Genomic DNA, 72,089 nt, shown 5'->3' on the forward strand with positions numbered 1-72,089 from the left:
TCCAGAGCAATGTGGCTGACTCTTAACTGCCCTCTGAAACGGCCCAGAAAGCTGTCAGGGGCAACAAGTATTGCCACGAAATGTAAACGCATTGAGAGAAAGTGGTCGGCACAAAGGGATACTACTCTTGCAAGTTCTAATGGTTAGCGACCATCCTAAAATTATCCTTGGCTGGTTAAGAAAGGCATTCTTTCATACAAAACGAACCACTGATTGGGAGAGAGGAGGATTAACAGGAATGCTGCCAGGATAAAATAAGTCCTGACTTTGATACTATATGGCAGAGAATATTCGAAAAACAACCAGAGAGAGAGAGATTAACCAAAAGCTAGACGACCAAAAGCTCCAAGAGAAAGAGTTGAGCACTTTGCCATCCAGTCTCTAATATGGATGATATCTGCTTTAGGCTGTTCATTACTGCCATGGGTTTTGCCTGTAGTTTATCTGAAAAAAAATGACAAACTTGCCTTTCAGCGAAGGCCTGCAAATCTTAGACTTTCAGTTTCTTATCCAATTTCCTCTTTAAAGCCATGATTGAATCTACTTCCACCACTCCCTCTGGCAGTGCATTCCAGATCCTAACCACTCCATGTAAAAACAAACTTTACCTCACATTGCCTTTTGTTCATTCACCAATCACCTGAAATCGTTGTCCTGTGGTTCTCGACCCCTCTGCCAATGGCTGCAGTTTCTCGACTGATTTATTATGTCTGGACCCTAATGATTTTGAACTCCTCTATTAAACCTTCTCTCAATTTTCTCTTATCGATGGTAAACAGCCCCAGTTTCTCCAATCTATCCACGTAATGGAAGTCCCTCATCCCTGGAATATTTCTCGTGAATCTTTTCTGCACCCTCTCCAATGCCTCTACATTCTTTCTAAAGTGTGATGTCCAGAATTGGGAACAATGCTCCAAGTTGAGGTGAAACCAAAGTTCTACAAATGTGCGTCATGTTTTCCTTGCTTTTGTACTCGATGTCACTTTTTATAAACCCCCGGAACCCTTATATCTTTGAACCGCTATCTCAACCTGCCCAGCCACCTTCAGTGATTGGTCCACATTTACACCCCCAGATCTTTCTGTTTCTGCACCCCCTATTACAATTGTATCCTTTAGTTTAGGTTGCCTCTCCTCCTTCTTGTTGCCTGTGGAGGTGGAAGATATGGGCGTGGTTCATAATGAATACATTGCATCCGTCTTCACAAAAGAGGGGACGACACAGACATTGCAGTCAAGGAGGAGGAATTTGAAAGCTGGATGCGGGAAATATATTGAGAGGCAATATTAAGGGGTTTAGCATCTTTGCACAGAGGAGCAAGGGAAGAAATAGCAGAGGCTCTGACCATCATTTTCCAATCCTCTCTGGTTACAGGAGTGGTGCCAAAGGGCTGGAGGACTGCTAAAGTTTGATCATTGATTGAAAAGGGAGAAAATGATACACTGAGTAATTACAGAACAGTCAGCCTAACCTTAGTTGAAGGCAAATTATTGGGGAACATACTGATAAACAGCAGTAAGCGCCACTTAGAAAGGTGCAGATTAATCAATCACAGTCAGCATGGATCTGTTAAGTGAAGATCGTGTCAGACGAGCTTGACTGATTTTTTGTGGGAGTAACTAACGGGGTCCATGAGGGGAGCAGCTCATCACCACCTTCTAAGGAAAATCAGGCAACACATTCTGGACTTGTCAACGCTGCCCATATCCCGGGAATGAACTTAATACAGTGTCAGCTCCTGTACATATAGAGTACACAGCGGGGACAAGGGAATGATTCACTCCTGTCTGGTACTGTGTGTCTCAGTGTCTTCATGCCTATGCCTCTGTCACGTTTAAAGCAAAAACAGTACACTTGCGTGGAGTCATTCTCTGGAATACATATCCCAGTGCTGTTGTAACATAAAATAGCCACCGAGAACAAATCTAAAAGTGGCTGACTGATGTTCTTGGATATCCAGAGATGTTCTGAGATAAGAAGGAGAGAGACAGACAGTCAGAAAGAGAGACAAAAAGGAGAAACGGGCCGAAAAGGTGACCCAGACACAGAGAGCGATAGCAGGATATTTGTTGTAGGACAGAGAAAGAGGAGGCTATTTTGACCCTCAATCCTGTTCCATCATTCAGTGAAATCATGGCTGATCTGTGATCTAAATCCATATACCCGTCTTTGCCCCATACCACTTAATAACTTTTGATATCAAAATCTATCAAACGCAGATTTAAACATTACCAAGTGGCTCAGCATCAATTGCTGTTTGCGGAAGTGAGTACCAAACTGACACCACACCTGGTGTATCGAGCTGCTTCATCGTTTCACTCCTGAATGGTTTTAGACTACATTTAGATTTTTAGACTCTGCCCACAATGTCTAGAATCGGCAGCCAAGTGGGAAAATCTCTCTTGCTACCCTTTCAGTTTCCCTTAAAATTCTGAAAACTTTGATCAAATTGCCGCTTAATCTTCTAAATTCCAGGGGTACAGAGTGAAGCTCCATCTGCACACTGTCTGCTTAAAGACTCCCAAGCAAAGCACAGTGTTGGGTTAGACACAGAGTAAATTTCCCTCTGCACTGTCTGATAAAACATTTGCAGGACAGGGGCAGCATGGGGTGAGATACAGAATAAAGACAGGGCCTATTGCATTATAAACAGCGAAATGGTCGTGTGCAGGACAAACTGAGGCCGGGTGAAACGCAGCAGAAGCAGAGTGAATCTCGCACTGCTCTGTCCAAAATCAATCACAGATTTAATAATTAGCAATTAAGCCATCATAACTTTCCGTTTGAAGAAGAGAGTTCCAAAATTGCAAAGAGATCCAAATGAATGATTGGACAGGCTGCTATTGTTTTCTCTGGAACAAAGAATCCTGAGGGGAGATTGAGTTGAGGTGTGTAACATTATGAGCGGCCCAGATAGAGTGGTTGGGAGGAACCGGTTTCCCTTAGCACAGAGGTCCAAAAGCGGGAACATAGATTTCAAAATGTCTAAAACCACTATCATGAGGGTGTAATGGCTGCCACAGTGGAATAGCTTGCTGGATGTTTAAATTGCAGGATATTCCTTCTGGATCATAAAAAGTGGCCGCTTAGGCCTTAATTTCATCTACATATCTCCCTCTCTCCTGATGTTTCTCTTTCCATACCTATCTCTTATATGTTTGTGCACACAGCAGTGAAGGATTACATCGAATTAATATATCTTGCATTCTCATTTTCAATCCACCCCAACAATCACTCTCTCTCCAACCTTGTCCCTCTCTACAGCGCCCTTTTCACCTGCATATATGATCCTCTCTCCATCTGCCTCTCTCTCTCCTCGTGTCAGAGATAGCAGGAGGGAGAGACAGAGAGAGGAGGACAGAGAGAGAATGTTGAAGGAACTGCACTCTAATCCTAAGCTGTGCTGAACCTGCTGTCAGAGTGTTTGATGGGCTACATTAATCGGCTGTGTACAGTTCTGTATCAGGCTGTGCAGAAGCAGAGCATGTTCAGAACACAACGAGTCAAAGGGAACGAGTCACTTGTATCTGCTACTGGGAAGAGAGACTGACCTTTACATCAACGCAGCATTTGACTGAGTGCAGCATCGAGGAGCCCAGGTAAAATTGAAGTCTGAGGGAATCAGGGGGCACCTCTCCGCTGGTTGGAGTCCTACCCAGCACAAAGGAAGACGTTTATGATTGCTGGCGGTCAGTCATCTCAGCAGCAGGACATCACTGGAGGATTTCCCATGGGTGGAGTCCTCGGCCCAACCATCTTCAGCTGCTTCCTCAATGGCCTGCCCGACATCGTAATTCCAGAAGCGGGAATGTTTACTGTTGATTACACAGTGTTCAGGGCCATTCGCACCTCCTCAGATAATGAAATCCCAGCAGAACCTGGTGAAAATTCTGAGCAGGTCAGGCTGCATTTACGGAGACAGAATTTTGGAAACAAATTATTGGGAAAATGCTGATAAACAGTCGTAATTGTCATTTATAATGGTGCAGATTAATCAAGAACAGTCAGTATGGATTTGTTAAGTGAAGATCATATCAGACTAGCTTGATTAATGTTTTGTGGGGGTAACTAGGGGGGTCGATGAGATAACGATTCATCACCACCTTGTCAAGGGAAATCAGTGATGGACAATAAATGCTGGTCTTGTCAGCAATGTCCAGTTCCTGTGAATGAATTTAATAGTGTCAACTCCAGTGCATGTACAGTACACAATGGTAACAAGGGAATTATTCACTCCTGTCCAGTACTCGGTATCTCAGTGCCTTCCGGTCGGTGTCTCTGTCACTTTTAAAGCACTAAACATAAATTAGTGAGGAGTCGTCAGTCTCTGAAATAAATGTCCCCCCCCCCCCAGTGCTGTGGTAACATAAAATGACCACCGTGAACAAACCTAAAATGGGAGACTGTTGTTTGTAAACTCATGTTAAGTGACTGAATGGCTAATGTTATGCCTGCATTTTGTTACTGAGGTTCTCAGCGAGGATTTAGACAGAAGTTCAGAGAGAGAGAAATGGACGGAGAGAGTGACAAATAGTGGCAGACGGACCAAGCGAAGCAGTGACAGTTAGTGATGATTCAGAACAAATATGTTCAGAATAAAACAGCTGAAGCCCCAGCACTCATCCTTGTGGCACTCCATTAGTCGCAGTCTACCAAATTGAAAATGCCCTGTTTATCCCTACATTTTGCTTCATGTCCATTACCCAATCCTCAACTCTATGAGTCCTATTCTTTCATTTTAATCTTATGTGTGGCACCTTTTCGAAATCCAAGTGTAAAATATCTACTGGTTCATCTTTAGTTACCCGAATAGTTGCATCCTCAAGAAACATTTCTCTTTCGTGAAATCGTGCTGGCTTTGTTTGATTTACAATGGCACATTTGTCATGAGTGTGCAGGTGCAGAGGAAACTGAAGGTTCAAGAGCAGTGATCTTTGAAGTCGGCAGGACAGATTGAGAGAATAATTAGCAAAACATCTGGGATTTTGGGCTTCAGCAGAGAGAGAGGGAGATAGAGGGATGGAGAAACGAGCATGCAGAGGGAGAAGGAGACGGGGAGCAGGAGGGAGGCAGAGATGAACAGAAAGAGGGAGGGATAGACGGACAGAACGAGGGAGGGAGAGACAGTGAGAAAAACGGAGGGAGAGACGGGGAGAAAGAGGGAGGGAGAGACGGGGGAAAGAGGGAGGGATGGACGGGCAGAAAGATGGAGGGAGAGATGGGGAGAAAGAGGGAGGGAGAGACGGGGGAAAGAGGGAGGGAGAGACGGGGAGAGACAGGAATATTTTCGGAGAAATTTTGCATTGGAACACTTGAAAAGATCAGAATTGAAATTGTAACTGGACTGTGCATGGAAAAATCTGGCCGTGCGTCACTGCTCAAATCACACTCCATCCTGACTTGCAACTATATCGCCGTTCCTTCATTATCACTGGGTCAAGGTCCTGGAACTCGCTTTGGAGCAGCACTGTGGGCGTATCTACACCACATGGATTGCAGTGGTTCAAGAAATTCTCGTCTTGTCAATGACACACAGGTACATAAATGAATAAAAAGCAATAACAATTTGGCACCGAGTTACATAAGGAGATATTAAGACGATACGACCAAAAACTTGGTCAAAGAGTTTGGATTTAGGGACTGTCTTCAAAGAGGAAGGAGTGTTAATGAGAAGGAGAGGTTTAGGAAAGGAATTTGAGATTTAGCGCCATTCAGCTTGTTGGCACGGCAACCAATGATGGAATGATTCAAATTGAGGATACCCAAGAGGCCAGAATTAGAGAATTACAGATATTGTATGAATCTGGGGCTGCAGGAGATTGCAGAGATAGGGAGGGGTCATTTGTGGAAGACAATTCCAGAATTCAACCACTCTTTGTGTGCAGAAGTGTGAATACATTTCAACCTTGAAAGGGTTTTTGACTAAAATTCGATTTTTAGACTGCACCCCTCTTTCGAGATTCCCCCAACCAGCGAGAAGTGTTTTTCTCTACCTACCCCATCAGATTCCACGATTATTTTATAATCTTTGATCAAATCACCCATTTCCCTTCGAAATTCCAGGGAAACAGCATAAAGCTCCGGCTAAACTTTCCCATAAAATGCTGACAAGCAGAGTTAGCTACAGAGCAGGTCGATCAAAGACTCCCAGGGCAGGTACAGTTTGGGGTTGGATACAGAGTAAGAGGGTGGTGGTTGATGGCAAATGTTCATCCTGGAGTTTAGTTACTAGTGGTGTACCGCAAGGATCTGTTTTGGGGCCACTGCTGTTTGTCATTTTTATGAATGACCTGGAAGATGGTGTAGAAGGGTGGGTTAGTAAATTTGCAGATGACACTATGGTCGGTGGAGTTGTGGATAGTGTCGAAGGATGTTGTAGGGTACAGAGAGACATAGATAGGCTGCAGAGCTGGGCTGAGAGATGGCAAATGGAGTTTAATGCGGAAAAGTGTGAGGTGATTCACTTTGGAAGGAGTAACAGGAATGCAGAGTACTGGGCTAATGGGAAGATTCTTGGTAGTGTAGATGAGCAGAGAGATCTTGGTGTCCAGGTGCATAATTCCCTGAAAGTTGCTACCCAGGTTAATAGGGCTGTTAAGAAGGCATATGGTGTGTTAACTTTTATTAGTAGGGGGGTCGAGTTTCGGAGCCACGAGGTCATGCTGCAGCTGTACAAAACTCTGGTGAGACCGCACCTGGAGTATTGCGTGCAGTTCTGGTCACCGCATTATAGGAAGGATGTGGAAGCTATGGAAAGGGTGCAGAGGAGATTTACTAGGATGTTGCCTGGTATGGAGGGAAGGTCTTACAAGGAAAGGCTGAGGGACTTGAGGTTGTTTTCGTTGGAGAGAAGGAGGAGGAGAGGTGACTTAATAGAGACATATAAGATAATCAGAGGGTTAGATAGGGTGGATAGTGAGCGTCTTTTTCCTCGGATGGTGATGGCAAACACGAGGGGACATAGGTTCAAGTTGAGGGGTGATATATATAGGACAGATGTGAGAGGTAGTTTCTTTACTCAGAGAGTAGTGTGGGCGTGGAACGCCCTGCCTGCAGCAGTAGTAGACTCGCCAACTTTAAGGGCATTTAAGTGGACATTGGATAGACACATGGATGAAAATGGAATAGTGTAGGTCAGATGGTTTCACAGGTCGGCGCAACATCGAGGGCCGAAGGGCCTGTACTGCGCTGTAATGTTCTAATTCTAAAAAAAAAAACTACCTCTATATATGCCTCTATTTCTCCTTCTTTGAATGTTGGTACATCATACACAGAGAAGCGAATGCAATGTTTAGGATTAAAAATAATTTCCCATAAGAAAATAATAATGCTGCTGTTGTAAAATATATTTCATGTTGCATTATATTCCACGTGCCTGAAAGGAAACAATGAGAAAAACAACCAATGCTGTAACTCAGATTTATATGTCCTTAATACAAGAACAATGCATTGTGCTTATCGCTAAGCAACGCACTTTAGAAGGGCTACCAAAGCCTTCGAGAGGGTGCAAAGGCGATTTACTGGAATGGACTTGGAATGACGGAACGCAGTTGTGTCTAGAAAGCAGAATATTTGGGCTTGCTTTTCCTAAAGCTGGGAAGGTTTAGAAGAGAGTTAATCGAAGTTTCTAAAGTCATGAATTGTATTGGCAAGCTGGATTTTGTGGTCAGCGGCAAGGTGGTGGTGGTGGCTGCTAAAAAAGTGTAGTGCCATACCCGAAACGAGATATTTAACTTCTTCCTGCAGCATGGCCTCCTGATAGGAGGAGCAGTGAGGCACTTCTTTGAAGAAAAACATTCTGGGTCTGCCATGCCCTTCTGGAAACCTCCTGAGTTGAAAGCACACCCATTCAGATTAGTATTCAGCTCAGAGGCAGGTAGGTGTTTTATAATGATTTATAAACCTTTTAAATACGCTTCAACTATTGTGAAATGGTTTACAATTGTTTTCTGATCTTGGCATATTTTAATGTACTGAAAAGAAATTTAACACTTCTAGAAAACTTACAATAAATGATAAAGTGCACTGGACAATATATATACAAGTTGAACTGAGTAACATGAACTATTATTTGAAAAGGCAGATAGAAAATAAAGGTGCCATAAGTTTAGTGATGAAGATTATGCGCAGACTCATCAATTAGGTTTATTGGCATCAGTAAGTGTATGGCACCCAACAATGTTCACAGAGCTTGTAGCTGCATTCAGAACAATTCCACAGACCACAGATCTTTGGGGGGGGGGGGGTGGTGGTGGGGGGACGGGGTGGGGAAATGACTGATTTAATGCAATCTGCAAAGGTTTGTGGTGGTCTTGGATTTTTTTGATTTCAATTAAGATTTAAAATATAAAATGTTATGTAATGAAGGTCTTGTTTGTGGGTAGTGTTACGACCGAGGCAGGAGGAGTGCACTGCTCTCGTCCCCCTTCTTCACATTTCAGAACATATTATTTTACATTTTTCCTCATCATACAGCGGACTTCACAGAGTCTTTTTTGGAATTGCTGGAAAGCGAGCTGGGTTGTGTCTTTCGTCCTTACTTGACACCTCAGCAGCTGACATGACTATCCCATTCCACCACACTGACACACAGCCAGAAAGTGTGTGGGTTTTGTGCCCATTGCAGCTGCTGGACTTGTCCAATCACTCCGCCCCTGTACCCAGGATTCCATTTCTGTCTTCAACTTGAGTCATGTGACAACCAGTAACATTGTTGCCAATCCGGTTCCCTCAATGCCTCAATGTCAATGTCCCTGATGACTCTCTTTAAAAAAAAGATCTGGCCTAATATTAATTCAGTTTAACTTTAAATTCACTTAAAATATTTTGACAAAAAAAGAGTCACTTTCATAAAAACAGGTTGATGCGAAGTCAAACGGTCGGAGCAGAAAGGGCTGTTTTATGTGGTTGTAATGATCTCTTACCTGCACGCCATAGAGTGGAGGTGTGAAATTGTTTTCAGTGAATGAAAACTGTCTCCAAATGTATCATGCAGGCTAATAAGGAATGACAAACTAATATTTATTTGACACGTATTTTTATAGTAATTTGGCTCATAATGCCTTGGAACATTTATTGACCAGCGGTGTTGCAGCCTTTCTGAAGGATATTAACGAGTATGAAGAGAGGGCCATGCAGCGGGTGGGAATCAGCAATATTGTCATTGGGTTGTCACCTGGTGGAGAGAGCGATGTTTTCCGAGTGGATAAATTGCATCAACATTGGAGCAAAATAATTCCACAGGGCTATGAGATTAGAGCAGGAAGATGTTACTGACTAGATTGTTCAATAGAGAGCCAGCATGGATTCGATGGGTTGAATGGTTTCCTTTTGTGCTCTGATGACACAAAAGGAGCACCTGTATTGCAGGGTACCCCGTTAATTCCAATGGATGTGAAGGACTGATACCCGTAGAGAGAGTAAAATTGATATTTTCCGGGTAGCAGTAGGTAGCGGGAGAAGGCGCTGGTACCTGGCTGGAAGAGGGGCCAATTCTAGCGGATAGGGATTGGTGACTTCCTGTGCAGGAAGATGTTGATCATTCAGAGTAATGGATCAATTTCTAAGAGGGTGAAGTGCTGATAGCTTCCAGGCAAAGACAGACTTCCTGGGGAGAGAAAGGTGAATTTCCCCGAGGCGCTCGAGGGGTGGAACTAATACTTAAATGGGTTGCAGCACATATCCACGCTGAGTAAAGGACACGTTTTGGATGCGAGCAACACCCCACGGAAAAGGGCAGTGGCCAATTTCCATCTGGAAAGGGGCGAATTTATGCAGAGGGGAACAATTAATTGTGGCAGGGACCGTGGATTATTCCGTATGGGGAGGGGTGGTGGGCGTGCTCGTGGAAGCAGAAAGTCTGCTGTGAACCCAGGTTGGACGTTGTTGTCGGAGCTTGAAGGGTTCAAGGAATGATACCTTAGAGAGGGGGGACAGACATTCGCTACCCACGGGGCTGGGAGCTGTCAACCACATAGAAATGCTGTTAACCAAATAAGGATATGCTAACACCAGCAGGGTGGAGGTAAGATTCTGAGTCCCTAGGTTGGGACTGGAGTTAACATGTACTTTGTCGGAAGAGTTGCTACGCTAATGAGGGCCTGATACCCGCGGGAGCATAGGAGCTAATTCCCACAAGGGCCACAGCCTAATTGGCGTGGAGGAGGAGCTAATACATACGGGGAGAAGAGCTCACAAACGCAGTGATAAAGATGAGCAGATGCTCGTGGTTAATACAGACTAAATACACGTGCGAGCGGCGTTGATACAAGGGAGGGGTGGGGACGTGCTCAGGTGGGGGGAGGAACTGATAGGCAAGTGGTGCTGGGGGAGTGCTGTGTTGGGGTGATAAGTGATGATACCTCTGGATTGGGAGAGGAGTTGAAACAAGCGTGTGGAGCGTTGCAGACAGACAAGTCGATCTGATATCCTCGTTTGGTGTGTGCAACTCGAGGGTGTGGAGATTAGCTGATTGGGACCTGCAGATCTAAACATGTAGCCACAATCCACGCATGGGGAGTGGCACTGATACACGCGGTGCTGGGGGGAGAAAAATAAATCTGTGGGTTATGGAAGAGGATTTGATGCCCACGAGTGGGGAGAGGATTTTATGCCCAAGGTGGGAAGAAGAAGTGATGCCCTTGGGTGGGGCAAGGCGCTGACACATGAGAGGGGCTGATGCCCACGTGGAATGAAACGTGATGATATCGAGGTTTTGTTTCATTATCGGCGGGACAAGAGGTTATTTGGGAAAACCTGGTGGACATTACTAACACAAGGATATATTGGCCTTGGAAGAACAGCGACATCTTTCTATAGATCGATTCCTCAGATAAAAATGTTTTTTGTGATATAAAATTAAGTAGTATGGGCCTGTACTCTCTGGAGCAGGGTTGTCAAACCTTTTTTGTATAGGAAGCCACCTTACAATTATTGTCTTACATTGTGGGCAATAATACAATTTCGGAAAGGTAAAAGCATAAAAATGCACCTGACTGTTAATCAAAACAAAGGCAAATGTGCTTTTTTGCGAAGAAGATTTAAATCATAGATTAACTTATTCACTTACTTTTCCTTCATGCTGTTGGACACTGATTTAGTGCGATACCTGTTTTTTTTTTCTTTTCCTTGCACAACTAGCCAATGTCTGTATGCACATTTGTTGTAGCAGTTTGGACTATTCTGGAGAGATGCCCATCTGTTACGAGTGGTCTTGATCACTCTCTCTCCATCTCTTTCTCTCTCTCTCTCCGTGTCCCTGTGTCTCCACTTCCAGTGTCCCTCCTCTCCGTGCCCCCCCCTCTGTGTTCACCCCTCTCCGTGTTGTTGCCTGTCGTGTAGTCCTTGCTCTCTGTGACCCTCCTCTCTCTCTCTCATTCTCTTACTCTGCATCCCTTCTCTGTCTCTGTCTGTCGCCTCTCCATCCTTCTATGTCCACCTTTCTCTCCCTCTCTCATACCCCACTCTCTCTCTGTCCTTCTTTCTGTCCCTCCTTCCCTCTCTCTGCCCCCCGGTCTCTCTCTCTACCCTCTCTCTGCCCCTCTCTCCTTGCCTCCCTCTCTCCCATCCCCTTTCCCATCCCCTCTCTCTGCCCCCTCTCTCTCTCTCTCGCATTCCCCTCTCTCTCTGCCCCCAAGATCTGTGTCCTCCCCTATTCTCCTTCCCTCTCTCTCTGTCCCGCTGGTTCTCGCTCTGACAGATAGGGCGGCACAGTGGCGCAGTGGTTAGCACCGCAGCCTCACAGCTCCAGCGATCCGGGTTCAAATCTGGGTGCTGCCTGTGTGGAGTTTGCAAGTTCACCCTGTGTCTGCGTGGGTTTCCTCCGGGTGCTCCTGTTTCCTCCCACATGCCAAAGACTTGCAGGGTGATAGGTTAATTGGCCATTCTAAATTGCCCCTAGTATAGGTAGGTGGTAGGGAAATATAGGAACAGGTGGGGATGTGGTAGGAATATGGAATTAGGGTTGGATTAGTATAAGTGGGTGGTTGATGGTCGGCACAGTCTCGGTGGGCCGAAGGGCCTGTTTCAGTGCTGTATCTCTAAAAAAATAAATAAAACGCTCAGCAGATGGTTGGTCAGTTTTTAAATTAACTCGCGCTGCCAGTTTTCACGGCTGCCAGGTTTGAGAGCGGGAAAAGCCGTTTCTGAAGTTTGGACAATTTCGTGTATTCTAGCGGGCTTTTAAAAAATACCAACCCCGCCGGAATACCCCGAATCTGAAAAATGTTAGGGAAGTGTTGTTCCTGATCGAAACATCTGTCATCTATGAAAATGACTTGCAACCTTTTTATTAAAGCCAGTTTTCAAGAAGAAGCCATTGGGAATTGTTTTTATCCGTGAACTTACCAGTCACGGCGCCCTGGCGAGGATGAGGATTGGCCTTGTGCATTCTACATCTGCGGGCTTCATTCTGGATCACAAGCCTGCGCTAGAGTTTGGAAGAATGAGGGGTGATCACATTGAAAGGTGCAATATTGTTCAATGGCTTGACTCTTTAGATGCTGCAAGTGTGTTTCCACTGGCGAGAGATTCTAAGGCTAGGTGTCATTGTCTCACAATAAAGGATTTAAGCCAAAGGTGAGCAGAACGCTTTTCAGTGAGAGAATTGTGCATCTTTCGAATTTTCTGCCCCAGAAGTTTATGCATGTTCAATTGCTGTGTAAATTTAATACTGAGATTTTCATTATGAAGACTATCAAGAGACATGGCAGTGAAGCGGGAAAGTGTTTTTGACGTTGAAGCTCAGCCATGATCTTATTAAATGGTGGAGAAAGTTGGAGGGTCTGTATGCCCTGCTGTTATTTCTTGCTGTTTTATAAGAAGAGACAGCAAACACTCAACAATATGAATGGTGTGCTGGAACAGTGAGACGTGGCAAACCAGGACAAGTAGAGGACGCTGTTAAAGCACATAGGCTATTGTTCTTTGTGCTTTTTGTTTAAGAGAGGCATGGAACACAAAAGTAAGGACATTATGAAAGCCTTTAGAATGCATTGCATAGGTCTCAGCTGGAGTACTGGGACCAATATTGGACAGAATAATTTACACACAGTGAAGGGAAAACACATCGTCCAAACAATCAACAGAGCTGAGATCAATATCCTTCTGGAATGACTGTTAGTGCTGTTAGGGAGGTTTTAATCCAATTTGGAAAGTGGTGGGCCAATTGAATGCAATAGAAAGAAGAAACAAAAGCAAAGTTCACCAAAGGATTATGAGAGACAGGTACCTTTGGAATAAGAAATAGTAATGTATCAGATTGGTTCAGAATAAGGTCTGAAATCAATTTACTGTGCATGCATGTTAACACACAGAAGGTGCTGAATAATGCTGGTGAACCTCAGGCGCAGGTAACGAAATGGAAGTGTGATGTCATGAAAATGGAAACCTAACTCACAAATGGACAAGACTAGTTAGTAAATATTCTTGGATACAAGGTGTTCGTGAAAGATGGGAATGAACGAGATGAGGAGTGGTTGCAATATAGATTAAGGAGAATACTACAGAGCTGGAGAGAAAGGATGTTTCCGAGGGGCCAAGAACAAAATCCATTGGGTTAGAGTTTGGAAATAATAGAGGTACAGTATAGCCAGTATTCCATAGGCCATCAAGTTAAGGGAAAAATATCGAGCTCCACATTTTCAAGGCAGTTGCAGAGATGTGTAAAACAATGTGGTAGTGAAGTTTGATCATTTTAATATGGATGTGGAAATAAATACAGTAAATATGGACAGAGAGGGGAATAGTTTTTGATGTGTGTTCAGCAACATTTTATTGATCAGCACCTTCCTGGTCCAACAGGAAGAAGGCATTGCTGTCATTGCAATCTTTATTAACCTTACTCCCATCACTCCATATATGAGATATCCGGAGACAAGATTTGTGTGGACACATTATCCAGTCTCCCTCTCTCCTTTTTTGTCAAGCATTTGGAGCCCAGAGCTGTGCACACACTCATCGGGCCTGAATCTCTCCATCCCTCCCTCTACATATCTAGTCGATGGACACCCCCTGCTCTGTGCATGCCTTATCTAGCCTTCAACCCACTATATGTCTATTATATTCAGCTTAGCGTTTACACACTATACATCCAGCCTCCTTGCTTCTATATGGCCTGTACCTGAAGCTCAGAGCTGTACGCATTCCATATTTACCCTCCCTCCATCTCTATGTATATCTGGTATCCTGAGCCAGGAGCTTTCCCACTCCATTTCCAGCCTCCCTCCTCTAGTTATCTGGTGTCTGGAACATGGACCTGTGTGGACTCCTTACCCAGTTTCCATTCCTCTCTCCATCGAGATATCTATTATTTGGAGTCCTAAGCTGTACTGACTCCTTATCCAGCTTTCTTCCACCTGCAGAACTAGCATCTGGAGGCCAGTGCTCTGAACATTCCTTTTCCAGCCACCCTCACACTCTCCATATACCTGGTATATATGCAGACTCCTTATCTGGTCTTTTCCCCATCATCGAAATATCTACCATCTGGAGAACAGGTTATTGCACGCTGCAAATCCAGCCTAGCACACTCACCTATGTATATAGTATCTGGAGTCCAGAGCTGTGCACGTTCCTTATCCAGTCGCCCGCATTCTCTCCCTCTATATATCGAGTATCTGGAGCCCACAGCTGCGGACACACTTGTCAAGCCTCCCCGCTCACTCAGTCTATATAACTGGTCCCTGGAGCCGACAGCTGAGCACATTCCTAATCCAGACTCACTCTCTACCCGATGTATCTTGGAATTCAGCCCAGAGCTATACACACTTCTTATCCAGACTCTCTCACCCGCTCCATCCCTCAATCGCTTTATATATTTCGAATCTGGAGCCCAGAGCTGTGCACATTCTAATCAAGCCTCCAACCTCCCATAACTGTACAATATCCTTATCATGCCCCCCGCTCTCCCTCTATATATATAGTATCTGGAGCCTGGAGCGGAGCACACACCTTGTGCCGTTTCTCTCCACACATCCCTTTATCTATTGCCTGGAGTCCAGGGCTCTGTACGTTCGTTCCCAACCTGCCTCAATGCCTCACTCTATATATCGAGTAAGTGGAGTCCAAAGCCCGTCCCGCTCACTGCAAGCCTACCTCACACTTTATATTTAGTCTTGCCCACCCAAAGCTTTGCACACTGATTATTCAGTATTCCGCCCTCTCCATATAATTCACATCTGTAACGCAGAGATGTGCGCAGTCCATATCTAGCATCCCTCCTGTCTGTACTGTGTATATCGATTATTTGGATGCCAGTGCTATGCACATTCCTTGTTAAGCTTCACTCCCTCTGTCACTTCAGGTAGTTAGTGCCTGGATCCAAGAACTGTGCACAGTCCACAGCCTGCCTCCCTCCCCTAATTTATCTGTATAGCTAGTACGTGGAATCCAGGGCTGTGCACACATTTTGCCAGCCTCCCTACTTGTGTTCTTCTCTCTATCTAGCATCTGGAGCCGAAAACTGTATACACTCATCCAGTTCCCTCATTCCCTCTATAGTTCTAGCATCTGTAGATCAGAACTGTGAAAGGACCTTATACAGACTCCTTATGTCCATATATATAACAAATATCTGTGGACATCACTTGTCCAGCCTCCATTCCCTCCCTCATTTTCATTAACTGGTATATGCACACTCGTTATTCAGCCTACCTTTCTACCTCTCTCTATGTGTTCTAGGATCTGCAGCCCACACATTAACCAGCTTCCATCCCTTCCTCTATATATTTCGTATCTGGAGCCCAAAGCTGTGCACACACCATATTCAGCCACCCTCTCCGAATCCATCTATATATCTAGTACTTGCAATCCAGGGTTCTGCATTAAGTTGCCGGCCTGCTGACGTGTCACCCCTTCTATGTCTAGTGTCAGGAGGCCACAACAGTGCACAATCATTATCGTAAAAGCAAAATATCGCAGATGCTGAAAATCTGAAATAAAAACAGAAAGTGGATGGTCACAGACCTGACACTTTAACTCTGCTCCTGTCTCCACAGATGCTGCCTGACCTGCTGATTATTTCAAGTACTTTCTGTTTTTTTGTGCACACTCATTTTCCAGTCCATTCCATTCTCTGACTTTCTAGTGTCTCAGAGCTGTGCCCGGACCTTATGCAGCCTCCATCCCTACCTTTATACTTCTAATATATGGAATTTAGAGCTGTGGACATTACTTGCCCAGACTCCATTCCTTCTATCATTTTATTTTACTGATACGTGCGGCCCAGAGCTATGCACATTCCTTATTCCGTCTACCTCCCTCTATGTATCTGTCACCCCCACTTGTGAACCTTAACCATCCTCCCTCACCTCATCTATATATATATATTGTACCTGGAGCCGACAACTATGCACGCATATTATGCAGACTTCCTCCATCCCTCGTGATCTAGTGCTCGGAGCCCAGAGCTCTACACACGACTGATTCAACCTCCCTCGCTCCTTCCCTCTATCTGCATATCAAATCAAAACATTTACAGCACAGAAGGAGGGCAATCAGCCCATTGTGTTCATGCCACCAGAAAGGGAGCCATCCGGCCTTATATCACTTTCCACCTTTTGGTCCATAGCTTTGCAGGTTACTGCACCTCAAGTGCAAATCCGAGTAACTTTTAAATATTGTGAAAGTTTCTGCCTCTTTATGCCAGATCCCCACCACCATCCGTGTGAGAAAACTTCTCCTGCAATCCCCTATCAACCTCACACCACTTACCCTACATCAATAGACGTTCGTTATGGACCCCTCGGCAACGGGGAAGAAAGCTTTCCTATCCACTCTATCCAGACCCTTTATGATTTCATATGCTTCAATCTGGTCTCCTCTGTTCCAAGGGTAAGAACTCTATCTAGCCTCATCACTATAATTCTCCAGTCCAGGGAACATCCTCGTGAACTTCCTCTGTCCCCTCTCGAGTGAAATCACATCTTTTCCATAGTGTCGTGACTAGACCTGCATGGAAAATCCCAGCTATGGCCCAACTAGTGCTGTGAACGTCCCCCTTTTAAATCACTTTATATTTCAGCAGTCCTTGCCCAGTACGGGGTATATTTCGCTCTATAGATGAAATCAAATATAAATATTTTACTTAACAGCAAAAGTTCATAATGACAATTTAGTAAAGAGTATCTCTTTGACTTTAGACACACACTGACAGTGAAGCTTATTGATACGCAGGTCTGCGTTTGGAATGTATTCAGCCAAGGTCATATGTGTATTTCGAATCAAAAATATTAATCTCAAGACATGTTTCTTTCTATTGACATCAGTGGATAAACTATATTTTATAGAGATGTGAACCACGTGCTTTACAGATAACTGATCATCAGTTTGTTGCTTTCAGTGATAAATAGCTTTTGTCTCTGTAAATTCCTTGTTTGTCTTTTGTATAATGCAATCATCCATTGATATATTCAAAAAGAGCTGCCAAGCAAGACAAATAAAGAAGATATACTGAGATAGCGAGAGCCTTGGCACTCAATCTATTATAAAGCGGTTGAGTGTCATTATCTTGCCTATTTATTTTATGTTGGCTGAAGCACAGTTACAAATGTTACAATTCGTTTTCGTGCTACTGCACCGAGAAAACAAAACACCTCAGATTTAATATTTGCTCTGCTTGATTATACATTCACAAGCTGTTTAATCTCTTGAAGAAAAATATTGAGATGTAGAATTGGCTAGAAAAACGTGAGGTAATTTCAAAGCAGTAAAGACTTTTCAGAAAGTTTTGTTTTCTGAAGATCCGCTAAAGTGTTTGTCTTAAATTTGATCAGGGATATCTTCATTTTCTTGCCTTGAAGTCGGTTGCCACACGACCCAGATGTGGCTAGTGTCCTTTTGTTGGCCTGTGAAAATTCATGGTAGATGTAGTACAAGTGGTTGCCTATTTTTAGTTTCATTTCAGTGTGAAGACAGATTTTCATTTTATTTTCCTTTTCTACTTGCCAAAAGCATTTAAACCCCAGGCAACATGTTTTCACAATCGTCAAAATGGCTGGAGTGAGGAACATAGAAACATAGGAGCAGGACGAGTAGGAGGAGCAGGAGGGAAGCAGAATATCTGGAGTGAAGCGTTGTGTTCGATCCTTATCCAGCCTTTGTCCCTCCCACCCTCTGCGTATCTGGAGCCGTGACCAGTGCAATGCCTTGATTCAACCTCCCTACCTTCCTCTCTCAAAATATCTCGTATACCTGGTCTTTCAAGTCTCCCTCCTTCCCACTACATATCTAGTACCTGGAGTCCAGAGATGTGCTTATTCCATACACAGCCTCCCTATCTACCTCCCTCAAAATATCTTGCATCGGGAGCTCAGAACTGTACACTTTCCGTACAGGAACGTAGGAACAAAGAAGCAGGAGGAGGCAATTCAGCCCATCGAGCCAGCTCCTCCATTCAGTACGATCATGTATGATCATCGACTACAATGCCTTTTCCCCAGAATATCCTCAAATCCCCTAATGTCACCTGGATTTAGAAATCTGCCGATGTCTGCTTTTAACATATTCAATGACTGAGCTTCTACAGCCCTCTTGGGTAGAGACTTCCAAAAGTTCACAACCCTCTGATTGACGAACGTTCAACTCAACCCTCTCCTAAGTGGTTGCTTCCTTATTTTGAAATTGTGCCTCCTGGTTCTCGACTTCCCAAGCAGGAGAAGCATCTTACCTGTATCTACCCTGTCTACCTGTTCCTGTATTTTGTATGTATCTATGAGATCTTCGAAACTCCAGAGAATATGGACCCATTTCCCCCGTCCCTCTTCATAGGATAGTCCCGCCATCCCCGGAAGAAGTCTGGTGAACATTCGTTGCACTCCCTCTATGGCAATAAAATCCTTGCTAAAGTAAGGGGAACAAAACTATACACAGTATTCCAGGTGCGGTGTAACCAATGTTCTGCACAATTGAAGCAAGACTTCACGACTCCTGCACTCAATTCCTCTTGCAATAAAGGCTAACATTCCATAGCCTTCTTAATTGCTTGCTGCACCTGCATGTTCGCTTTCGGTGACTTGTTGACAAGGACACCCAGATCCCTTTGTACATCTACACTTTCTAATCTCTTATCATTTAAGGAATACTCTGCACATTCGATCCCCCTACCAAAGTGGGTAACCTCACATCTTTCCACATTATCTTCAATCGGCCATCTTCTTGCCCCCTCAATACGTCTTTCCACATCACCTTGAAACTACTTTGCATCTTCCTCACAACACATATTCCCACCGAGTTTTCTGTCATCCGCGAACTTGGAAATAATACATTTGGCCCGCACATCCAAATCATTGATATATATTGTGAAGAACTGGGACCCAAGCACTCTTCCCTGCGGTACCCCCTAGTCACAGCCTGACAATGCAAGAATGACCCGTTTGTTCCTACTATCCGTTTTCTGCCTGTTACCCAATCCTTAATCCATACCAGTATATTACCTCCTATCCTATATGCTTTAATTGTGGTAACCAACCTCCTATGGGCGACTTCACCAAAGGCCTTCTGAAAATCTAATTATACTACTTCCACCAACTCCCTTTTTTCAATTCTACAGTAACAACCTCAGAAAACTCCAACAGGGTCGTCCAACATGATTTACTGTTCATAAATCCATATTGACTATGCCTTATAAGATGGTTATTATCCAGCTGTCCATTTATAACATCCTTTAGAATAGATTCTAGCATTTTCCCAACGACTGATGTAAGGCTAACAGGTCCGTAATTCCCTGTATTCCCTCTCCCTTTCTTCGTAAACAGTAGGGTGATATTTGCGACCTTTAACTCTGCAGGAACCGCTCCAGAACGTATAGAATTTTAGAAGTTGATCAGCAATGCATCCGCTATCTCCATAGCTACCTCTTACATCGCTGTAGTATGTAGATGATCAGGCCCTGGGGACTTATTAACCTTCAGCCCTATTAATTTCTCCAATACAACCCTCATACTAATAGTAATTTCCTTCAATTTCTAATTCTGGGAGATTTCTTGTATCGTCCTCAGGGAAGACAAAGACAAACTAAGCATTTAGCTCTCTGCCATTTCTGTATTCCAAATTATAAATTCTCTCGACTCTGCCTGTAATGGACCAACATTTCTCTTAGCCAAACGTTTCCTTTTCCATACCTGAGGACAGTTTTAACGCCCGTTTTTATGTTTTTATTTTTGTTCGCTCACATACATATTCTATTCTCCTGTCTTTATCAGTTTCTTAGTCCTCCTTTTCTGGATTCTAAAATCCTCCCAATCCTCAGGTTTGTTGCCGTTCCTGGCAATTTTAAAGGCATTTTTAAAAATCCTATACAATTCTTAACCTCCTTTGTTATCCACGGTTCACTGCCTTTATTTTTGGGGTTCTTGTGCTTTGAAGGAATGTATAGTTGCTGTAAACTATGTAACATTGATTTCAAGACTTTCCATTGCATATGTACTGCCATACTTTTTAATACATTTTCCCAATCCAGTTCAGCCAATTCGCCCCTCATACCTTTATAATTTACTTTGTTTAAACTGAACACCTTGGCTTCAGATTGAACTATCCCACTTTGCAACATCATGTGAAATTCTATTGTATTATGGTCACTCATCCCTAAAACTTATTTTACAACATGATTATTAATTAGCCCATTCTCATTGCATAATATTAGATCTAAAATAGCATGTTCTCTCGTCAGCACCTCAACATAATGCTCTAGAAATCCATCCTGAACACACGCCAGAAACGCGTCCTCCAGCCTCTCTCCCTTCCTCTTTCTATATAGTTTAGATTGAGGCTGAAGCTTCTCACCATTTTCTTTCCTTCTATTATCTGCTGTTCTTGTTGTTTTCTTTTGTTTATCCTTGTTGTTGATGGGGCTGCCTGTGTTACTTTTCCCTCCTGCACTCTCTCAGCTCTCCGTGAGTTGAGAGTGGTGAGGAGCTTGCAGCCGATATGCCCCGCCTCCTGTCTATTGTGTCATCACCATGGCGTCCAGGCTGTGCCCTCATCAAATCATGGTGTCGTTAATGAGAGTAGGCCCCATCCAATTAATCTCTTCCTGCCATCACCATGGAGATCTGGAAGCGGCTCCAAAAATGTATCAAAATTGTGTGAAGCCCTGTTCCCTCAGCTCGCCCACAAACGTGCGTTGTTAGCTACTTGGCCGGGCTTGCATTCCACTTTGTCAACTACAAGACAGGCCCCAATATCACTGTGTTGCCATAGTGACAGACCCTACTGCTCTGCATGGCAGAGATCTAGATTACAGAAGCAAAATACTGGGATGCTGCAAATCTGAAATTACATCAGTGAATACTGGTTATATTACACAGGGACAGTTATTATGAAGTTTGACTCGACACCAGGAAGGATCTATATGATTGACACCTTCGGGGAGAGTTTGTTGAAATTAGGCTGGTTTCAGTTCTGATGCTGGTTAGTCTACAATTTTTCTGATCATTTAATTAATTTAACAATTCGAGTAAAGGGATATTTCACAACATTCTTGAACTGCTCTCGGAACTTCGCCTGTGTCACGGCATAAATACAAGTGTGTGTGCAACAACTCAGAAGCTGCAGCATGAAACCCATTTCTTCCACAAAATCAGGTAACCATACAGACTGATACCCCAAACCCCACATTCTGGCCCATATATAATAGAGCATTAACATTGCCCATAACAGTATGAAATTCCCCGAGATAACTACGAGCAGAATAATGGATTTCCTTCGGCTCTGCATCTCTGGGTCTCTGGGACTCTCCGCTCTGCTGTGACCTCGGAGTCTCCTGCGTACTTTGCTGCTCACTAAAATGTGGCTAACGGTGAATGCGTTGAACAGCAGAATCAGAAAAAATGGGACACAAGGGTTTAGAATGTGATGAAGGAACTCAATCGTTGTCCAGGCTGGAGAGAACCAAACATCAACTGTTACAAAACAAAACCAGGGCGTGTTCGCTAACCGATAGTGATCTGTTAACATGAAATACCAGAAAATGTTCTTTAAACAACTCAGCACAGTCACTGTTCCCAGGACCACAATCGCCGTTTTCTCGGTGCAATATTCAATTCTCAGATTCTGGCGACAAATGGCCACAAATCGATCAAAGGTGAAAGTGACGGTGAACCAGACAGAACAATCTGTGGTTGCAAAGAGCAGGACAGCATGGATATTACACCCACGGATGGACTCCAAGAAAATAAATTGTTTGTTATAGACAATTGGAATGTGCCTCAATATCAGGTCGAATATAATGACCAGTAGATCTGCCGCTGCCATGGCCATCAGGTAGTGAGTGACACATTTGGAGAGACCACACTTTCCTCGAGACAGGATCACAATCGTTACTAAGTTAACTGTAAGGAAGGGTAATACACAAGGAAAATACATATCAACCTGGGAAGACAGTTATCAGTTTCACTTATTACGTTTTGAAATTTAAAAACGTGCTACAGTCTCCAGTAATGTATTGAAATGATTGTACATGAAAGAAGAAACGGAAGTTCTCTGATATGGTAGAAGGCAGAAGAGATCAATTGATGAAAGAATGAAAGAGAAATTATTGAACTCAATTTTGATCATAATCCCATCCTCCCTTCTTTCCCTGACTGGCTTATAAAACTGTTTTATATTTAAATACTCCCAAATCTCATAAATATTACCATCTTGAAACATTAATTCTGTTTTTTCATCCACAGATGCTGCCAGAATCACAGAGTTTTTGCAGAGCTGAAGGAGGCCATTTGCCCCATCGTTTCTGTACTGGTTCTCTGAAAGAGAAATTCCCTCAGTCCCATTCCCCTGCCTTCTCCCCATAACCATGCACATTCTTATTTTTTTTAATTAACTGTCTTATTCCCTTTTGAATGCTTCAAGTGAACCTGCCTTCACCACGTTCTCAGACAGCACATTCCAGACCTTAACCACTCACTGCATGAAAAAGATTTTCCTCATGTCACTTTTGCTTCTCTTTCCAAATAATTTAAATCTGTGCCCTCGTTCTCGATCCTTTCATGAGTGGGAACAGTATCTCTCTATATACCTTGTCCAGAACCATCATGATTTTGAATACCTCCATCAAATCACCTCTCAGACTTCTCTTCTCCAAGGAGCATAGTACTAACTTCTCCAATCTATTTTCAGAACTGAAATTCCTCATTCCTGAAACCATTCTCATGAATCTTTCCAACGTCCTCACGCCTTTCCTCAAGTGTGCCGACCAATGTTTGACACAATACTCCAGCTGAGGCTGAACTAGTGCCTTATACAAGTTTCATATACTGTATGCTTTATTAACTGCTTTCTCAACCACTTCTGCCACCTTCAATGAATTATGGACATATACACCAAGGTCCTTCTGCCCCTGCACCCTCTCTAGAATTGTGCCCTTTATTGTATATTGTCTCTCCATGTTCTTCATGACCAAACAAATCACCTCAGATTTCTCTGCATTCAAGTCCATATGCCACCTAAGTGCCCATTCCACCAATTTGTCTTTGTCCTATTGAAGCTCTACAATATACTCCTCACAGTTCACAATGCTTCCATGTTTCGTATCATCAGCAATATTTGAAATTGTGCCCTGTTCACCAAGATCTACGTCATTAATAGATATCAAGAAAATCAAGCGTCCCAACACTGATCCCTGGGGTAATTGACTACAAACCTTCCTCCAGCCTGTAAAACATCCATTAACCACTATTCTTTGTTTCCTGTTACGAAGCCAATTTCGTATCCATGTTGATACCGTCCCTTTTATTCGACGAGCTACAACTTTGCTCACACGTTTGTTGTGTGGCACTGTATCAAACGCCTTTTGAAAGTCCATGTACACCACCTCAACAGCATTGCCCTCAACAACCCTCTCTGCTAAACCCTCAAAAACTCCAGCAAGTTAGCTAAGCATGATTTTCCCTTAGGAAATCCATGCAGGCTTCCTTAACTAAGTCGCATTTGTCCACGTGAGTATTGATTTTGTCCCGAATTATTTTTTCTATAAGTTTTCCCACCACCCAAGTTAAACTGTCTGACCTGTAATTGACATGCTTATCTTTACATCCTTCTTTGTACAAGGGTGCAACTTTTTCAATTTTTCAGTCCTTTGGCATAACCCCTGAGTCTAAGGAAGACTGAAACATTATGGCCTGTGCCTCTGCGATTTCTACCCTCACTTCCCTCAGTATCCTTGGATGCATCTCATCCGGCCCTGATTCTTTATCCACAATTAGTTCATGCAGCCTAACTAATAATTCCTCTAATCAAATTTAAATCCCTCTAGTGTCTGACTTACCTCCTCTTTCAACATTGCTGCATTTTCTTCCTTGGTAAAGACGGGTGCAAAGTATTAATTTAATATCTCAGCCCTCTTCATCCATGTGTAAATCCCCTTTCTGGTCTGTAATCGGCCCAGTCCTCTTTTTAGTACCCCTTTACTATTTGTATTCTGTAAAAAGGTATGGAATTTCTCTTTATGCTAGCTGCCAGTCTCTTTTCATGCTCTCTCTTTGCTTCTTTTATTTGCTTTTTGACTTCCCCTCTGGAACTTTTATATTCAGGCTGGTTTTCAATATTATTTTCTCCATGGCATCTGTCATAACACACTTTTTCTTCTTTATCTTAATCTCTACCTCTTTGGTCTTCCAGGGAGCTCTGGCTATACTTTTTCCCATTCAAGGGAATATACTTTGACCGTGCCCGAACTAAGTCTTCTTTGAAGGTAGCCCATTATACATCTACCAATTTTCCTGCCAGCTTTCGACTCCAATTTTTTCGCCCAGCTACATTCGTACCCCATTAGACTTGGCCTTCACCCAGTTAATTATTCCTACCCTGGATCGTTCTTTCTCCATTTCCATAGTTACCCGAAACCTTCTGATGCAATGATCACTATCCCCTACATGCTCCCCTACTGATCATTGATGCACTTGGCCCACATCATTCCCAAGAACCAGAACTAGCAGTCCCTCCTTTCTTGTTGGACTAGCAACACACTGGTGCAGAAAACTTTCCCAAACACACTCTAGGAATTCTTGACCTTGACTTCCATTTGCAGTACTATTATCCCAGTCTATGTTTGGATATTTAAATACCCCCATTAAAGCTACACTATAATTCATGCCGTCTCTGTAATTTCCTTGAGCATGTCTTCCTCCAAGTCCTTTCCACTAGCTGGTGGCCTAAAGACAACACCGAGAAATGTAACTGCACCTTTTTTGTTCCTTAGCTCCAGCCAAATGGATTCTGTCCTCGACCCCTCTGGGACGTCCTTTTTCTCCAGCTCCATAATGCTTCCCTTAATCAATACTGCCACCCTATCCCCTTTTTCATTTTCTATCTTTACTGAACATCTTGTATCCAGGAATATTTAAACATAAGGAAGAATTCCAAGAGTGGGACCCACCATCCGTCATTAACTTAAACAGTTAATGGTGGTATTAACCTTAAAGAAAACGCCTACAATTGCATAAAGAAGGAGGTTGGTCAGAAGATTGGACGTAATATTAAAAAAGGCAAAGAATGACTTGAAAGATTGATAAGGAAGGTAAAATTAGAGTACGAGGGAAAGATAGCTAGAAATACAAAGACGGAGAGTAAGAGTTTCTATAAATACTTAAAAAAAGAAGAGTGAATAAAGTTGGTTCTATAGAAAGTGAGTCTGAGGAATTAATAATGGATAATAAGGAGATGGCAAATGAATTGAACAGATATTTTACAACAGTCTGCACTATTGAGGATACAAGTAACATCACAAGTAACTGTCAGTCAGGAAATGGAAGGGAGGGAGGAACTCAAGAAAATTATAATCACCAAGGAAGTGGAACTGAACAAATTGTTGGAGCTGCGGGCTGACAAGAACCGTGTCCTGATGGATTTCATCCTAGGATGTTAAAAGAAGTGGCTACTAAGATAGTTGATGCGTTAGTTTCAATTTTCCAACATGCCCTAGATTCGGGAAGGCACCACTAGATTGGAAAATAGCGAATGCAACTCTTTTATTCAAAAAGGGAGAGAAACAGAAAGGAGGAAATTGCAGGCCAGTTAGCTTGACATCTGTCTCAGCACAAATGTTGGAAATTATTATTAAAGACGTAACAGCAGGGAATTTAGAAACAATCAAAGTAATAAGGCAGTGTCAACATGGTTTTATGAAAGTAAATCACGTTTAACCAATTTATTGGTGTTCTTTGAGGGAGGCATTGGTGATCCCACATCTTTAGTACACTTCTGGTTTTCTTATTTAAGGAAGGATGTAAATGCGTTAGAGGCAGTATGGAAAAGGTTCACTAGACTAATACCTGGAATGAATGGGCTGCCTCAGAAGGAAAGATTGGACAGGCGAGGCATGTATCATTTTGCAATTTAGAATAGTAAAAGGCAACTTGATTAACACATATAGGATCCTGAGGGGTCTTGACAGTGTGGATGTGTAAAGGATGTTTCCCCTTGTGGGAGAATCTCGAACGAGGGGTCACTGTCGCAAATACAAGACAGAGTTTAGTTTTAGTTTAGAGATACAGCACTGAAACAGGCCCTTCGGCCCACCGAGTCTGTGCCGACCATCAAGCACCTATTTATACTAATCGTACACTAATCCCATATTCCAACCACATCCCCACCTGTCCCTATATATTTCCCTACCACCTACCTATAACTAGGGGCAATTTGCAATGGCCAATTAACCTATCAACCTGCAAGTCTTTGGCGCGTGGGAGGAAACCGGAGCACCCGGAGGAAACCCACGCAGACACAGGGAGAACTTGCAAACTCCGCGCAGGCAGTACCCAGAATCGAACCCGGGTCCCTGGAGCTGTGACGCTACGGTGCTAACCACTGTGCCACTGTGCCGCCCCACAGTGATGAGTAGAATATTTTTCTCTGAGAGAGTCGTGAGTCTTTGGAATTATTTTCCTCAAAAGGCGGTGGAAGCAGAGTCTTTAAATATTTTAAGGCAGAGGTAGTTGGATTCTTGATAAATAAGGGGGTGGGGGGTTATTGGGGGTAGTTGGGAATGTGGAGTAATCAGTTTAGCCATGAACTTATTGAATGTCGGAGCAGACTCGAGGGGTCGATTCGCCTATCCCTCTTCCTAATTCGAATGTTCGTATGAGTTACCTGTGTGGTTGGTGAAGGGGAACCGGTGGATGTATTGTACTTTGTTTTCCAGATGTCATTTGATAAGGTGCCGCAACAGAGGTTATTGCAGAAAGTAAAACTCATGGAGTAGGGAATAACGTTTTGGTATGGAGAGAAGATTGGCTAGCTAACAAGAAACAGAGATTAGGCACAAATGGGAATTTTTTGGGTTGGCAAAGGATAACGAGTGGTGTGCCACAGGGATCTATGCTGGGGTCTCAACTTTGACAATGTATATAAATGACGTAGATGAAGGGACAAAAGGTATGGTTGCTAAATTTGCTGATGACACAAATATAGGTTAGAAAGTAACTTATGTGCGGATATAGATAGGGTAAGTGAGTGGGCAAAGACCTGGAAAATGGAGCATAATGTGGGAATGTGGGAAATAACCCATTTTGGCAGGAAGAATATAAAAAGCATATTATCTAAATGGTGAGAGATTGCAGAGCTCTGAGCTGCAAAGGGATCTGTGCTCCTGGTGGATGAATCACAAAAAAGTTAGTGCGTAGGTATAGCAGTAATTAGGAAAGCTGTCCTTTACAAAGTAATTCCTGACAACGCAGCGGCTCGCTGACGTCATAAGAGCGCGCCAAGTTTCGCACATGCGCATAGCATCTTGGCAGGACTAAGTGGGCGTGGAAGACTTAACCGCGCAGCGCAAATGTCATCGCTAATCCACACCTGGCCCATCTTCCTACCTGCACGATGCAGCATCATCGGGCATCCAGCCCCCGACTGGGCTGGAACGAGCGGCACAATGGGAGACTTTGAGGCTGGACCTTTTCCCCCGAGCTCCACGCCTCGATGCTTCGTCACCTCAGCTGCTCGCTCCAGACTTCGCTGCTCCCCTGCCCGATTGTTCTCTCCTCAGCACCCGGTCTCCAGCCACTCGCACCCAGCTGCCCTCCAAGCCCCCCGTCCAGGCCTGACCGCTTCCCTCTTCTGAGCCACTCGCTGCAACGTGCCACGTCACCTCTTGTTTCTTCGAGCCGCATGCGGAGACAATCAAACGTGGGAGCGACTGGCCAACAGGAGGGAACCGGTGGGGCCTGGAGTGAGCGGCTGAGGGGGGAAGCGGCTGTGGGGGCAGAAAGCGATTCGCCGAGTGGTAAGAGCGGCCAGTGGGGCGGGAGCTAGTAGCTGCGTTCGGGTGAAGTCAGTCATTCACACGCATCTAATCGAATCATTATAACGAATTGGCAGCACATTTCATACTCTGCCCGATTTCCTTTTCCAACTATTGAGGTGCCAATTCATTGTCTTCCAAGAGAAATGCAGTCATAAAATTACTTTTGTATTTCATAGAATTGCTGGAATATTAAATGGATCTGAAGATTACCGTTTGTATCATATAAATACGTAGTAACATGTTACTGGGCGTCCATGCAACCTAATGTAAGGTTAGTTTGCTGGAACGATATAGCAATAAGAATTTCCTGTGACAAATTGAACAGCGCCATCTTCAATAAAAGCAAAATACTGCAGATGCTGGAAATCTAATATAAAAACAAAAAATGCTGGAAATCCTCCGTAGGTCTGGCAGCATCTGTGGAGAGAGAAGGAGGGGGAGCGTTTCAGGTCAGTGACCCTTCATCAGAACTGACAAATATTAGAAATGTAAAAGATTTTGGACAAGAAAAGCGGGGAGAGTGGCAAGAGATAAAAAAATAAAAGGTGTTGATAGGACACGGTCACAGAATAACTGACCAGAAGCTCATGGGGCAAAGGCAAACAATATGTCAATGGTGGGCTGAAAGGCAAAGAATTAGTACACATAGTTTGAGAATAGACTATAAAGCACAAAGAACTCCAACCACAAACATTAACAGACAACATAAACGGTGGTAGGCACAGTAGAAACAAACTAAACACCCTAAAAAATCCGAAATAAAATCACTAAATAAAAAAAGACAAAAGGAAAAATAATAACTCAACTGTAATAGGCTCATGCTCTGAAATTATTGAACTCAATGTTCAGTCCGGCAGGCCGTAGCAGGCCTAATTGGTAAATGAGAAGCTGTTCCCCGAGCTGGCATTGATGTTCGCTGGAACACTGCAGCAATCCCAGGACAGAGATGTGAGCATGAGAGTGGGGGGTGGGTAGTGGGGGTGGGGGTGGGGGTGGGGCGGGGGAGATGGTGTTGAAATGGCAAGCAACTGGAAGCTTGGGGTCGTGCTTACGGACTGAGCAGAAGTGTTCTGCAAAGCGGTCAGCCAATCTCCGTTTGGTCTCCACAATCTACTGGAGACCACATCGTGAGCAGCGAATACAGTATACTAAATTTAATGAAGTACCTGTAATTCGCTGCTTCACCTGGAAGGAGCGCCATCTTTAGGCCTGGCAGCTGCCTGAACGTCGCAGACACTGATGTTGCAGTTGAAGAGCCTGCATTTGCGCAAGTGCAAGTATTGTGCCACCTGGTGACTGCGTTGTCAGCAAACACAGCCTACCGTTTATTCCGAGGGGAATTGAATACACAAGTCGGGTGGTTTTGCTTCAGCTACAAAGGGCATTGGTGAGACCACATCTGGAGTACTGTGTACAGTGCTGGTCTCCTTATTTAAGGAAGGATGTAAATGCGTTCGAGGCAGTACAGATAAGATTTACGAGACTAATTCCTGGAATCTGTGGGCTGTCATGCGAGGAAAGACTTGACAGGCCAGGTTTGTATCTCTTGGAATTTAGAAGAGTAAGATGCGACTTGATTGAAACACATAAGAACCTGAGGGGTCTTAACAGGGTGGATGTGGAAAGGATGTTTTCCACGTGGAGAATCTAGAACTAGGGTTCACTCTTTCTAAATAAGTTGTTGTCCATTTCAGACAGAGATGAGGAGAAATTTTTTCTCGCAGAGGGTCGTGGGTCTTTGGACTTCTCTTCCTCAAAAGGTGGTTCAAGAATAGTCATTGACTATTTTGAAGTGAGAGGTAGATAGATTCTTGATAAGCAAAGGGGTGGAAGGTTATCAGAGGGAGGTGGACATGTGGAGTAATCAGTTCAGCCATGAACTTAATGAATGGAGGAGTAGGGACAATGGGCCGAATGGCCTACACCGACTCCTCATTTGTATGCTCGTATATTTAACACTCAGTCATGCACTTCTTTGAGCCAGGTTTCCGTTTTAGCCACACCATCATATTTGCACAAGGATATCTGCACCTATACCTCACCAGTCTTATTAACCACACTCCATGCATTCACAAAAATGCACATTAGCCTGATTCATACTTTATTACATTTACCACTTACTCTGACCCCACTTACTAACGTACTATTCCTAACTCTCGTGCTATCTGTCTCCCCAAGTATGCTGTTCCCCTTTTGTATTCCTCTCTAGCATTTGTTCCTTTTCCCCATAACCCTGGCAAGTTATCAGCTTTGCTGCCTTCCAATCTGAGTTCCCTCTCAGGATCCTATCACCTAGCAATTAAGTTTTAACCCTACCCAACAGCACTCGCAAAGCTCCCTGTCAGGATATTTGTCCCAGTCTTGCTAAGATGCAACCCGCCCATCTTGTACAAGTCCCACCTGCCCCAGAACTGGTCACAATGTCTTACAAATCTGATGTCCTCTCTCCTACACCATTGCTCCAGCCGCGTGTTCAATCGCTCAATTCTCTTATTCCTATGCTCACTCACACGTGGAACTGTGAGTAATCCACAGATTACTGATTTTGAAGATCTGCTTTCCACTCTCCTTCCTAGCTCCCTAAAAGCTGCGTTCAGGACCTCATCACCCTTCTTACCTATGTCATTGGTACCAATGTAGACCACGACCTCTGACCCTCCCCCAGAAGAATGTCCTGCAGCCTCTCAGTGACATCCTTGACCCTGGCACCAGGGAGGCAACACACCCTCCTAGAGTCACGTTTAATGTCGCAGAAACGCCTGTCTATTCCTCTAACTAATGCATCCCCTATCATTACGGCTCTTCATCTACTTTTCCTCCCCTGCTATGCAGCTGAGGCACCTGTAGCGCCACAAACCTGGCTTTGACTGCACTTCTCTGAGGAACCTTCACCCTCACCAGTATCCAAAATGGAAAACAGATTAGCGAGTGCGATCTTATCAGGGGGCTCCTGCACTACCTACCTGGTTCTCTTAGACTGTCTGGTGGTAATCCATTCCCAATCTGCCTGCATTCTCCTAATCTGTGGTGTGCCCATCTCCCTAAACGTGCAATCCACCTAATGCTCCACCATGCAGATGCACAGCAGTGACTCCAGTCACTGCTCGAGTTCCAAAACCCAGAGCTCAATCTTCTGCAGCCGGTGACCACTTTCTGCATATGAGTTTGTCTGGGACAAGTGGTGCGTCCATGATTTCCCACATGCCACAGGCTGTACATTCCACTCGGCAGAGCAGATCTGCCATACCTTAACTTTATTATGAGTAGAATAGCTTGCCGGGTACTCACAAAACAGCTCCATCCACTGCACTGAAGTAAGAAACAAATACTGAAGGGTTAAAAGTAGAAATAAAGTAAAATTGTGCCCACTTCACGGAATGCACCACTCACCAAACTCGCATCTTAACACTCAGTTTGCAATCTGCGCACTGTGAATCTAATAAACCTAAAATGATAATAAAGCTTCGCTAATATTAACAAACCTTACTATCAGTAAACCTTATAAATTCTGATAAACCCTAATCATGCTAAATGCAGCTTATGCATTATGTTGTCCTAATTTGAACTAATGCACTTTCTCACTGCGTATTGTAAATGCTAAAATTCGCTTTAGTTTTTAGTTTATATCCTAATATATCGATCAGGTCTTACAATATATTTGATCTTAATTATATTAAAATTAAAAGCTTAACTGTGCACTCAACATGTGACTATTCAATACTCTGTGTCCCTGCTCGCTCTGTTGATTGTGACCTCAGTCTGATGTCACTTTTCAATTTTACCCCGACTCCTGTTTTAGTCTCTCTGTCTCCGGCCTCGGATTCTTTCCCTTTTGGTGTGCTTTTTTAAGCTCCGCTCCTGCTGTGCTCACTCTCTTTTTCTCTCTCTCGGCCTGTCTCCAGCTTTCCACTCTATCCCTTTTGCTGCCCTTTTTAAATCTCCGCCCCTATTGTGCTCTCTCTCTCTCTCTCTCTCTCTCGGTCTGTCTCCAGCCTCCGACTCTGTCCCTTTTGGAGTACGATTTAATCCTCCGCTCCCGCCGTGCTTTTTTCTCTCCCTTGGCCTGTCTGAATATTTTCAGCATTTTCATATTTGAAGCTCCCACAGTACTTGGGTCTTGTACAAGAATTTAATGCTTGATGGACTACAATATGTTCTCACCTGTGACAGGTAGCATGGCAATAAATTATGTTCAAACAATGATTGGAAATGAAGACATTAAAAAGTCAATGGAACAAATAATCACGGCCGTCACTAAGTTACCTGTAAACAAGGGGGATTATCAGGGAAAATATACATCCCATTGGTAGAACAGAACAGCAGTTGAAAGGAGTTCAGGTGGCAGTTGTACATTTGTAACCACATTCAGTGAAAGATCTAATGATTATAACTGTGACAAGGCTTCCAGATGGAGACAGGGCTTTAATTAAATAATTATGATTGGACATGGAAATAGAGGAAAAATAAAACAAAAAACGGAGATGTCAGCTACATTCCGATGCTGATTGAGAAGTAAATAAAATAAAATAATTAAATTATACTTGTGTAATAGCAGATTTGTAATAAACCAGAAGCCCTGTATATATTGATGGGGCTGGTAACAGACGTAAGGGTGCCTTTAATCGCCATTGTGGTGATTTTTTTTCGGACTGCAGGGATGTCCTTAGTGTTCTCCAGGATTCCGTACTAGGCTTGCAGCTGTTTCTGATATACATTAATGAATTGGGTGTCGGGGTAAAGGACATAATGTGGAACTGTGAGTAAGACAAGCAGATTGTAAATATAGTGAAGAGTGAGGAAAATAGTAATGACCTTCAAGAGGACAAATGCAGGTTGTTGGAATCGGTGGGAAAGCAACAACAACCACAACTTGTAGTTGTACAGCGGCTTTAAGGTCAAAAAAGGTCCCAAGGCGCCCCATGAGAGCTTTATAAAACAAAATATGACAGCAATCCACAGAAGGAGAGATCGGATCAGATGGATAAAAGCTAGGTCAAAGAGTTGTTTTAAGGAGGAAAGCTAGGTATAAAGATGGAGGGGTGGAGGGAGGGAAATCCTGAAGTTAGGGCTTTGGCAACCGAAGGCACGGTCAATAATGGTGGATCAATTGAAATCAGTGATGTTAAAGTGTGCAATTATCTCACAGAGTTGCAAGATGGAGGATATTACGGCGATAGGGATGGGCAAGGCCATGGAGGGATTTGAAATGAAGGATGTGAATTTTAGTATCAAGAGGCCGCTTGAATGGGAACCAATGCAGACCAATGAGCATAGCAGTCATGGGGAATAGAACTTGATGGAGTTAGGACACGAGCAGCAGAGTTCTTAATCATCTCAATTGTATAGAGTGTAGAATGTTCGACTCCAGCCTGGAGTGTATGGGAATAGTTAAGTTTGCAAGGAACAAAGACACGAATGATGCTTTTGGGAGCAGGTGGCTTTGACAGGGAGGACGTCAGTTGACACTATGGAAGGTTAAATAGGCGCTCTTCGTGCTGGCGTGATTATGTGATCAGAAGTTCATCTCGAGGTCTCATATTGCACCAGGGTTGTGATAAGTATGTATAATATCAGGCAGTGCCAGGCAGAGGGATGAAATATGTCGCCAGGGAAGGGATTTTGAATTGGGGACCGAAAACAATGGCTTCAGTCTTCCCAATGTTTAATTGGTATGACTGATGTGGGAGGAAGTACATTTTGGTAGGGGTGAAAGAGGAGAGACAAAACAAACTAAATTATTCAACTTTAAATAACGTTGACGAGCAGAGAGCCCTTAGGGTGTTTGTACGCAACTCATTGAAGGTGGCAGGACTTGATAAGAAAGCAGTTAATAAAGCAGATAGTAACATCGATTTTATAGATAGAAGCATCGAGTACATAAGCCAGGATGTTATGCTAACCCTAAATACAAGTATACATACTTTCGCCCCAGGCTGCCTGAAGTATTGCGTCCAATGCTGCGGACCAAGAGTTTGACCAGCACAATTCTTGGGATCATGGTTACAGTTATGTGATTAGACTGGAGAAGTTGAGATTGTTCTCCTTTGAGTAGAGACGTTTAAGAGCAGATTTGGTAGAGGTGTTTCACATTATGAAGGGGTTAGATTGATTAGAGTAAGAGGAACGGCTTACAATGTCTGAAGAGTCGATCACCAGAAGACATAGATGTAAGGTGAATGGAAAACGAAAAATAAGGACAAAGGAGCAGGAATAGGCCATTCCACTCATCGTGCCTGCTCTACCATTCAATGTGATCATGGCGGATCATCCACTTCAATGCCTTTTGCGCACACTATCATCATATTCCTTTATGTCATTGCTTTAGATGGCTATGAATCTCTGCTTTGAAGATACTCAATGACTGAGCTTCCACAGCCCTCTGGCGTCGAGAATTCCAAAGATTCACAACCCTCTCAGTGAAGATATTTCTCCTCATCTCTGTCCTACGTGGCCCCTTATTTTGAAATTCTTCCCCCTCGTTCGACAATCCCCAACCAGGGGAAACATCATAGCTGCATCTACCTGTCTATCCCTTCAAGTACTTCGTAAGTTTCAATGAGATCACCTCCCATTCTTCGAAACTCTAGGTAATACAGGCCCAGTTTCTCCAAACCCTCTTCACAGGACAGTCCCGCCATCCCCGGAACAAGTCTGGTGAACTTTCGTTGCACTCTGTCTGTGGCAATAATACCTTTCCTAAGGTAAGGGGACCAAAACTGCACAAAGTACTCCAGGTGCGGTCAAACAAAGGTTCTATGCAACTGAAGCAAGACTTTGATATTCCTGTACTGAACTCCTCTTGTGATAAAGGTTAAAATACCATCAGACTTCCTAATTTCTTGCTGCACCTGCATATTAGCTTTAAGTGATGGAAAGATGAGGACACCCAGGTCATTTTGTACATCTACACTTTCTAACCCCAGATGGGACATGAGAGAAATCTACTTATGCAACGAGTGGTTAGGATTTAGAAAGCGCTGCCTGATGTTAATATAGAAACATAGAAAAATAGGAGCAGGAATAGGTCATTCGGCCCTTCGAGCCAGCACCGCCATTCAATACGATCATGGCTGTTCATCCAAACTCGGGACCCTGTTCCCGCTTTCTTCCCATATCCCTTGATCCATTTAGCCGTAATAACTAGAACTAACACTTTCTTGAATATATTTAATGATTTGCCTTCAACTGTTTTCTGTGGTTGAGAATTACACAGGTTCACCACTCTCTGGGCGAAGAAATCCCTCCTCAGCTCAGTCCTAAATGGCTTACCCCTTATCCTTCGACTGTGAACCCTGGTCTAGCACTCACCGACAATTGAGAACATCCTTCCTGCATCTAGTCTATCCACTCCTGTCAGAATTTTTAGTGTTTCAATGACATCCCTTCTCATTCTTCCAAACTCTAACGAATACAAGCATAATCGACCCAACCTCTCTTCATATGTCAGTCCTGCCATCCCAGGAATCATTCTGGTGAACCTTCGCTGCATTCCCTCCATAGCACGAACATCCTTCCTCGAAAAGGAAACAATACTCCAGATGTTGTCACAGCAAGACTTGTATAATTGCAGCAAAACACCCTTGTTTCTGTATGGAATCCTCTCGCTATGAAGGCCAACATACCATTTGCCTTCTGAACTGCCTGTTGCACCTGCATACTTACATTCAGCGACTGGTGCATAAGGACACTCATGTCACGCTATACCTCCCCCTTTCCCAATCTGTTACAGTTCTGCCTCTGTTTTCGTCACCAAAGTAGATAACCTCACATTTCTCCACATGATACTGCATCTGCCATGTATTTCCCCACTCACTCAACCTGTCCAAATCACACTTGCACTTCTCTGCATCCTACTCACAGCTTACACTCCCACCCAGCTTTGTGTCGTCAGCAAACTTGGATATATTACATTCCGAAGAAGAGTCACTGACCCGAAACGTTTACTCTGCTTCTCTTTCCACAGATGCTGCCAGACCTGCTGAGTGATTCCAGCATTTCTTGTTTTTGTTTCAGATTTCCAGCATCCGCAGTATTTTGCTTTTATATTACATTTAATTCCCTCATCTATATCATTAATATATATTGTGAATAACTGGGGTCTTCGCACTGATCCTTACGGTACCCTCGTAGTCACTGCCTGCCACTCGGAAAAAGACTCATTTATTCCTACTCTTTGTTTTCTGAATGCCAACCAGTTCTCTATCCATGTCAGTACGTTACCCCCAATCCCATGTGCTTTAGGTTTCCACATTGTAATGTGGAAACTTATCGAAAGCCTTGTGAATGTCCAAATACACCACATCCACTGGTGCTCCCTTATCAATTCGAACACGGTGGTGGATACAGATTAACCAGTAGCTTCCAAAGGGGATTTGGATAAATATTTTCAGGAGGCAAATAATCACGGATAGTGGGAGAGAGCCGGTCAGTGGGATGCACTGGAATTAAAAGACGTTTGATGAAGTAGCAGACAATAGTCTTGTTACCAAAATTGAAACATATCGGATTAAAGGGCCAATGGTAGTATGGCTCGGAAATTCGATGAGCGACAGATAGCATGAGTGAACTGTTGCTTCTCAGATCGGCGGGGAGTATTGGCCAGGGATAGTATTGCATCAACTGCTCTTTTAATGCATGTTAATGCCACGGACTTGCGTACACAGTGGATAATTCTTAAGTTTTCAACTGGCATGATATTTGGAACTGTTAATAAACTGTGAGGGGATACCAACCGACTTCAGGAGGATCGCGAGCGACTGGTGATATGGGCAGGCACCTGGCAGAAGCAACTGAACGCAGACATATTTTGGAAGGAAATATGAGGGAAGGCAATGTAAAATAAAAGGTACCATTTCAAAGCGGGTACAGGAACAGAGAGACCTGGGTTGTACGCACATGCATCTTTGAAGGTGGCCAGACAAGTTGAGAGGTCTGCTAGAAATGCACATAGTTTCCTAGCTGTACAAAACGAGACATAGAGCAATGGAAGTCAGGAAGAAATGTTTATCTTTTATACATCATTGGTCAGCCCAAAACTGGAGAATTGTGTCCAATTCTGAATACTAACATTTTGAAAGGATGTCGAGGATAAAAGCACAATACTGTGGATGCTGGAAATCAGAAACAGAAACAGAAAATGTTAGAAATACACAGCAGGTCTGGCAGCATTTGTAGAGGGAGAAACAAAGATAACGTTTGAGGTCGATGCCTTTTCATCAGAAATTGCTAGAACTTCGTGAAGATGCAGACTGGTTTACCAGAATGATTCCAGCGATCTGGAACTTCATTTAGTTGGAGAGATTAGAGAAGCTGTGGTTGTTCTCTTTCGAGCAGGGAAAGGTAAGGGAAGATTTCATACACACAGATTTTCAAAGTCATGAAGGGTATTGACAAAGAAGTTAATGCAAAACTGTTACCATTGCCAGAAAGTTTGGTATTAAGAAGGCAAAGATTGAAAGTAAATGGCAGAGGTCCAGAGGTGAAAGGAGGAGATTTCTCTTCCAGAGCGAGTAGCTGGGATCTGGAATTCACTGCCCGAAAATATAGAGTCATAAAGACATAGCAATAAGCCATTCGGCCATCAATCCATTCAGGCTCTCTGCAGAGAAATCTGGTCAGTCCCATTTCTTTGCTTTATTCCCGTTGTTGTGTAAGTATATTTCCATCAGGCATCCATTAAAATTCCTTTTGAAATCATGTATTGTCCCCACTTCCAGCACCCTCATAAACAGCAAGTTCCAGTTTCCAACCACTCGCTGCATTAAAAAAGACATCCTTGCAACTTCTGCTGAAACCTTAAATCAGTCTCCCCTGGCCCTGGTACCATCAGGTAATGGGAACAGCTTTGCCGTGTCTGGCTTACCATAATATTGTGTGCCTCGATCGAATCACCCCTCAATCTCCTTTGTTTCAAGGAGAACAGCACGAGCTTCTACACCCAAGCCTTGTAAGTAAAATCACTGATCCTTGGAACCATTCTGGTAAATCTTCTCTGCACACACACAAAGACCCGCACATCCTTTTCAATGTGTGGCGAACACAACTGGACACAATACTTTAGTGGGGACCTAACCAGTGTTTTATGCAGGGTCAGCATAATTTCTCTGATTTTGTACTCAATGCCACATTTTGATGAAGCACAAGGTCACATACGCTTTACTAACTATTGTCACAATATGCACCGTCCTCTTCAAATATAGATGCACAGGAATACCTCCAGTTGCCTCTATCCCTGTACACTGCTGAGAACTGTGCAATGTAGTCTATATTGCCTATTGTTAACCCTTCTGCCAAAATACATCACCTCACTCTTCTGTCTATTAAATTGCATATCTCACTTGCCTGCCTGTTTTTCTAGGTTATCCACGTAATGTTATCGTCTATTGGCACCATCTTCACTTTCTTCCACACTCCAAGATTCTTTCTTTCTTTCTTTCTTTCTTTCTTTCTTTCTTTCTTTCTTTCTTTCTTTCTTTCTTTCTTTCTTTCTTTCTTTCTTTCTTTCTTTCTTTCTTTCTTTCTTTCTTTCTTTCTTTCTTTCTTTCTTTCTTGCTTCCTTGCTTTCTTTCTTCCTTTCATCATTTCTTCCTATCTATCTATTATTCATCTATCCATATCTGTCTCTCTATCGACCTATCTATCTATCTATCTATCTATCTATCTATCTATCTATCTATCTATCTATCTATCTATCTATCTATCTAAAATAAAAGCAAAATACTGCGGATGCTGGAAATCTGAAACAAAAACAAGAAATGCTGGATTCACTCAGCAGGTCTGGCAGCACCTGTGGAAACAGTTAACTGAACTGCCGGACTGAACATTGAGTTCAATAATTTCAGAGCATGACAACCCCCCACTTTACTTTCATTTTTAGTCATTTTTAGTTATTTTTTCTTCCTTCTTTTTTTTTTTACATTCCTTTTTACATTTTTTACAATCTTTTTTTGCATTTATTTCATTTCATCTTAGTTTGTTCAGTTTGCTTACCCACTGTTTTTTTCAGGTTGTTTTTCTTCAGGTTTGCACTTGCTGCTGTTCAATATTCAGTATATTCACACCTAATATGTACTAATGCTTTGTCTTTCAACACACCATTAACATATTGTTTGCCTTTGATCCGTGACCTTTTGGTCAGCTATGTGGCCTGGTCCAATCTGCACCTTCTCCTTTGTTATCTCTTGCCCAACCCCCACCTCACTTGTTTATAATCTGTGACTTTTCGAATATTTGTCAGTTCCGAAGAAGGGTCACTGACCCGAAACGTTAACTCTGCTTCTCTTTCCACAGATGCTGCCAGACCTGCTGAGTGAATCCAGCATTTCTTGTTTTTGTTTCTATCTATCTATCTATCTATCTATCTATCTATCTATCTATCTATCTATCTATCTATCTATCTATCTATTTATCTATCTATCCATCTATCAATCCATCTGTACATTGTTACGGTCAGGTAAGGAGGCTCGAAGGGCTACCCTTTTTTCCATCTCCCTGTCTGAACACAACAGGTCTATTTCTTTTTATTAAAGTAGATGTACTGGCCAATTCAGTAGTTATTTGATTACTTGCATGCAATCATCATAAATTGAACAAATCTGGAAGGTTTTCTTGAGTTTAACAAAGAAAGAGGTTAACTTTGTTGTACTAAACAGAACTAATGAAAATAATAAATAACGCACCAACTTTCACTCGCTCACACACAGACAGACACACACACACACACACACACACACACACACACACACACACACACGCACACACACGCACACACACACACACACACACACACACACAAGGATTACAGACAGACACACAGCACACAGACTGGCGAAAGGTAGATTGGTTGAGTTAGCGTCCTTAGAAAATAGTTCTGTGGGGTTTGGTGATTTGGCTGTCTTCCAGCTGACTTTGGTGTTCTGATGCTTTTAGTTTTGAGAGGTAGATGATTGGTTTGGTTGATCTCCTGGAGACACCGATGCGGGAGATTTCCTCCAACAGGGTTTCTGACTGCAGCTGGAGGATGCAAAGGTCAACAGGCAGAGTTCGATGCTTGTAAACCAAAATGAAGAGAGAGAGAGAAAGGCCTTTCAGAGTCTAGAAGCTACTCATTGCTGCTATGGACATGGTAGTATTGTTTCCAGTCTGGCAAAAAACGACAGATAGTTCTTTTAAACATCCTGTGTCTTGGTTCTTGATCGGATGAGCAGGCATTTCATCTCGACATCACAGGCCTTGCAACGTAGTATACTATAGGATAGAGTGTTGCAAGTTAGGTGGCCATCTTTAGCTGCCAGCAAAATCATCCTTCACCTGTTCTCTTTCAAAATTCTTCAAAAAATAAAGATTCTAATCTCCAGTCAGAGGATTAAAGAAATTGAGCAAAGCAAGTTGGTGTGACTATCTCTCTCTCTGTCTCTCCTTGAGCTTCAATTCTGTCAACCATCCTTTTTAAGTGACACTTCGTGAAACTCGTTCTTAAAATCCATATGGTCAGCACCATCGCCTTCTCTTCATCAACGTTCACTGTTGCACAGACAAAAAAAAATCCATGATATTTGTCAAGCACGCTCTGCCTTTTACAAATCCGTGCTGACTATCTTCAATAAGCTGTGCCTGCTAATTTTATCCTTGGTTATTCTTCGGAACACCTTACCCAACACTGATGTTAAAATGACTGGGTGCTAGATATGTCCTTGCACCCTCTCTCAAGTGTCACGTTGTCCCATCCCCAGTCCTGTAGCCTCTTTACCCGTATCTAGAGAAGATTGGAAGATTATGGAAAGCCCTTCCACTATCTCCACCCCGACTTCTTTGGCAACCTGTGGTGAAAGCTACCCAAACCAGTTATCATATCCACTTTAATCATTGTCAGTCTTTCCATTACAACGAACCTATCAATTTTCACTCCATCCATTACCACTCCCATCTCTGCTTCTACCTATTTTCTGTCCGCAGCATCTTCTTTCGAAATCCCCAATGCAAAAGTACTCATTTAGTGATCTAGCCTTGCTCTGTTCTCTAAGCCTATAATCACCCTATTTTTCCCTAGTAAGCTACACAGCGCCCCCTGCTACCCAATGACTATGCATATGCAAAATAAGATTTTTGGCTTCCCTTCCATGTTGACTACCATTTTATCCTCATTTTCTCTCTTTGCGAGTCTGATTTTCCTCTCTCAACATGTTCTATTTGACCTGGTTCTGAATTGAAGACTTCACCTGATATGCATCACGCACCCTTTTTTGTTTCATCGTATTCTCCATCTCCCCTGTCAGCCAAGAAGCCCTGGCTTTGATTTCACTGCAGTTCGCCCTTTTTGGAATGTACCTCGCCTTTACCTGCAGCATCTGCTCCGTGAAGTTCACTCATTGTTCCATTATATTTTGTTCCTGTCAGTCTCTGGTCACATTTTATAATTTAATAATAGATCCTTTCACATCCCAATGAATTAGACCTCTTCCAGCCTGGAATTGCCTGAGATTGTCCCTTGCTCTTCCCTATTACGAGTCTAAAACTCATAATGAATTAACCACTCTTGGACAAGTGTTCCACATGGAGACCAGCTTCACATAGCCCACATCATTCCCCAGCTCCAGATCCTAGTTGGGCCGAGAGCATCCAGGTCAAGGACGTTTTCCTGAACATATTTCAAATAATCCTCCCCTTTCTTTCCATTTACTCTTAACACGATCCCAAACGATATTTGGGTACTTTAAACCCCAATTTTACTCCATATTCCAATTGCACCTCTGTGACTTCCCTAAAGATTTGCTCCTCACTATTTGAACGCCTATAAAATAGCCCCAGGATTGTGATCAAATGCGTTTTCCTTCTGAACGCCAACCAAGTGAATTCTGTCCTTGCTCCCTCAAGGGCATCCTGTTTTTTCCAACAATAAGATGTCTTCTATAGTCAGTGCTGCCACCACACCTCCATTTTTTCCTTTCCTATCGTTTCTGAACACTTTGCATCCTTAAATAATAAGCACTATGACCTCATCATTTTATGCCACGTTTCTTTTAGTGCTGCTACACCACATTCCACATGGTCATTTGTCCTTTTAGCTCACTAATCTTATACTCCACACTTAGACGTTTACATACATTCATTGTGAACTTCTCTTTTCATTCCTCAGAGTCCATCTCAGTCCATTCCTATATAACAGACTACTACTCTCTTCTCTACCACTATACAACACGTTCACTTTATGCCTTTCATTCACATACTGCTAGACACACTCTGATTGAAGCTTTAAATTTCCCACCTGCTGGTTTATGATAATGTACCAGTTTCGGAGAAATACTCACCAATCAATCACTAAGCTGCTTTCCTGTCACGTCACACTGTGTTTATTTTTTTGTCAACACAGTCAGCTTGCTCTGAACCAGCACCCAGACCTTTCATCTTCCCACCGTTCTCTCTGTGTTCTCACTCTCAATGCAGCTCTGTCACCAGTATTCCCCCCCCCCCCAACCAGGCTCGCTATGATATTGCTCTCGGTGCTGCACTGCCACCACTCTTTTAACCATTCTGCCGGTCTCACAATGTGTTGTGCGGCATGAGAGGATGTCGTTTTGTTTAAAGGAAATGCCAATGAGTTGATGAATTCGCTATTATTGACGCCCACATGAGCCCATTACACCTCTTCTGGCATTGCCGGCAGGTATTCGGCGCTGGACTCTTGCATTGACCTCCCTGGGCACCTTCTCCCATTGGCATTGGCAGCAGTTCCTTGAGGGTCTCCAACCCCTACACCCCCAAGAAATCATTGTCTCTCACCTCCTTTCAACCTCCATGACTTCGCTCCCCAGTACTAAATCAGTGAACCGCGAACCTCTACCGTATTCCATTTGCCTTGTCTCCATTGCATTGTTCATAGTCAGCAGCAGCAGCCTGCTGTGATTCAGTGGATGTAGAGATTTAATGAGGGGAAACATCAGCTGCAAGGATGAAAAAGTAAATTGCAAGAACAGTAATGCAGTTAAACATGGTTTCTAGAATTAATAACGGGATAGAAAGACTAACCAGGAACGCCAACAATTGCAAGGAATGGATAGTAAATGTAGCAAATAATTTCAAGTGCGTATTTAATCCGATATTCTAATGGTAGCAAATCGTAATACGTGGAAAGATAGTGAAGATCCGAGGATAAACTCCTGTCCATTCTTGTAATATTCCAATCCATTGTTCTCAGTGTCTGATCTATCCACTTCCTGTTTCTGAAGCCGCTGATCACTGTTCGTGCTGAAGCTGCTGGTCCTACTAATATTATGGGATAACACATTGAAAGGAGTCCCTTATTAATAGAAGAGGGAAACTCTCCAGTGACACAATTAGGATCCATGGAGACTGATGTTAATCACATTCACTGAACAAATAGATTCAGTTAACCCATTCCAATGTAATACCATTTGTGAAACAACAAAATTGAACGTTTACAAGTTCTGGATGGGATGTTGGAGGGTTGTTGTAAGAACAAATGTTGGAAATAACAGAGACATTGGCCTCTTTCAATCCTCCTTGGACCTATCAGTGGTACAAGATCATTGGAGAGTTACAAATGTTCGAGCTTGTTCATAAAATGCGCGAGAGATGAACCCCGTAACCACCACCAGTCAGCTTAACGTCGATGAAACACTGGGAAAAGTTTTAGAGTTTATAATCTAGGACAAAATAATTTGTGGTTTGGAAAAGAATAAAATGAGTTTCCAAATGTCAAGCAGCACAGAAATGGTAATACAAAATCGTGTATGGCAAATGTGATCGAGTCATTTAATAATGTAATGGAGAAGGTTGATGAGGGTAGCATGGTTGATGTAATATACATTGGCTTTCTAAATGCGTTTGATCAAGTGCCATTTAATAGACCACTTAGAAAAACTGAAACCCAGAATTAAAGGGGCACTCTGGGTATGACACTGACTAAGGGGATAAAGAAGGTGTGAGTGGTTGTTGTCCAGACAGAAGGGGAGTATTTTATTTATTTTATTTCGAGATACAGCACTGAAACAGGCCCTTGGACCCACCGAGTCTGTGCCGACCATCAACCACCCATTTATACTAATCCTACACTTATCCCATAATCCTTCCACATCCCCATCTGTTCTTATGTTCCCCTACCACTTACCGACACTAGGGGCAATTTATAATGGCCAATTTACTTATCAAGCTGCATGTCTTTGGTGGTGGGAGGAAACTGGAGTACCCGGCGAAAACTCACGAAAACACAGGGAGAACTTGCAAACTCCACACAGGCAGTACCCAGAATTGAACGCGGGTCGCTGGAGCTGTGTGAATGTTAGCGGGAATGAATCTGGAAGAATCACTCGACACTCAGGTCTTCTACAATGTCAGACAGTTTATTGAGTTACGCCAGCGGGGAGCAGGTCACTGGGCTGTCCAGATGCCTCTCCATTGAACAAAGGAAAATCATCCATACTTATACATTATTCAAACAGTTACTCAGCCCATCCTGGCTGGACGTGATCCAATCATAACCGTTATTGATTACATACATTACACATATTACCAATTAGATTATTCATTACGCATCATGTGGCTACGTGATCAGCTCACAGCAAGCCCCCGATCATCTTGTGATGTTTCCCAAACCCCCTTATCAACTATCCTTGAGTCTTCACAATGAATCATTCTACCTTTATCAAGCTTGCATTCCTGATTGCTTCGTGCAGTCTGCAGTTACACAAAGCAGCTGTCTTATACACTGATATGAGGGGGCCTCCTTGGTCAGGCTAATTGCCTGTGCTAAGCAGTACCATGCTCGAGGCTGCAAGCTAACTAACTTGTCCCACAATGCCTTGGGTAAATACTCCATTTTGTAACAATATGTGGCTATACTTTCAACTTGTATATGAGTAGATATATATATTATTTTGGGCCTCCTTATCTCGAGAAACAATGGATACTCACATGGAGGAGGTCAGTGGTTTGTGAAGCAGCACCTGGAGTGGCTATAAAGGCCAATTCCAGAGTGACAGGCTCTTCCACAGGTGCTGCAGAGAAATTTGTTTGTCGGGGCTGTTGCACAGTTGTCTCTCCCCTTGCGCCTCTGTCTTTTTTCCTGCCAACTGCTAAGTCACTTCGACTTGCCACATTTTAGCCCTGTCTTTATGGCTGCCCGCCAGCTCTGGCGAACGCTGGCAACTGACTCCCACGACTTGTGACCAATGTCACAGGATTTCATGCCGCGTTTGCAGACGTCTTTGAAGCGGAGACATGGACGGCCGGTGGGTCTGATACCAGTGGCGAGCTCGCTGTACAATGTGTCTTTGGGGATCCTGCCATCTTCCATGCAGCTCACATGGCCAAGGCATCTCAAGCGCCGCTGACTCAGTAGTGTGCACAAGCTGGGGATGTTGGCCACCTCAAGGATTTCTGTGTTGGAGATACTGTCCTGCCACCTGATGCCAAGTATTCTCTGGAGGCAGCGAAGATGGAATGAATTGAGACATTGCTCTTGGCTGACATATGTTGTTCAGGCCTTGCTGCCATGGAGCAAGGTACTGAGGACACAGGTCTGATACACTCGGACTTTTGTGTTCCGTGTCAGTGCGCCATTTTCCCACAGTCTCTTGACCAGTCTGGACATAGCAGTGGAAGCCTTACCCATGCGCTTGTTGACTTCTGCATCTGCAGACAGGTTACTGGTGATAGTTGAGCCTAGGCAGGTGAACTCTTGAACCACTTCCAGAGCGTGGTCGCCAATATTGATGGATGGAGCATTTCTGATGTCCTGTCCCATGATGTTCGTTTTCTTGAGGCTGATGGTTAGGCCAAATTCATTGCAGGCAGCCGAAAACCTGTCGATGAGACTCTGCAGGCACTCTTCAGTGTGAGATGTTAAAGCAGCATCGTCAGCAACGAGGTGTTCCCTGATGAGGACTTTCCGTACTTTGGACTTCGCTCTTAGACGGGCAAGGTTGAACAACCTGCCCCCTGATCTTATGTGGTGGAAAATTCCTTCTTCAGAGGATTTGAACGCATGTGAAAGCAGCAGGGAGAAGAAAATCCCCAAAAGTGTGGGTGCAAGAACACAGCCGTGTTTCACACCACTCAGGATAGGAAAGGGCTCTGATGAGGAGCCACCATGTTGAATTGTGCCTTTCATATTGTCACGGAATGAGGTGATGATACCTAGTAGCTTTGGTGGGCATCCAATCTTTTCGAGTAGTCTGAAGAGACCATGTCTGCTGACGAGGTGAAAGGCTTTCGTGAGATCAATGAAATCAATGCAGAGGGGCATCTGTTGTTCACGGCATTTCTCATGCATCTGACGAAGGGAGAACAGCATGTCAACGGTCGATCTCTCTGCACGAAAGCCACACTGTGCCCCAGGGTAGACGTGCTCGGCAAGCTTCTGGAGCCTGTTCAGAGCGGCTCGAGCAAAGACTTTCCCCACTATGTTGAGCAGGGAGATTCCACGGTAGTTGTTGCAGTCACCGCGGTCACCTTTCTTTTTATAGAGGGTGATGACATTAGCATCGCGCATGTCCTGGGGTACTGCTCCCTCGTCCCAGCACAGGCATAGCAGATATAGATATTCACGAGGATTATATGAATCTACTTACTCAAATAACATTTAAACATTATAATGTTTGCGGCAGATGCCTCTGCGCTTTGGAGTGTTCTTCAACAGGCTGTTAGGTGCGAACCACTGCGCACTGTGCCGAGTATTTCCTGGTGTTCCCCAGGCATCTGTAGTGGGGCTCCTGTTCGTTTTGACACATATGAATGACATAGACATATATGTGTATATATACATACATACTTACATCAAACGCTTAATTTCAACGTTTGCAGATGACAGGAACTCGGAAGTGTAAACCATTAAGAGGATAGTAGCAGGTTTGAAGAGGCCATAGACATATTAGTAAAAGAGGAAGTCGCACGGCAAATGAAATATAATGCAGAAGAGTGTCAAGGACATAATCTGGAGTGCGTATGAGAAGAGGCAATATAAACTACATGGTACTATTTTGAAAGGGGTCCCCTTGGTGAGTGGATGCACACACGCACTTCGTTCTCACTGGAAGGAAGTATTGATAGTATTGTAAAAACTACATCCAGGATGTTAGGCCTTGTAAGTAAAGACATGGGGGAAATGTCTTTGGGCTTTTAAGGCTGGATTCATGCCGAGCAGGTTGTCTTAATTAGGTGGGAGGTGATATTTCGATCTGCGATGAGGGGTTCAAATGTGGAGATGAAGTCAGTGGCTTGTTTGTGGCGGGTCGTGCCTCACACCATCCTATGGCGTGTTTCAATATTTAATATATGTACATGTCAGGAACACCTTACAATTAACTGAAGTTGGTTGCTACCTGCCGGATTCAGTCAGTGCCGCATCGGAATCTCATGGCACTCGGTTCACATTCATTTAAAGTTGTATTTTGTTCTGTGGTCGCTAGTTTTCTTTCTTGAACTCTTTGACACAATGAAAGGTAGCATTAAGGTGAATTGTTGTCGGGGAGGGGTGTGGCGGTGTTGAGAAGTTAGAGTTTTGGTCCCTGGAGGTGCAGAGCAGGTAAGGGCCTAGTATTCAGAGTGTAGTTTTGGTGTTGTTTGGAGTGTGGGGTTACAACAGTTAATGCAGATGAGCTGCATGATGGCCCATGAAGGGAGGGGTCAACATTTTCAAAGTTGGGCTGCTGTGTGGAGAACACAGGGTGCTGGCCGGTGGAGGGAACGGTCACAGTCATCGGGGGTCGTATGATTAGATAGGGGCAGATCCATGTCATAGTCAGGCTGGTGCCTCAAAAATATCTGGGAGCTGTGAGTCTTGTGAAATATATTCATCACAGTTCCCTGGAAAACGAGCACCGACATGCATGCTTTTTCACCGGTGGTATTTCTTTTCCGAAGGTAAGCAGGCAGGTGAAACATGTGATAAAAAAGGCAAATGGTAGGTCGGCCTTCTTCGCGAGAGGATTCGAGTACATGAGCAGAGATGTGTTGCTGCAATTATATCGGGCATTGGCGCGGCCACACCTGGAATATTGTGTGCACTTTCAGTCTCCTTATCTGAGGAAGGAAGATCTTGCAACAGAGCGAATGCAGCGAAGGTTTACCAGACTGATTCCTGAGATGGCGGTACTGACGTAGGAGGAGAGATTGAGTCCGTTAGAATTATATTTACCGGAGTTCAGTAGAGTGAGGGGAGATCTCAAAGAAACCTACAAAATTGTAACAGGAGTTGATAGGGTAGATGCAGGAAGGATGTTCCCAATGGTGGGGGAGTCCAGAACATAGTATAGGAATACGGGGTAAACCTGTTAGGACTGAGATGAGGAGAAATTACTTCAATCATAGAGTGGTGAGCCTGTAGAAATTTCTTCACCCAGTGAGTGGTGAGCCTGTGGAATTCGTTACCACAGAAAGCAGTTGATGCCAAAACATTGTATGTTGTCAAGAAAGAGTTAGAAGTAGCTCTTGGGGCGAAAGGGATCAAGGGAAATGGGGGAATGCAGGAACAGGTTACTGAATTGGATGATTAGCCATGATCATAATGAATGGCGGAGCAGGCTCGACAGGCCGAATGGCCTACTCCTGCTTCTATTTTCTATGTTTCCATGATCACAAACCAGTTGAACGTTCAAAGAGTAATAGCGTTTGAGATTCACAAAGGCAGCAAGCTTGTCCCAGGCAGCTCCAATGGCCACATGAGTGCAGTCAATGATCACCGCCCCTTCCCACCCCCCAGTACTCTATGGAAACGAGCAAAACGAGCAATGACGCCGAAGGCTACTACAGCTGGCTGCTGGGTGACAAGTTATACCCCCTGGGATCATGGTTGATGACGCCAATGAGGCAACCCAAAGCATAGTTAAAGAGTGGTATAATGAAGTCCACGCCTCAACTAGATCCATCATTGAACGCTTCCACAGCCTTGACCTGTCTGCAGGGATTCTGCATTACGCATCAGCAAGGGCCTCAGGAATAGTCATAGTCTTCTATGCATTGCAGAATCTGCTAATGCAACACGGACATCTTTTGCAACAGGACGAGCAGGAGAAGACCAATTTGCTCAGATGAGGATGAGCATGAGGTGGAAGCCATGAATGTGAATAACGCTTTAATGGATGCTAGGGCCAAGCAAAGACGTTTTTCTTATTCATTCATGGGCTGTGGGCGTCGTGGGCCACGCCATCATTTTTTGCCCATCCACCATTTCCCCTTGAGAAGTGGTGGTGAACTGCCTTCTTGAACCGCTGCAGTCCATTTGGAGTAGGTATACCCACAGTGCTGTTATGAAGAGAGTTCCAAGATTTTGACCCAGCGACAGTGAAAGAACGGCGATATTGTTCCAAATCAGGATGGTGTGTGACTTGGAGGGGAACTTGCAGGTGGTGGTGTTCCCATGTATTTTCTGCCTTGCCCTTATTGTTGGTATAGGTCGCAGGTTTGGAAGGTGTGTCTAAGGAGCCTTGGTGCATTGCTGCAGTCCATCTTGTAGATGGTACACACTGCTGCCACTGTGCAGCGGTGGTGGAGGGATTGAATGTTTGTAGATGGCATGCCAATCAAGCGGTCTACTTTGTCCTGGATGGTGTCGAGCTTCTTGAGTGTTGTTGGAGCTGCACCCATCAAGCAAGTGGAGCATATTCCATCACACTTCTGACTTGTGCCTTGTAGATTGTGGACAGGCTTTGGGGAGTTAGGAGGTGTGTTACTCGCCTCAGGATTCCTAGCCTCTGACCTGCTCTTGTAGCCACGGTATTTATATGACTACTCCAGTTCAGTTTCTGGTCAATGGTAGCCCCTAGGATGTTGATAGTGGGGGATTCAGCGATGGTAATGCAGTTGAATGTCAAGGGGAGATGGTTACATTCTCTCTTGTTGGAGATGTTCATTGCCTGGCACTGGAGTGCCACGAATGTTACTTGCCACTTCTTAGCCAAGCCTGGATATTGTCCAGGTCGTGCTGCATTTCTGCACTTCAGTAACCTGAGGAGTCACGAATGGTGCTGAACATTGTGCAATCATCAGCGAACATTCCCACTTCTGACCTTATGGTTGAAGGAAGGTCATTGATGAAGCAGCTGAAGATGATTGGGCCTAGGACACTACCCTGAGGAACTCCTGCAGTGATGTCCTCGAGCTCAGATGATTGACCTTCAAAAACACAACCATCATCCTTTGCGCTAGGTTTGATTCCAGCCAGCGGAGTGTTTTCCCCATGATTCCCATTGACCTCAGTGTTGCTAAGGCGCCTTGATGCCATACTCGGTCAAATGCTGCCTTGATGTCAAGGGCAGTCACTCTCACATCACCTCTTGAGTTTAGCTCTTTTGTCCGTGTTTGAACCAAGGCTGTAATGAATTCAGGAGCTGAGTGGTCCTGGCGGAACCCAAACTGAGCATCACTGAGCAGGCTATTGCGAAGCAAGTGCTGCTTGATGGCACTGTCAATGACACCTTCCTTCACTTTACTGATGATTGAGAGTAGGCTGATGGGGCGGTCATTGGTCGTGTTGGACTTGTCCTGCTTTTTGTGTACAGGACATACCTGGGCAATTTTCAGCATTGCAGGGTAGATGCTAGTGTGGTAGCTGTACTGGAACAGCTTGGCTAGGGACACGGCAAGTTCTGGAGCACAGGTCTTCAGTACTATTGCCAGAATATTGTCAGGACCCATAGCCTTTGCAGTATCCAGTGCCTTCAGTCGTTTCTTGATATCACGAGGAGTGAATCGAATTGGCTGAAGTCTGGCATCTGTGATGCCGGGGACTTCAGGAGGAGGCCGAGATGGATGATCAACTCGGCACTTCTGGCTTAAGATTATTGCAAATGCTTCAGTCTTATCTTTCGCACTGATGTGCTGGGCTCCCCCATCATTGAGGATGGGGATATTTGTGGAGCCACCTCCTCCTGTTAGTTGTTCAATTGTCCAACACCATTCACGGCTGGATGTGGCAGGACTGCAGAGCTTATATCTGATCCGTTGGTTTTGGGATCGCTTATCTCTGTCTATCGCATGCTGCTTATGCAGTTTGGCACGCAGATAGTCCTGTGTTGTAGCTTCACCAGGTTGGCACCTCATTTTGAGGTATGCCTGGTCCTGCTCCTGGTATGCCCTCCTGCACTCTTCATTGAACCACGGTTGGTCTCCTGCCTTGACGGTAATGTTAGAGTGGGGGATATGCCGGGCCATGAGGTTACAGATTGTGGTTGAGTACAATTGTGTGGCTGCGGTTGGGCAACAGCGCCTCATGGATGCCCAGTTTTGCATTGCTAGATCTGTTCAAATTCTATCCCGTTTATCACGTTGATAGTGTCACACAACACGATGGAAGGTATCCTCAATGTGAAGGCGGAACATCGTCTCCACCAGGACTATGCGGTGGTCACTCCTACCAATACAGTCATGGACAGAAGCATCTGCAGCAGGCAGACTGGTGAGGACGAGGTCAAGTATGTTTTTCCCTCGTGGTGGTTCCCCTGCCACCTGCCGCAGACACAGTCTCGCAGCAATTTCCTTTAGTACTTGGCCAGCTCGGTTAGTAGTGGTGCGACCAAGCCACTCTTGGTGATGGACATTGAAGTCCCCACCCAGATTACATTTGTGCCCTTGCCACTCTCTGTGTTTCCTCCAAGTGGTGTTCAACATGGAGGAGCACTGAACCTTCAGCTGAGGGAGGGCGGTAGGTGGTAATCAGTAGGAGGTTACCTTGCCCATGTTTGACCTGATGCCATGAGACTTCTTGGGGTTCCTGAGTCGATGTTGAGGACTCCAAGGGCAACTCCCTCCCTACTGTATAACACTGTGCCACCACCTCTGCTGGGTCTGTCCTGCCGGTGGGACAAGACATGCCTGGGGACGGTGATGGCAGCGTCTGGGGCATTGTCTGTAAGGTATGATTCCGTGAGTATGACTCTGTCAGTCTGTTGCTTGAGTAGTCTGTGGGACAGATCTGCCAACTTTGGCACAAACCCCCAGATGATAGTAAGGAAAACTTTGCAGGGTCGACAGGGCTGGGTTTGCCGTTGTCATTTCCGGTGCCCAGATCGATGCTGGGTGGTCCGTCCAGTTTCCTTCCTTTTTATTGACTTCGTATCGGTTAGGTACAACTCAGTGGCTTGCTAGGCATTTCAGAGGGCATGTAAGAATTAACCACATTCCTGTTGGTCTGGAGTCACATGTAGGCCAGACCAGGTAAGGACAGCAGAATTCCTTCCCTGAAGGACATTCGTGAACCAGATGGGTTTTTATAACAATCGACAATGGTTTCATGGCCATCATTAGACTAGTTTTTTAATTCCAGATTTATTAATTATATTCAAATTCCACCTTCTGCTGTGGTGAGATTCGAACCCATGTCCCCAGAGAAATACCCTGGGTCGCTGGGTTACTAGTCCAATGATAATACCACTACACCACCCAATGGGATTGCAGGGACAACCTTATATTCGCACGTTTTGGCCAGGATTGGGTCATTTTTATGATTAGTTTTCAATTGCCGGAACTCCATTGCCTTCCTTGGATGTTGCCCTACCCCTAACAACCACCTTCGCCGTCCAAACTCAAAATGGACGCCCTGTGCCAATTTCGAATTGCACGGGAAGTGAAGCTTTGATAAGCACATTCGCTGGAGATTACTGAATCTGAGAAAATCTGTGCTGCACTTGCACATATGTCTATCATCCAAAGATGAAAACTCAATGAAAGCCAGAACCTTACTAACAGTACTTTCTGGACACCTGTTCCATCTAACGTAGAAGCTCTGGACAGCTGAAACTGCATATAGAAACATAGAAAAAATAGGGGCAGAAGTAGGCCATTCTGCCTTCGAGCCTGCACCGCCATTCAGTACGATCATGGCTGATCATACAAACTCAGATCCCTGTTCCCGCTTTCTCACCGTATTCCTTGGTCCCTTTAGCCCGAAGAACTATATATAACTCTTTCTTGAATATATTTTGTGACTTAGCCTCAACTGCTTTCTGTAGTTGAGAACTCCACAGGTTAACCACTCTCTTGCTGAAGAAACCCTTCCTCGTCTCAGTCCTAAACGGCTTACCCCTTATCCATAGTCTGTGACCCCTGGTCCTGGACTGCGCCGCTATCAAGAACACTCTTCCTGCATCTAGGCTGCCCAATCCTATTAGAATTTTATAGGTTTCTATGAGATCCCCTCTCATTCATCTAAATTCTAACGAATACAAGCCTAATCCATCCAATCTCTCTTCATACGTCAGTCCTGCCACCCCAGCAATCAGTCTGGTAAACCTTCGCTGCACTCCCTCAATAGCAAGAACATCCTTCCTCAGGTAAGGATACCAAAATTGCACACAGTACTCCAGATGACGTCTCACCAAGGCCTTGTAAAATTTCATCAAGACATCCTTGCTCCTGTACTTTAATCCTCTCGCTGTGAAAGCCAACATACTATTTGCCTTCTTAACTGCCTGCTGCACCTTCATGCTTACTTTCAGCGAATGGTGCACAAGGACACCCAGGTCTCGCTGCACCTCCCCCTTTTCCAATCTATTGCCGTTCAGATAATAATCCACCTTTCTGTTTTTGTCACCAAAGTGGAGAACCTCACATATTTATCTACATCATACTGCATGTGCCATGCATTTGCCCACTCATTCAACTTGTACAAACCACACTGGAGCTTCTCTGCATCCTCCTCACCACGTACATTCCTACCCAACTTTATGTCGTCTGCCAACTTGGATATATTACATTTAATTCCCTCATCTATATCATTCCTATATATTGCGAATAGATGGAGTCCTAGCACTGATCCCTGCGGTACCCAACTCGTCACTTCCTGTCACTCGGAAAAAAAGACCCATTTATTCCTACTCTTAGTTTCCTGTCTACCAACCAGTTCTTTATCCATGTCAGTACCTCGCCCCCAATCCCATGTGCATTAATTTTGTCTGCTAATATCTTATATGGGACCTTGTCCAAAGCCTTCTGAAAGTCCAAATATACCACATCCATTTGTTCTCCCTTATCTATTCTACTAGTTACATCCTCAAAAAAGTCCAGTGGATTTGTCAAGCATGATTTCCTTTCTATAAATCCATGTTTACTTTGTCTGATCTTGTCATTGTTTTCCAAGTGCTCTGCTATTACATCTTTTCTAATGGACCCTAGCATTTCCCCACTACTGATGTCAAACTAACCAGTCTATAATTCCCCTTTTTCTGTCTACATCATTTTTAAATAACGGGGTTAGATTAGCTACCCTCCAATCCGTTGGAACTGTTCCAGAGTCTATAGAATATTTTTAAATGACCAGAAATGCATCTACTATTTCTAGGGCCACTAATAAGCCATGTCCCACAGACTGTCGAGTACTAAACTGGACACACTTTAAAAATCCTTGAAGAATGAAGGAAAAACAAAACATCTTCCACAATATAGGCCATGCCCGTTACTCCTCTCTGTACATGAAAGCGTGCCTGCCATCAGGCATGTCACTACATTTAGCTGTTAACTCGGTAAGTCTCGAGACATGGAACATGTGTACAAATTAATAAAGCAGAAGAAATAAACTGTGCAATATTTACATGTGTGAGCTTGAAAACCCGTGCCATCATCGTGCTCAGAATTACTTAAGTTTATGCTTCTTCACTCTACGTCTTGGTGCGACTCCAACATCAGCAGCTGAGGTAGAGGCAGTCTGCTCATTGTGTTGCCACGTTGTTGTGGATGGCCGTTTTAGCCTTCCTCCCGAGCTTTGGGGCCTTGGGTGTTCCATCCTACAGCTGGTCTGCTGTACTGGTGCAGGTGAATCCCCTTGGCTTCACTGGCAGGAGGTAAGGCGGTCAACGTCAGGAGGGATGAGAAGATGCGACTGACATTAGGGGTGTCCTGAGACGAAGCCCCTGGACCAGCTAACACGCATCCTTCCTCCATCTGGGGGCTGTCTCCCTGGAGGAAATGTGCACCCAAAGGGAGCTCCAGGCGCCTCGTCTTCGCTGCTGCACTGAGTTCATAGCTACAGTGATGCAATGCAAGCCAGAGTACATATAGATCGAGTGCTAGACCTGGCCATCCATAACAGTCGCCTTGGCCTCCACGGAGGAAGCCATGCATTCACATGCCTTGGACATAGCAGACGTCATGGCTTGCGAGGACTACTCCATCACCCGCACAAAGCTACACATGACCTCTGGCATTTCGAACTCATATTCCCCAATTGTTCACTGCATTTGCTGCACGTTCCTTGTGCCCCCGACTCAGCATGGGACTCAGCTGGGGCCGAGTCCCCAGAAGTTCTCTGAATATCAAGGGACTTGTCTGCAATATTCTCCCTCGGCGGCTCGGTCATAACTGTGCCATCCTCGCCAGGCTTTGACCCTAATTCGAAATGGAACCGCACCTGCCCCCGGATCCTGTGAGTGTGACTACACTGGCGGAGGATGGTGTAGAGGCAGGTGACATTGTAATCTCTGGAGCATTGGTATCATATTCCCCAGTAATGGAGTGCACGGAAGTCGGGTTTCTCATAGTTCTTGTAGTGCAATTGTGGGCACCTGCTGTGGAGAACAAACAGAGCAACGTTGAAAATAATCACAGCATGATCACATCACCTTTATAGTGTAGTCCCCTTGTGTGCCCATATGCCAGTGACAGTAAGTTTGGCTCTTCATCTTGACCCCTAGATGATCTTTACTCCCCATCTCTAGTGGCATGTCCCCCCACCTCTCCTGCTGTCCCGACAGCCTGCTCCTCTGCAAACGTCAGGAGACTTTCACCTGGCATTTCTCCTACGTCTTGGTGCACAGCCGATGACTGTGGTTCTGCTTGTCCTGCACAAAAATGTGCTGAGTTAATTCCATGTCAAGTGACACCTAACGTCCCCATCTCTGCATGCATCCCCATCACACGTACTAGCCTGTTTATTGCACGTTACATCCCGTGTAAACTTATGCCAGACTTCCATATACTCTGGCCAAAATGTTCATGTGGCGCCAAGGTTAATGACACATGCAACGCTGTGGCATTGATGGCCACTGACAGATACGTTTTGATGAGGTCACGAGAGACCATTTGTTGCGATTCTGCCGCATCATTTGCCCATGCCGATCTGAGCAGGATATTAACCCATTTCCTAGACAGCACCCAGGTTATAGGTTGAACCTCGTGGCTCCACACCTCTCCTGCCACCTCTGTCAAGGCGGCCTTAGTCAGGTATCATCGGTCTTCTGATGCCATCTGCAGAAAGAGGGCCACTCGCCTTTCTCTAATGTTCCGGAGGAGCACCTGCAGGGAAGAATCATTGAACCATGGGACATGGCTCTGCTTGCAAGCAGACTTGGTGGTGTTGGTGATGAACTGAACCACATAACTACAGAGTGGGGTGGTGATGTTTTTGAGAGGTGTGAAGACGGGTGTGGGTGGGTCGAAGGTTATATTAAGTTAAGGGAAATAAACTTAGAATATTCGCCTTAAAGCCAAACGGTCGCCTGATTAACTTCCCTAATTATCCTGAAGGACTATTTATAGCCACGTAGTAAATTATGTTTCACTGACTGAGGGCAGGTGACAACAAAGGAAAGTGGTGCACGCCGCATGATCACGTGGTCACTGGCAACCCTCTGATTTTCAATTTTAAATCACGTGGGAGCTGGCAAAAAGGGAGGGAGCATAAGCACCGCCCACTTCCAGTTCTGTCGCCTGAAGGGGCACAACATGGATACATTATAGACAGCAGAGTCAGACAGTGACAGGGACAGGAACTGAGGCTGAAACAACTGGCACTCACACGCATCACAGTGTCCCACAGTGGCAGGGACAGTACATGACACAGAATAAATCCCATACTCAAACATTGCACATCGTGAGACAGTGAAAGGGACAGGAAGTAAAACTGAAGAAATCCCACTTTCACACATTTCACAGTCTCAGTGTTAGGGTCTGGAACGTAACTTGGAGCCGTTTTGACTCAACGAATACAGAATAAATTACGCACATGTATACAGTACAGTGCCAAATAGTGACAGTTACAGTGACTGACATTGAATACATCCCGCACTCGAACACTATATAGAGTCATACGGTGCCATATACAATAACAGAGGCATTGCGAATGCCACATTCGCCCTCAGTACAGTGTCAGACAGTGACAGAGATAGTAAATAGCATTAAATAAACTCCACACACTGTACAGAGACAGACACTGTGTAAGTCTCACACTCACGTCGAGTACAGTGTCAGACAATGAGCCTGGCAGTAGTCCTGTTTCCTCGGGTAGCTCCCTAGGCCCAACCATCTTCAGCTATTCATCAATAACCTTCCCTTCATCATAAGATCAACAGTGGGGATGTTCAGTGATGATTGCACGTTGTTTGGTACCATTCCCAACTCCTCAGATACTGAAGCAGTCCGTGTCCATACCCAGCAATACTAGGGCAACATTCAGGCTTGGGCTGATAAGTAGCAAGTACCATTCATGCGATACAAGTGCAACGCATTACGATTTCTAATAATAGAAAATCTAACCATCTACCCTTGACATTACATGGTATTAACATCGTTGAATGTCACAGCATAAACAACATGCGGGTTTCCATTGACCAGACATGCTGTGGCTCCAAGTGCATGTCAGAAACAGGAACTTCTGCGGCGACTAGCTCACCTCCTGGCTCCCCAAAGCATTTCCACCATCTGCAAGGCACAAGTCAGGAGTGTGACGGATAACTGCCGTTCCAACAGCACGCAACAAGCTCAATATCATCCAGGGAAAAGCAGCCCGCTTGATCAGCACCCCATCACCACGTTAAAAGTTCATTACCTACACCCCTGACACACAGCGGCAGTGGTGTGTGTCATGTACAAGAAGCACTGCAGCAATTCACCACACCTACTTAGACAGCAGTTTCCAAACCAGCGATCTCTTCCACCTGGAAAGACAAGGACAGCAGACTCATGGAACAACTATCACCTGCATGTTCCTCTCCAAGTTACACAAGGTCCTGACTTGTAAATACATCGTCGTTCCTTCACTGTGACTTTATCAGAATTCTGGAACTACCTCCTTAACAGTACTGTGTGTGCAACCATACGAGAAGGGTAGCAGGGTTTCAAAAATGCAGCTCACCACCACCTTGTCGAGGGCAATTATGGATGTGCACGAAATGCTGGACAAGCCAGCGAAGCCCACATCCTCTCCTATGAAATAATAAAAAGACAAACCACCCACGTCAACTAGTTATTAAAATAAATCCCACTATCACAATACGTAGAGTGTGAGACAGTGACATGGACTGTAACTAACACTGAACAAATCTCAAACTCACACCGAGTACAGTGTCAGGCAATGACAGGAACTTTAACTGACACTGAATGAATCCCACTCTCACAACATTGCAGTGTCAGACAGTAACAGAGACAGTAACTGACACTCATGTATCCCACACTCGCACACAGACGAGGTAATACATTTTGGTGCAAGAAAGGGAGGTTATTTTTCACGTAGAGGGTGTGATTCAATGTGGGGTAGAGGAACAAAGGTATCTCGACGTACAAATAGATCAATCATTAAACGTTGCACTGTCAGGTTAGCAAGGCCATTAAGAGAAGCAAGAACAAAGTTTTATTTTCCAGAGCTATAGAATTGAAAAAAAGGAAGTTATAAAAACTTGCATCATACCGCAATTGGACCACAAATTCAGTATTCTCCTGTGATTGCAGGGGAAGGTGCTGTATGAAGGGGATCGTGGTGGTGGGGGCAGTGGCGGCGTGGACCAGGGTGTCACGGAGGGAAAGATACAATTGGAATGCTGACAGAGGAAGGGAGGAGAAGATGCATTTGGTAGTGGCATCACGCTGGAGGTGGCAGAAATGGTGGAGGATGATCCTTTCGACATGCAAGCTTAAGGGGTGGAAAGTGAGGACAAGGGGAACCCTGTCGTGGTTCTGGGAGGGAGGAGAAGAGGTGAGGGTAGAGGTGTGGGAAATGGGCCGGGCACGGTTGAGGACCCTGTCAACCACAGTGAGGGGGGAGGGGGAGGGGGAATTCCTCGGTTGAGGTTAAACGAAGACATATCAGAAGCGCTGTCATGGCAGGTAGCATCATCAGAGCAGATGCCTCGGAGAAGGAGAAACTCGGAGAATGGAATGGAGTCCTTACAGGAGGTAGGGTGTGAAGAAATGTCGTCGAGGAAACTGTGGGAGTCGGTGGGCTTGTAATAGCTATTAGTAGACAGCCTATCCCCGGAGATTCAGATACAGAATTCTAGGAAAGGAAGGGAAGTGTCAGAGGTGGACCATGTAAAGGTGCGCGAGAGCTGGAAATTGGAAGCAAAGTTGATAAAGTTTTCCAGTTCAGGGCCGGAGTAGGAAACAGCACCTGTGTCGTCATCAATGTACCGGAAAAAGAGTTGGGGGAGGGTGCCTGAGTCGGACTGGTACAAGGAATGTTCAACATACCCCACAAATATAAAGGCATAACTCGCAACCATGTGGGTATCCATTGCAACACCTTTTACTTGAAGGAAGTGAGTGGAGTTGAAGGAGAAGTTATTCAATGTGAGAACAAATTTAGCCACGCGGACGAGGGTGGTGGTGGATGGGGACTGGCTGGGCCTCTGTTCGCACAGCCCCCAAACAGTCCACCTACTTCCGTGACTCTTCTGACGGCCTAGTCATTTTGACAATTTCCAGTTTCCTGGCCCCTATCGCCTCCTCTGCATTATGGAAATCAAATCTCTCTACACCTCCATTCCCCACCAGGAGGGCTCATTATTGATTAAGATTTCGTTTTTATTTTTGAATAAAAAGTTGCTTTTTGTTGATTAACAAACCTGGCCGGTGTGCTTTATTCTGGGGGACAAGGTGAGGAGGAATTTGGCTGTTGTTCTGTGGTTGGGAAGATTTATTGATATGCTGTGACCGCTGGAGATGTGAGACTGAAGTCACAGTCCGCTCCTCCTGCCATGGTCATAACAAGGTTCAGCAACTTTGCCGAGCGGAAGACCCATCCATAAAGGGCCTGGCATCAGAGCACCAGGTAGTTTATTGCCTGAGCACCACTGAATTGCGCTGGGTTGGGGCTTCGAATTGTGTGTGCTTCTCCTCAACTTTTCAGCCCTCCGTCAGGAATTCCACTGGCTCCATTAAATTCTGCTCCCTGCCTCCAGCAGAAATCCCTGTCACTGGTACAATAATTAGATCCATCACTAAATGCATGAAAAATTGTACAAATGTCACCCTAAATTCTGTCAATCCGTTGTTTTTATTCGCAGACTGATGTATAAATGCCTTAGTAATTTCCAATGGTGCTGTTAACATAGTGGCGATTGATATTATTTGTTTCACTGATTTTTCAGTGGACTAATTTCCAAATGTTGCTTTGAAACAATTGAATTCTGTGCAGCCTGTAACAGGTGAGGGAAACTCTCAGTCAGTCCAACATTTAACTTTCCATACAATAGGAACAGGGAGCAGATGCTGCACATCTGACATAAAAACAGGAAATGCTGGAAATATTCAGCAGGTCTGGCAGCATCTGTAAAGAAAGAGATGGAGTTAATGTTTCAGGTCAGTAATCCTTCATCAGAACTGGGAGTGATTAGAGATGGAACAGTTTATAAACTAGGCAAAGTAAGGGGGGGGGGGTTATGGTCAACGTTGATTTTAACAATTTCAATATCATATCTTTGTCATTTCATCTCTCCTACCTTTCACTGTATCGCAGACATCCCCATTTGTTCTTTCAGGTCCAATCATTTCAATGCATCACTGGATACAGGTACACATTTATATTTCTCAATAGGTCCTCAATCAAATTGGCAACTTTGCTCCCAGCATGATGTATAATTTCCCTCTTTATTTTCCTTCCTCACAGTTAACTTGCTGACGATTCGGATCCTTTATCGGGGAAAGTGTGGTCTCTCCAAATGTATTACTTGCTACCTGGTGGCCATGTCAACGGCAGATCCTCGACCTGATATTGAGGCACCTTCCCATTGTTTATCGGGAAAAGTTTCAATTCCTGGACTAAGTTCCCTTGTGTAACATCCACGCCATCCTACTTTACACAGCCACAGATTCTTCTGTCTGGTTCACCGTCACTTTTACCTTTGATCGATTTGTGGCCATTTGTTACCAGAAGCTGAAAAGTAAATACTGCAGCGAGAAAACGGCGGCTGTGGTTATGGCAACAGCTACTGTGTTAAGCTGTTTAAAGAACGTCATTTTTTTATGTAAACAGGTCGGTATTGGCTGGAAAACGTCCCGGGGTTTTGTGATGTAACGCCATTTGTCCCACTTGTGCTGATTTTATTGTTCAATGCCCTCACTGTCCGATTCATTATAGTGAGCAGCAGAGGACGCAGGAGGCTCCGAGCTCACAGCCGTGGGGAGAGTCACAGAGACCCAGGGATGGAGAGCCAAAGGAAATCCATATTTTACTGTTAGCTATCTCGGCGAATTCCATCCTGTTAACGGCAGTGTTAATCGTATATGCAACATGGCGGCGGGTGTGGAATTTGGGGTATGAGCATGAGTTTGGGTCTGTTTATGTACCTGATTATCTGGTAGAATTGGGCTTCATGCTGCAGCTCCTGAGTTTCTGCACAAACATTGTAATTTATGCTGTGACCCAGACTCAGTCCAGAGAGCAGTTCAAGAATTTGATGAAATATCCCTTTCCTGCAATTGTTAAATTTGTTTAATGTTGTGAGCAGCTGAATCACTGACTATTTCCAGCAGCCTGGGACAGAGCCTGCCACTCTGCTGACAAATCAGGTGCGGGGCCTGTCGCTCTAGTGACAGAGCAGGGCGGGTCGTTTCGCTGTGTTGAGAGAGTGGTGACGGGTCTGTAGCTCCAGCCACATAGCGATGGCAGGCCTGTCGCTGTTGTGACTGAGCAAGGGCGGAGCGAGGGCCTGTCGCCATGTTACCAGAGCAGAGACAGAAACGGCAGGTGTAGTGATAGAGGACGGCGGGTCGTTTCACCGTGGTGACAGAGTGGAGGCTGGGCCTGTAGCTACAGTGAGAGTGCGTGCGAGTCATGTCACCACAATGAGAGAGCAGGTATAGTGCCTGTCGCTTTAACGCTTTATAGTGGTTCATGAATGTGTTTCTGGCTGGAGGAAGGGTTGTTGTGGAGTTTCCCAGGGATTGGTGTTGGAGCCCTTGCTTTTACTGATATATATCAATAACCTAGACCTTGGTGTGCAGAGCAGAATTTCAAAGTTTTCAGATGATATGAACGTTGGAAGCATTGTAAAGTGTGAAGTGGATACCTCAGAACTTTACAAGGACATAGACAAGTTGGTGGGATGGGCAGACAGGTGGCAGCTGAAGTTCAATGCAGTCAAATGTGAAGTGATTCATTTTGGTAGGAAGAACATTGAGAAGGAATATAAAGGGTACAATTCTAAAGTGGGTAAAGGACCAGGCGGACCTGAGTGTATACGTGCATAAGTCATTGCCGGTGGCAGGACAGGTTGAGAGATCGGTAACTAAAGCATACAGTATTGTTGGCTTTATTGAAAGTGGCAAAGAGTACAAGAGCAAGGAAGTTATGTTGAACCTGTTCGGCCTCAGCTGGGCGCCACACTTGAGAAAAGACGTGTGGGAATTGGAGAGAGTACAGGAAAACAGCTGGAGAATGGTTCCAGGGATGAGAAATTTTAGTTATGTAGATAGATTGGAGGAACTTAAAACAATTACAATCACCATGAAAAAGGTACTGAAAAAAATAGGAGTAGGTAAAACTGATAAGTGCCCAGGTCCTGGTGGACTTCGTCTTAGGATCTTAAAAGAAGTGGCCGCTGAGAAAGTAGATGCATTGGTTTTAATTTGGCAAAATTCACTGGATGCTGAAAAGGTCCATCAGATTGCAAAATAGCAAATGTGAGTCCTCTATGCAAGCAAGGAGGGAGACAGAAATCTGGAAACTACGGGCGAGTTAGCGTAGCATTGGTCCTGGGGAAATAGCGGAATATATTATTAAGGAGGTGATAGCGGGACACTTAGAAAATGTTAATTTAATCCAGCAGAGTCAACATGGTTTTATGAACAGGAAATAATGCTTGACTAATTTATTGGAGTTATTTGAGGAAGGAACAAATAATGTGTGGGTAAAGGGGAACCTGTGCATGCAGGGTACTAGGATTTCTGGACGGCATTTCACAAGGTGTCACAAAAAAGGTTACTAAGCAAAATAAGAGCTCGTGGTGTAGGAGATGACATATTAGCATGGACAAAGGACAGGTTGGCTAACAGGAAGCAGAAAGTAGGCATAAATTATTTTTGTTCAGGTTGGCAAGCTGTAATTAGTGGCGTGCCACAGGGAGCAGTGGTAAGGCCACAACTATTTACAATTTATATTAATGACTTGGATGAAAGGACCTAATGGACGGTTGCTAAATTTGCTGATGATGCAACGATAAGTAAGAAGGTAAATTCCACCTCCAGGCGCGCATCCATTGTCTCTCGAGATAAGGAGGCCCAAAAGAAGAAAAGAAGAAAAATTGTGCAGAGGACATACGCAGTATAGGGGTATAGATAGATTACGTGAGTGGGCAGAAATTTGTCAAAAGTAGTATCATGTGAGAAAATGTGAACTTATCCACTTTGGCAGGAAGAATAGTGAAGCAGCATATGATTTAAATGGAGAGAGATTTCTGAACTCTGAGGTGTCCTGGTACCTAAATCAAAAAAGGTTGGTCTGCAGATGCAACAAGTAATTAGGAAAACACGTAGAATGTTGTCGCTTATTGCAAGGGGAATAGAATATAAAAGTAGGGATGTTTTGCAACAGTTGTATAGGATATTGTTGAGATCACATCCGGAGAACTTTACACATAGTTTTGGACTTATTTCAGGAAGAATATAAATGCATTAGAGACAGAGTAGAGAAGGTTCACTCGACTGATACCTGGGATGTGGGGGCGTCGGGTTATTTGAAAAGGAAAGTTTGGACAGATTGTGTCTGTATATATTAGAGTTTAGAACAGTGAGACGTGAACTTATTGAAACATATAAGATCCTGGGGGGACTTTACAGGGTAGATGCTGAAACGATGTTTCATCTGGTGGGAGAGACCTGAACTCGTTTAAAAATAAGGGGTCACCCATTTCAGATGGAGATGAGGAGATTATTTTTTTCCTCTTAGAGGATTGTGAGTGTTCAGAACTCTCTTCATCAGAGAGTAGCGGAGGCAGGTTCATTGAATATTTTTAAGCCATAGGTAGATACATTCTGATCGAAGAAGGGAGTCAAAAGGTATCAGGGATAGGCGGAAAAGTGTGTTGAAGCCACAGTCAGATCAGCCACGATCTTAGTAAATGGTGGCGCAGGCATGAAGGGGCTGAATGGTTTACACTTGCTCCCAATTCGTCTGTTCACATAATACTTTATAACATTTTATCATACTTTATAATCCGTTAGAACTCTTTATATTCGTTGACAATCCTTTATATTCCTTTAAATCCCTTTATAATCCTTTATAATATTTTATATTCCAACCCGTTATAACGCGTTATAATCCTTCAGACGTCTTTATATTCCATTATAAACCTTAATAATAGTTTATAATCCTTTATATTCTTAAAACCCATCACAACAGACTATAACCGTTTAAAACTCTTTAAAATCCTACATAAATATTTACATCCTTCACAATCCTTTATAATGGTTTATAATACTTAAGAATCCTTTACAATACTTTATACTCCTATTTAATACTTCATAAAATAACAAAGAAAAAAGCACAAAGCACAGTACAGCACGGGCACAGGCCATTCGGCCCTCCAAGTTTGCACCAATCTTGATGCCTGAATAAAGTAAAACCTTTTGCACTTCCGGGGACCGTATTCCTCTATTCCCTTCCTATTCATGCATTTGTCAAGACGTCTCTTAAACATCGCTATCGTAACTGCTTCCACCGCCTCCCCAGAAGCAAGTTCCAGACACTCACCACCCTCTGTGTAAAGAACTTGCCTCGCACATCCCGTCGAAACTTTTCCCCTCTCACCATAAACCTATGTCGCCTAGTAACTGACTATCCACTCTGTCCATGCCGCTCATAACTTTGTAAACCTCCATCATATAGCCCTTTTTAACCCCGTACAGCCATTTGTAACACTTTATGAACTTGGCTAATCCTTCATAACCCTTGAGATCCTTCATAATAATTCATGATTCTTTATAATACTTTACAATCCTTATATTACATTGTTGCATATTATAATACATTATAGTCCTTTCACACCCTTTATAATCGTTTAAATCCTTATTTACTTTATGATCAGTCGATAATACTTTATAACCAGTTTACAATTATTTATTATCCTATATAACATTTTATAAGACTTTAAAGCTCTTAAAATGCCTTTATAACACATTATTCTCGTTTATAACACTTCAAAATCCTACATAAACGTTTTATATCCCTTTATAACCATTTCTAATCCTTTCTTATCCATTTCTCACACTTTCAACTTTATAGTCCTTTTATTCCTTTACAATCCGTTATAACTCTTTATCAAAGAATCATAGAAATTTTACAGTGCAGAAGAAGGCCATTGGGCCCATCCTGTCTCCACCCAGTTCAATTCCACAGCCTTCTCCTTGTAACCCGGTGCATTCTGCCATCTCATACAACAGTTGAATTCCTTTTTAAATGCTTCAACTGAACTTGCCTCCACTGCACTCTCAGGCAATGCATTCCAAATCTCGCTGCATGGAAATGTTGTTCCTCATATCACTTTTGCTTCTCTTACCAAATACTTTAACTCAGTGCCTTCTCGTTCTCGATCCTTTCACGAATGGGAACAGGATCTCCCTACGGGGTCTGCACACACCCCACATGAATGTGAATGCCTCTACCAAATCATCTATAAGTGTTCTCTTCTCCAAGGAAAACAATCATAACTTCTCCAATCTATCTTAATAAATTGAAGTTCCTCCTTCCTGGAAACATTCGTGTGAATCGGTTCAGTACTCTCTCCGATGTCCTCTGAAAGTGTGGTGTTCAGAACTTGACGTAATACTCCAGCTGAGACCGAAATAGTGTCGTCTACAAGTTAACGTGATTTTCTTGCTCTTGTACTTTAGGCCCCGGTTAATAAAGCCCACGATACTGTATGCTGTATTAACTGTTCTCCAAATCTATCTTGCCACCTTCAATGACGGACGCACACAGACTCACAAGCCCCTGTGCTCCTACTCCCCTTTCGAATTCTCAGAGTCATAATCATAGAGTTACACAGCACAGAAAAAGGCCCTTCGGCCCATCGTCAATGTGCCGACCATGAAGCACCAAACTATTCTTATACCATTTTCCAGCATTTGGCCCGTAGCCTTGTTTGCTATGGCGTTTCAAGTGTTCATCTAAATACTTCTTAAACGTTGTGAGGGCTCCTTCCTCTACCACCCCCTCAGGCAGGGCGTTTCACATTCAAACCTCCCTCTGGGTGAAAAAAAACCTCCTCAAAGCATCTCTAAACCTCCTGCCGCTTATCTTAAATAAATGCGGTTACATACCCTCGGCTAAGGGAAACAAGTTTCCTCCTATCTACCCTTTCAATGACCCTCTTAATATTGTATAACTCAGTCAGGTGCCCTCTCAGCCTTCTCTGCTCTCCGGAAAACAACCCTAGCCTATCCAATCTCTCTTCATAGCTGAAGTCCACTAGAACTCTGTGAGGATGTAACGAGTAGAGATGATCAGGGGATGCCTGAAGATGTGGTTTATTTGGACTTTCAGAAGACTTTCGACAAAGTCCCACATCAGAGATTAGCATGTAAAATTAAAGCACATGGGACTGCGGGTAGTGTATTAAGTTGGATAGAAAATTGGTTGGCAGACAGGAAACAAAGAGTAGGAATAAATGGATCTTTTTCTGAATGGCAGGCAGTGACCAGTGGGGTACTACAAGGATCGGTGCTAGAACCCCAGCTATTCACAATATGTATAAATGATTTAGATGATGGAACGAAATGTAATATCTCCAAATTTGCAGATGACACAAAACTGGGTGGGAGGGTGAGTGGCCAGGAGAATGCAGAGAGGCTTCAGGGTGATTTGGATAAGTTGAGGAAGTGGGCAAATGCATGGTGGATGGAGTATAATGTGGAAAAATGTGAGGTTATCCACTTTGGATGCAAAAACAGGAAGGCAGATTATTAACGGAATGGCTATAAACGGAGAGGGGAATATACAACGTGACCTGGGTGTTTTCGTACACTATTCATTGAAGGAAAGCATGCAGGTGCAACAGGCGGTAAAAAAGGCAAATGGTATGTTGACCTTCATAGCAAAAGGATTCGAGTACAGGAGCAGGGATGTCTTGCTGCAATTATACAGGGCTTGAGAGAGGCTATACCTGGAATATTGTGTGCAGTTTTGCTCTGCTTATCTGAGGAAGGATGTTCTTGCTATAGAGGGATGCAGGATGTCCTCGATAGTGGGGGAGTCTAGAATCAGGGGTCATAATCTCAGGATACGGGGTAAACTTATCAGGACTGAGATGAGGAGAAATTTCTTCACCCACAGAGTGGTGAGCCTGTGGAATTCTCGACAACAGAAGGCAGTTGAGGCCAAAGCATTGTATGTTTTCAAGAATGAGTTAGATATAGGTGTTGGGGCGAAAGGGTTCAAAGGAAATGGGGGGAAAGCAGAACAGATTATTGAATTGGATGATCATAATGATCATCCAGCCATGATCATAATGAATGGCGGAGCAGCTGCAGAGGGCCGATTGGCCCACTCCTACTCCTATTTTCTATTTTTCTTTGTTTCTATGCTTCAAAGTCGTTTCTGACCTCGCCCTCCCGTGAGCTGACCATTGAACTGTCCCCTGGTCTGGCTGCAGCTCATTCGTGCTAAGTGACTCAAACTGTGTACATTCCAGCTCTATACCAGCCTCTATGGTACACGCAGTCCTAGTATTTGATCTGGTGACTGTGAATATCAGAACAAGTGATGGGGCTTAACCATCAGTGCTGTCTGCTGCTTTCTCTTTCTGTCTCCTTGAGCTGCTGTGAGTGGGAAGCTGGCAGTATTGGTTTATCGTTAGAAAGTATAAAATCGGAAGGGGAGGGTTGGGGTGAGGGTTTAGGGTTGGAATGGAAAGCAGGAGGTGAATGGCCCCATCATCTCCAGCTTGCACATCATCCCAGACAGCAGGATGAGGGGGAGGTGGGAGTTAAGAAGGGACATAAGGCAAGAACAGAGCATCACCCTGAATGCTCTCAGTTTTTCCGGATGCTACGGGCTCTTTCACATCCGGTCCCATCATGTGGAGAATCATCTCCTTGCTCAGGCTCAGTGGATAAAGGTATGCCTGGCCCCGCCGGTTCACTGTTGCTCCCCGTGATTATGTGCCACCTTGTCCTGTTGGAGAGAGGGCATAATGTCAGTAATTGTGTTGCACTGTGCTTAGGGGAAGTGTCTGCCATAGCTGAATGGTTGGAGGTATGTGGAGGCATTGAGAGGTGGGTGTGAGACTGGTATCAGTAGACGGCGGGTGAGTTGGAGTATGTGAATGTTAGGTGCGAGTCCTGAGTGTTAGGGACTGCTGATGGGTTATTGATGCGGGTGTGGTACATTGAGCAGTGTGAGACATTGGTGGTTTTGGGGGTAGGAGATGCCATGTGGAGATGAATTCACTGACATCCACCACCCGTGCGAGCTCATTAAACTTCTTCTGTCACTGCTTCCTCTTCCTTGGGGCCAGACTTCTGGCATTGACCTGCCTGGCCACCTTCTTACATTCCCTTCGAAGGGTGTTCCTTGAGGGTCTCCGCCCCACCACATGGAGAGATTGGCTTTCTCCTCCAGTCAGACTCCATGACTATGGTCTACATACATGAGAAGCAGAGCCCTCTCTCTGGCCCAGTATTCCATTGAACTTGTGTCCAATTGCCACATTCACAGTTAGCAGCATCAGTCTCATGTGATTCAGTACAGCTTCCCTTTAAGAGGGACAGACTGTCTTTAACAGCTGAATCCTGGCTGAAACAAGTGCCATCCTCACACACAGTTAGGTCATTAATCGTGCAGACAGACAGCTGCGCGGGTCACACTGGGCGGCACGTAGAATTCATGGAAATAAGGAGGCAGCAGAAGGTTTGTGTCTCACCTGCCTCAACAGGAACGGGCACGGCAGATAATGACACCTCTGCCCAAAAAGCGATGCAAACCCGATTTTCTCACTCTTTCCCTCTTCACTCTCACTCTCCATCTCTTGCTCATTGAGTCAGAGATTTATGCTGCACACATGGAGGCTATTCGGCCCATTGTGTCGATGCTGTCTCTCTGAAAGATCTATCTAATTAGCTCCAGTCCCCTCCTCTTTCACCAAACTCCTGTACTTTCCTTTTGTTTTCTTTCCCTTCTCAAGTATTTGTTCAATTCCCTTTTGAAAGTTATTATTGAATCTGCTTCCACCATGTTTTCAGGCAGTGAATTCCAGAACAACAACTCGCTGTGTAAGAAAATGCTCATCATTTCACCTCTGTCAATTACCTTCAATCTGTGTCTTCTGAATACTGAACTTTCTGACACTAGAAACAGTTTCACATTAATTACCCTATAAAAACCCTTCAGAATTTTGAACTTCTCTGATAAATCTCCCCTTATTCTTGACTGCTCTAAAGAGAACAATTCCAGCTTTTCCAATCTCTCTACGTAACTGAATTCACAGATCTAGGGTACCATTATAGTAAATCACCTCTGTATCTTCACTAAGTCCTTGCCATCCTTACCAAAGTGTGGTGATCAGAATAGGACACAATTCTCCAACTGGGTTCTAAAAGATGATGTGTAAAAATCAGCATTTTCTCCTGAGTTTTATTACTCTGTGCCTCTCTCTCTCATACCAAGGACACTACATGCTACCTTTAAAGATCTGTGTGTGTGGATACCCCAGGCCTCTCTAATTCTGACCCCACTTTATAATGGTACCATTTAGTTTATATTGTTTCTCCTCATACTTCCTACCCAAATGTCTCACTTCACATTTCACTGTGTTAAATTGCATCTGCCATGCGCCTGCCCATTTCACCAGTCAGTCTCTGTCCTCATGAAGTCTGTTGCTACCCTTCTCACTGTTTATTAACATTTCTGAGATTCCTGCCATATGAAAACTTTGCCATTATCCCCTCTGTATGCAAGCCCATAGTATTAACATACAGCAACATTGATCCCAACAGCGACCCTGGGGAACCCCACTGTGCACTTCCCTCCAGGTTGAACCGCAAGCACTCTTCACTACTCTCTGCTTTCTGTCACATAGCTAATTTCCTTCATGCTGGCACTGAAAATAATAATTTTTAAAAATGTATTTATATACTGCCTTTCATGGACAGCAGACGTCACAAAGCCCCTCACACACAGTGAGTACTTCTTAAAGTGTAGTCATTCTTGTAATCTCTGAAGCACAGCAAATTCCCACAAGCAGCAATGTGTTAATGATCAGATCTGTTTTTGTGGTGTTGACTGAAGGATAAATATTGGCCAGTCCACCGAAAATAATTCCCCTGCTCTGCTTCTAAATAGTGCGATGGGATATTTAGCAGCCACCTGAGAGGGCAGACGGGGCCTTGGTTTAACGTTTCATTCGAAAGATGGTACCTGTGACAGTGCAACACTACCTCAGAACTACGTTGCAGTGTCAGACTTGATTCTTGTGATCAAGTCCTGCAGTGATACTTGATCCAAAAAGCTTGTTACTGAAAGGAGAGAGAGAGAGAGAGAGAGCTACAAACTGAACTACGGCTGACATTAGCCCTTTAAACCCATGTGTTTATAATTTGGTAACACGGCTGTTTTGTGGCACTTTATCAAACGCCTGTTGAAAGGATAGGAATGTCGGGAAAGTACAGGCAGAACAAACATAGAATTATTGAATAGCATTCCACCGAAGGAGATCATTTCGCCCATCAAGTCAGTACTGGCCCTTTTGAATAACTTCCAGTTAGTCCCACACCCTGGCTATTTCCCAGATCATTCCACTTGTTCTACTTAAGATATCCATCCAATTCCCTTTTTAAATCTACTTTTGAATCTGTATCCTTCAGCTTATCTGACAATACATTACAAATCCGAAACATCCATTGCACAAAATAAAATCCTCATGTCACATCTGCTTCTCTTTCCAATCTCCATAAATCTGAGTCCTCTGGTTAACGGCTCCTCACACATTGGAAACAGTTTCACTTTATTTAATTCATCCAAACCCTTCATAATGTTAAATATCTCTGTCATATCTCCTTTTAAATTCACCTGCTCTGAGGAAAACAATCCCATTTACATTACTGTAATCCGTCGTCCCTGGAAAAGTTCCAGTAAAACTCTTCTGTCTCCTCTCCAAAGGTTGAATGCCCTTCCGAATGTGCGATTCCCAGCATTGGACACAATACTCCAGGTGGAGCCGAACGCATCTTTTCCACAGGATTAGCATAACATCCTGATTTTTGTAAACGATGTCACTATTAATAAAGTCTAGGAATCTACTTGCTTTGTTAACTGTTTGTTAACCTGTCCAGCTAAATTCAAAGATTGCACGTCAAGCCTGTCTGTTATTCTCACCCTCGTTAAAATTCTGCTATTTAGCTTGCATTATCTCTCCTCGTTCATCCGCATGCAGCTCACCATCACCTTTTCAAGGGGAATTAGGATTGAACAATAAATGCTGGCCTAGCCAGCGACACCCCCATCCTTTGAACCAAGACTTGAAATAAAATCGCCCACAATGTATCACCTCACACATCTGACATACCAATTAAATATTAGGAAGACTGAAGCCAGTGTTTTGAAACCAAACATCAAATGTTTTCTAGCTACAGACTCCATCCCTCTCCTTGGCAACTATCTGAAACTAAACCAAACTGTTTACAGCCTGGTGTCATAGTTGACCCT

General features: G+C 44.1%; 1 protein-coding gene across 1 annotated transcript; it reads right to left on the reverse strand.

Moving 5' to 3' along the window:
• Nucleotides 1-21,426: 21,426 nt before the first annotated feature.
• Nucleotides 21,427-50,164, reverse strand: LOC137366672 (probable G-protein coupled receptor 139; the record flags this gene model as incomplete). Its single annotated transcript, XM_068028351.1, has 3 exons — nucleotides 21,427-22,325; nucleotides 43,259-43,435; nucleotides 50,146-50,164. Coding segments are annotated over 3 exons (1,095 nt in total), but the record flags the coding sequence as incomplete, so codon positions are not given.
• Nucleotides 50,165-72,089: the final 21,925 nt, after the last annotated feature.

Source organism: Heterodontus francisci, unplaced genomic scaffold, assembly GCF_036365525.1.
Source record: "Heterodontus francisci isolate sHetFra1 unplaced genomic scaffold, sHetFra1.hap1 HAP1_SCAFFOLD_590, whole genome shotgun sequence".
NCBI lineage: Eukaryota > Metazoa > Chordata > Chondrichthyes > Heterodontiformes > Heterodontidae > Heterodontus > Heterodontus francisci.